We start from the raw sequence: 72,089 nt of genomic DNA, 5'->3' as shown, positions 1-72,089 counted from the left end.
GAGTATAAGAATTCCTTATCTTCTGGCCTACATCAATAAATGGGCGACTCGTAATAATGGAGTATAGTGCCTTGCAAACGCTTTTGCATCGGACAAGATCTTCTACCGGCAGATGTAACGGGGTTGGAATCACCAACTCTTTTGGAAGATCCTCCATCTTCGACATTAACTGGAGTTGAAAAAAATAATAATTATTATAATAATATGAAATCGGAAAGTAATAATAATACAGATAGTTTTAGACTCATGGTAACTAAACGATATCTATAAATCTGATTCTCATGTGAGTTTAACCGTGCGCCACACATAGAAGCAAATATATATATATATATATGTGACAGCCCAGCCCAAACCATCCGCATGTAGATATTGTTCTCTTTGGGCTTGGAAAGTCCTCTAACCCAACTCTCACGGGTTTAAAACACACATGCTTATAATGTAACACCCCATCCCGAACCATGTCGGAAGTTTTGCACGTTGACCGAGGTTGACCGTTGACTTTGACTTTGACCGTTGACCAAAGGGGTCAAAAGTTGACTTTTTGACCCGGTTGGAATTCTAGGTTGACTGATGTACCGTTACGAAGTACACGTTGGCACGAGTTCGTAGACTACTAGCACGTTGAAAACGAAGCTACGGTTTGAAAGTTATGAGTAAAACAAGTTGAGGTCCAAACTATCCAAGGGGTGCCGGAGTTGACTTTTTATTCATGCAAGGTTGAGCTTTGACTCATGCATGGTTGTGAAGTGCTCATCGATACGAGTCCGTAGACTAGCGGCACGTCCGATTTGGACATGTGGTTTGGAAGTTATGGACTTGTAGAGTTTTTCAAATACCGTATTATTTTAATATTATTTTTAAACACGTAACGATGTGCCACGTGTGACTTAATGAAGGTGACCATGTGTCACCATGTTGAAAAGCCACATGTCAACCATGTGTAAAATCATATTATTTTATTATTATTTTAAATAATAATATTATTATTAATATTATTTAATTATTTTTAATTTATTTTTTTTTTATTTTCTTTTCTTTTTCTTTTTCTTTTCTTTTCCCCCACGTGGGAAAAAAGGGCCAGGGGCTCGATCCTTCTCCTTCTTCTTCTTCTTCTTCTTCTTCTTCTTTCTTTCTTTCTTCCTTCCCACCGCCCGTCTCTCTCTCTCTCCCTGCTGCACATTTTCCGGCCACCGAAACCACTCACGCGTCGGTCGACGTGAAAGCCCACAGCTGGGTGACACCGGCGGCCAAATCTCTGGCCGAATGGCCAGCGGATGCGCCGGGATCGGCCTCCAACGCCGGCGGCCGGTGTGCCGCTGGTTTGCCAATTTTCCGGCAGCTACCGGTCGTGCAACCGGTCCTTTCCCACTAATTTGGACCCTCTGATTCCGATTCTCGACTCCAATTAATTCAACTCCCGTCGATTTGCAAGATACGAAGGGATCAAAACAGGCCGAATCTTTCCGACCAAATTTCGGCCACCGCCGGTCGAATTTAACTCAATGGAGGTCGGTAATGTGATCCTCATCTCACAAGCTTTCCATAGACATATAATTTGTCAATTTTGGATAACGTTTGTGTTTGACCCCCCTGGGTACCGGGTATTATTTACCCGATTAAAATATTAATTTATTTGACTGTGTGTGAATTGTGTTCTAGGAGCAAGGGTGAGTCGTGGAATTGATCCCATAGTGGATCGTGGTTTAATTGCGTGCTCCAGGTGAGTGACCCACCTTCAAATTAATTTCGGGAATTAAATTGGTGAATATTATGTGTGATTTGAATATTTGGAATTTAAATTCTATGTGCCAAATATTTAACTGATTTATTGTGGAATTATTGGTGAATTTATTTTGATTAAAGAAAATATGCATTATATAAGTTTATGCAAATGTGAAAATTATTTTATGGTATTGAGGATTTCGAAATTCTTGTGGTTTTAACATTAAATTGGGCATGATTTGATTTTCAAATATTTCAAGGAAAATATTTGTTTATGTTGGTGACTCCAATTTTTATAAAATATGCCCATGGAATATTATGAGATTTAATTATTATATTTCGAGAATTATTTATGCTATTGGAAAAATGTGAATATTTGAATTGGTGGATTTGGGAGTTGGTGGATTTGAAAATCATGGAATTTATGGTGTTGACTATAAAGAAATTGTGGAAAATTTCCGGGTTCAAGCGGATGGAATAAACCCGCTATGTTTATGCAAAATGTGAAATTTGATACATAAATTAAATATGTGGATTTTATGATTTTTAGATGCACCGTGCACGTACTGGTGTTTTGTTTATATGTGATATGGATATTGTGCACACGGATGTGATTAGCGCGCAGGTGGGTGTGAGTAGCGCGCAGGTGATATTATGAGATTGTCCTGTGGTTGCCATCAGATGAGGGTAGGCCACCCCTCCATGGCCGGGACACCAGTTAGCAGCAGCGCAGTGGGATGCCATGCGATCGTATGCCGGTTTCTTTCTATAACCTCCTGTCTGGCAATACCTTGGGACGCTGGGTACTGTTGGCGCCACTGGTATATAGTGGGTGCATCAAGTGATTTTCAGAACTGTGATTTTAAAGTAAATATTTTGAAACTGTATTGGAATTAAAAATATAATTATTACCGATTCTGGTATTTATTTGATGTCTTGGTTTTCGGGGAATTCGAACAAAAGGTTTTGTGAAAAGGTTTTAAAAGGGGAACTTTTCCAACCGAGAGAATTGTAAGGGTTTTGAGAGAAATTATTATTTCCAATTAATTACTATTTATCTACTTATTACCGTGGTATTATATTGTATAGTAGATAGGATCACTCACTGAGATGATTAGCATCTCATATTTTCAAATTCCGTTCCTCTAGGTACCAGGTTGTCGGTGTTCATCTGGAGTGAACTTGATCTTCATCACTGTTTTAGTTCGTGAAGTACCCTGTTCTTCTTTTATTGCAGTTGTAATATTTCTTTCACTCTTGTTGTATTCTATATTTAGTAGTACTTCATGAAGCTCTGTATACTGTACGGGACACTTATATATTTATTATGCACTGGATTACTATATTTATTTTGAAGTGCTGAAATTTGTGGAATCAACTTGTAGTATCGTGGGAGGAATAAGAAGATGTTTATAGAAGTGTGTTTTCAGTGCAGGAATTTTTGGTAAGTCCTACCCTTAGGGGAGGTGCTGCCGGATTTTCCGTTGGAATGTTCGGTGGTATTTTCCTGGGATCAGGGCTTGTCTAGGGTTTCGGGGAAGGAATTCTGGACAGGTCCTGACATATAAGCCATGCTTCATTCCCTTTCCCTTTTCCAAGGCATGTGGGACTTCACAATCCATGATAGGATCCACCCCGGGAACCTTCCTAGGATCCCCCGGGTGGCCCCGCCTAGTGAAATCCCACTAGACAATCCTTAGAGAATATCCAATGGAACCTCATCTTAAAACGTGGACAACAAACACAAGCGATAATAATAATACCTCAATATGTATTAAGATTGGGCAAAACCCGACTAGGACCGACCAACCCGCCCGAACCGAACTATTTGGGTCGGTTTGGGTTGGTTTTTAAGTCTTAATCGGGTCGGTTCGGTTACAGATGCATTGGATCCGTGGTTTTCGGTTCGGGTTACGGGTGGGTAGAAAATTTACCCAACCCAAACCGAACCGACCCATACCAATCGTCTCTCATCTCTTTCCACCTCTCCAGGAATATGATGCTTGAAAATTAAAAGAAAATCTCTTGCTCTCTGCCAGTCTGCCTTCGTCTCTCCTCTCTTTCCACCTCTCCAGGAATTGGATGCTTGAAAATTAAAAAGGAAATCTCTTGCTCTTTGCCAGTCTGCCTTCGTCTCTCGTCTCTTTCCACCTCTCCAGGAACTTTTCTAAGGTTAGCCATTTCTCATCTCAGATTGTATTATTGCTTCTCTCTCTGTCTCTCTGTGGCACCGTCGGGCATCGACAACTAATCAGACAGCTTCTCTGTTAAGGTTTTGTTTTCATGCTTTTTTTTCTCATTTGTTTCTCTCTCTTTCTCGCAGATCTAGCCAGTGGTATTTGATGAGAAGGGTACCATTCGAGCTTCAATGGTAGTTTCTTAACATCACTGTGAGTTTCTCTCTCTCTTTCTCTCTCTAAAAACCCCTAATTTTATTTCTTTTTGTGAAGCATTTGTATTGCAAAATCAAATTTTTTTTTTTAGTTTGTAAAGTAGGCATTCTGTGATTTTGTTTTTCAATCTTTGTGTGTTTTGTAATAAAAGTGCGAGATTCTGGAAATGGAAATGTGCGGTTGTGACTGTTTGGTTGCTTAGAATTTCGGATGATGAAAAGAAATACCTTTTTTATATATATATATATATATTAGGATTTTTCTGCCCCTGATTCTTTCCCAGTCATACAATTACCAAATATTTGTTGTTCTTGTGCCTTAGTCTAGTCTGGGGTGATTTGATTTCTTAGATTAAGCATATTATGTTTCTTTATCCTTAAGATATTGGACTTCCATGTAGAACTTTGTTTCCTCAACTTATGGGCATCATGCAGTTGTTGTTCTGCATTCGATGCCCTTTCTGAAAGTTTTCCTATTGCAATGCATTTCAAGTGCAATTATATGTTGGCCTAATATAAACCATAGCATCTAATGCATAAATTTTGTATTAATGTCTTGCAAATCAATTAAATTGGCATACTTTCTAGCTGATTTTCTGTTAACCTGTATGAGCACTGTTCGATTAATGAGTCTTATGTATCATTTCAATTTCAATTTTGGGCAAAATGATTATATGACACCTGCCTACACAATCAATCCGTGGACGTCTATACAGTTCAACAAATCATTAAACATTTGTTTAGATTATATGTATATATATGCTGTTTTCTATTTAGTAGGGAAAGAAAAGACATAAAAAGTTTTATATTTCTTTCTTTTAAAGTAAATATGTAAGGGAAATTCAGATATAAAATGGTTTGCACATGTTTTTTGCAGAGAGGAACAACTTCATTTGTTGTTTTTCTTGCTTACTTGGGTTCTAAATAAGAAAATGGCTATCATTTAAATTTTGATTTTTGCTCTTTGATTACATTCATTGGTAATTAACTAATTGGATATGAGGAAAGATTAAAAACATATATATATATATATATATATATCTATGCATTGTGAGAACTTTCTCCTTTAATTTCATATGAATTCATTTTAGATTTTAATTATTTGTATAATTATCCAGATTTACAACATAGGTTGGTTTGTTAGCTAACTGAGCTACTCACTGTTGGTCTCAACAAGAAAGCATCCTGAGAGGAACAAGAAGGATAGGATTCCAAGTTCTATTTGATTTTGGTGGTTGAGAAATTTGGAGGGAAGTTATAGACTTTTTTCTCATTATTTTTGCATCAATTTGTGAAATTTGAAGTTCATTAGAAGTGGGAAGGTGAAAATTAGTTTTGGAAAGTGTAGTGAAGCTTAGGTTGTGAAATTGTTTGCTGTGAAGTTTGGAGATTGTGAAGTGAAATTTGTGTTATTTGATTTCTATGAAGTTATTATGAACAATGTGTGAATCTCATATTGATTGCATTCACAACATCAAAGCATCAAACCATTAAATGTGTCATCGGATATGCATCTAAAAACCCTTCACATTTTTCTTCTATTTGATATGGACTTTACTCCTAAATCTTTTAAAACTGATCCTAAATTTATTTTTCATTTTTTTCTCTTTTTTCGATTGAAGGATTTGATTCTAATGTGTCAACAGATTTTTTTTTCTTTTTTTTTTCTTTTTTTGAGTAAACCGATAACCAAAAAAAAAAAAAAAAAAACAGCAAGCACCTTAATGTAGTAAATTAAGTAAAACTAATTCTTTTCACATGGATGTGCATGAAATCTTATTATACTTTTTGTTTTCTTGTTTCTTTTTATATGTTTTTCAATAGATTTTTTTGTTTTTAATAGGTTATAGATGGATGAGGACCACAATGATTTGTATGATATTAATGAATTGGAAGAATATCTAAATGAATCAGAGAAATCTGAGTCTCAACCTTCAAAATCGGATAAATCTTATAAGACACAAAAGAGAAAACCTTCTAGGGCTCCATCTTGGGTTTGGGAACATTTTGAAAAAAATTCAGATAGTGATCCAAGTAATCCTAGATGCAAATGTAAATATTGTGGGGTAGATTATGCATGTGATACGAAGAGGTGTGGAACTAGTACGTTACGGAATCATTTGATGAACCAATGCAAGAAATACCCTAATAGGACAGTGGAGAAAAGCCAACAAGTTCTTTCTTTCGATAGTAGTAGTAGTAATTTGGTGTCTACAAGTACAACATTTAGTAAAGAGGCATGTAGGCTTGCATGTGCTCAAATGATCATCATAGACGAGTTGCCATTTAGCCATGTTGAAGGGGAAGGGTTTAGAAAGTTTTGTAATACTTTGAACCCTAAGTATGAACATCCATCTCGTAGAAAAATTTCTAGAGATGTGTTTCAATTGTACTTAGATGAGAAAAAAATTTTGAAAAGTGTGTTTTCATTGAGGAAGCAAAGGGTTTGTCTTACAACGGATACATGGACTTCCATTCAAAATAACAATTATATGACTCTTACCGCTCATTTCATTGATGATGATTGGAAGTTGCATAAGAGAATTATAAATTTTTGTATTGTCCAAAATCACAAGGGTGAGACAATTGGTAAGGTTATAGAAAATTGTTTAATTGAATGGGGTATTGAAAGGGTTTTCACAATAACGGTTGATAATGCTTCTTCAAATGATGTGGCTATTAATTTTGTGAACAAAAGATTAGATTATGGGAAAGGAAATGTTTTGGATGGTCAGTTTTTGCATGTTCGTTGTGCTGCACATATTGTAAATTTGATTGTGACATTTGGATTAAGGGAAATTCATGATAGCATTGCTGGAATTCATAATGCTATTAGATATGTTCGATCATCGCCTTCAAGGTTAACCAAATTTAAAGAATGTGTAGAAAAGGAGAAGATGGAATTTAGAGAAACCGTGGTTTTGGATTTGTCTACTAGGTGGAATTCTACCTATTTGATGTTGAATTCGGCTTTGAAGTATCAAAAAGCTTTTGATAGGATGGTAGATGATGATGGTTTTTTTCTTGGATATTTTGAGGAGGATGAAGTTGGAAGGAAGAGAGCTGGGCCACCTCAAAGTAAAGACTGGGATAGTGCAAGGGTTTTTGTGAAATTTCTTGCTACTTTTTATGAGATTACCTTAAAATTTAGTGTCTCTTTGATTGTTACTTCTAATATATGTTTTCATGAATTGAGTTTAATGTATAATGCACTTGTTGAATGGAGTAATAGTCAAAACCATTTGATGGCCGATATGGCAAAAAAAATGTTCACAAAGTTCGACAAATATTGGGGTTCACTTGGAAATGTCAACAAGTTGTTACTTATTGCCTTTGTGCTTGATCCACGATATAAGCTAGAATATGTATCATATCTTCTTGAGGATGCTTATGAAAGTGGTATGGTTGAATCTTTGAGTAAGGATGTGAAAGACACTTTATATAATCTTTATGACTTATAAAGAAGTTGATTCTATGGATAAGAGTTCTAAAGTGTCTAATCCTAATGATAATCAATCAATACAAGCACAACAAAGTGGGATGATGGTGGATTCAATGGATGATGGAAGTATAGATGATCATCGGCGTTTGAAAGAATCACAATTTAAAAAAAGAAAAATGGAGAAAAATGTATTGGAAATAAAGAATGAGGTTGATAAATTTTTGTTTGATCCATGTGAGGATGTGGAGAGTGAGAAATTTGATATTTTGGCTTGGTGGAAAAATAATTGCACAAAATATCGAATTTTATCTCAAATTGCAAGAGATGTGTATGCCATTCCAGTTTCTACAGTAGCATCTGAATCTGCATTTAGTACCAGAGGACGTATTCTTGATGCATTTCGAAGTTCATTGGGTCCAAAAATGGTGGAGGCTTTGATTTGTTCACAAAATTGGTTGAAATCAAATCCTATGAGATATGATTATAGAGTTGAAGTACCAATTGAGGATGTTGCATATTTTGATTCTATTGAATCAGGTATGATTTTTTTTTAATTATTTGTAATTTTATTTTTATCATGTTTTTTAGAGCTTTTTAAATTTTTTTAGTAATATTTACAACGTTTTTTTAGTATTTATTGATTAATTTAATATTATATTTTAATTTGTTTAGGAGCATCTTGTGTTACAAAACAAAATCTACCTCCTTCTAATTGATCTATGATTGCTTGGTAAGTTTGTTGTTAATTCCAATTATTTTTAAAATTAGATAATATTTTAGTAATATACTAAATTGCACTTAAGTTTATTGATTGCTAGTTACATTTAATATTTAATGTGTAATTTTAATGCTTGTTGAAGGATGAATGGAATATGGCTTTGCATGGCATATTGTGATAATGGGATTGTGGTTGATGGTGGTTGCTCGTGGAATGAAGTGTGTGGAAGAAGACTATTTAAAATAATTTTTATTTTTATGTATTGTTAGTTTATTAAATTCTAAGTTAATTTTGAAGTTTAAAATATCAAATATGGTTGTATTCTATTTTATAACTAATATTGGTTGTAAACTTGTTGGAGAATTTATTTGTTGTTGTATGATGTATTTGTATAATTAGGTGATAGCTATAAACTTGTATTGTAGTTGTATAGTTTTATGTTGTATTATTTCACATATTTGATGCTTAATAGTTAGTTTATTTAGTATTTTTACTTAGGTGAATGTATGTTAAAATTATTTAAGTTAGATAATAGTTTGAAAAGGATATTTAATTTAAAATATAATGCATGAATAATAATATAATTAAAGATTGATAATTAAAAAAGTCTAAAAAAGATTTTAAACAATTTTGGCTCAATATATCAAAATTCATATCTCAAAATAGTAAAAATAAAAAAATTTGGGCCGAAACCCATCATGAGGTCCAAACCGGCCCAAACCAAAAATAAAAAAATTTGGGCTGAAAGTGAAGCTCATAATGAGGCCCAAACCGGCCTAAACTAAAAATAAAAAGATTTGGGCCGAAGCCCATCATAAAGCCCAAACCGGCCCAAACCGTGAACCCAACCCAAACCGAACAATGATCATTCGGTTCGGTTCGGTTTTGTATCCAACCCAAACCGAATCGGTCGGTTCGGTTTAAAAAAGTCCACAAAACCAAACCAATCCGAACCGAGCCCACCCCTAATATGTATATAAAAAAAAAAAAAGAATAAATCGACAACAGCGTAAAGTCTACAACCGGCCTACTGTACTACAGGCCATAACTACACGCATAATTACCATGTTCTCTACTGAGTCCCATATCTAAAATCAAAGCATTCTAAGAGTATCAATGAAGTCCAGGAGTACAAATAAGTAATAAATAAATTCAAAAGATAACAGTAGATAAAGAAAAGATAAATACGGCTGCTGTCGTGGAAGGAACAAAACGATAAGTTATGCGCGAGGTAGACTGCTACTAGCTGCCTGAGCCTAGGGGAACGAATTTAAAACAATAAAACGTGAGATAAAGAAATCTCAGTGAGTGGCATGGTATAATAGAAAAATAATGATTTATTTCTGAAAAATATTTCTCTCAAGACCTCTCATTCCACACGTTTGAAAAGTTCCCCGTTTAAAAATCATTTCACAAAACCCAAACTTGTACCCGAATTAATATCATAAAAACGGATGCTCAAAAGTATGAATGAACCATCATTGCAATATTATGAAATGTCTCAAATCAAGATATAAACATTTGAGCATAAACTATAATAAATACAGTTGCACCAATAAATATGAAAATGCAGAAATCACCATAATATTTGTAAGTCAACAATATATACAAACATATACAATGTACCATACGATGTACCAATCTGCAAACCGTGGGATACACCCACCTCACGACCCTCAATATATGAACGGTGTCATAGAAATAATAAATAACCGTCAGGACGTACCCAACCTTACGGTCCATGGCAATAATAAACCGTTGGATGATATCAACCTCATGGCACCGTGGTAATAATAATAAACCGTCGAATTAACCCGACCTCACAGTTTGTGGTAATAATAGATAACCGTTGGATGAAACCAACCTCACAGCACCATGGTAAACCCAGCGTGTTGTAATATAATATAATATAATACTGATCCAAGGTATTGGCATCACATGGTACATCAATTTAAAAAACCAATACAGTATACATGAAACAATCTTGTAAGATTATATATATACTTTTCCAAACGATATTGCATCATAAATCATAATTTAACATTTAAACTTCCACCGCTTAAATAAATACTTTAGAAATCTCAAAACATCATTTCATATGAAAACCAGAAATATTACAGTGAAATATATTTACCATAAACCAATTTTAAGCACATAAAATTATAAAATATTTGATCATGCTTAAAATTATATGATTTTCAATCTGGTTTCTCAAACCAAAGAGTTTCCAAAATGATTTAAAATCTCAATTTAATTACCAAAATATTTAAATATCACAAGTCCATTTATGGACCCAGTAAAATTGGAAATCACTTAAAATATTATCAAAAGTCATATAAAATGATAACACATATATGTGAAAGCAAATATTTATATATGCATAAAACAACATTTCAAATGGTATATACGTAAAATATATAAACCACATATATATTATACTATATACCCAAAACATTTAAAAATGATATAACCACTCATAGTACTGTAGATGCTCATGCCTGCTCCTCTACAGGATCGCCTCCAGGGTCAACTTGAGTGCCTGTAATACAATAAAATATTCTTCAGGCTCCAAACAACTAAACCCGAGATACTTGTATAACCCAAATGTCCCAAAATGATTTACAGTACTACAAAATTGCATAAATTGGACATCGGGCAGTCCAATTATACAGCGTGTCCTTAGGACTCGGTACCCAAAATTGGGGATTTTCACCCAAAGCCTAATTTTTCAAAATCAAACTACCTAATGGGTCTTAATAATATCCAATTTCACTAATTCAACTCCAATTTTAACTAATTTGACCAATTTTGTCCAAACACAGTCCCTAACTTATCCGAAAATTAACTAATGGATCCAAAAATGGAAAAATTATCAAACGGCCTCCAAAATTCACAAACTTTATATTGACGGAAAGCCCAAGAGACAAGGAACTCATCAGTATGCTCACCTTGGTCCAAAGTTTCCTCCGGTGGCCGGAAAACACTGTTGACGCATTGGCCGAACTTCCTGTTGTCGGATCTTTCAAATGGTGAAGAATCTGGACAAAATAACCATGGAAATGAGCTCAGAGGGGTCGAAAATAGGGGAAAAAGTGTATGGGTTGGCCTGAAACGGCCAAAAAATGAGAAAATCTGGCGACCCACCTCGCTGGCCGCCGTGGACTTTACCGACCCGATCTGGGCACATCTGACCACTTCTTACCGTGAAATTTCACGCCTGAGCTCGCCTTCAAGTGATCTTTCTAGTTGGATGGCGCATGTAAGTGGTGGCTGGTCGGAAATGGGCAAAACGACGGTGACCCGGTTCGACGGGAAACGGGTCGAAACGATCCAGTTCGGATCCACGGGTCTGAGGAGAGAATTTCTCGGATTTTGGGGAAGAAATGGATATTTTGGGCTTTGTTTCCTGTTTGACACGCTTACCTAGGCTTATATAAAGCCTTGGGTCACTAACAGACAAAGACTGGGGACTGGCTTGGACACTGATTTAAAACTTATGCTTAAAATTTCTCAGAATCGTAACGTTTTATTTGTAACTCAGAATTTGGCGTGCCACCAATCTATGAACTCATATCGATGATATCTACACAATGGTACCTTAGTCAAACCAAAAATATTGGCTATTGAAAATGTCAACTTGAACCCATATATTGTTCACTTGGTCAAACTTGGCCAAACTTAGTCAATTTGGTCAAACTTGTTTAATCATGTATATTTTTTGGTACGGGGTGTTACAATCCACCCCAGTGAAGTCCACCCCCTAAGCCATGCTTCATTTCTCTTCCCCTTTCCAAGGGATGTGGGACTTCACAATCCACCCCAGTGAAGTCCACCCCCTTGGGGTCCAGGGTCCTCGCTGGCACACCGATCCGGGTCCGACTCTGATACCATCAGTGACAGTCCAGACCACCTGCATGTAAATATTGTCTACTTTGGGACTGGGGAATCCTCTTACAACCCAGCCTTCAAAGGTTTAAAATGCGTCTATAAGGGAAAGGTATCCACACGCTTATAAGCCATGCTTCGTTCCCCTTTTCAACCGATGTGGAACTTCACATTATAGATATAAGATATAAAGTCAAAGATCAAACATCCATCACAGCAAGAACAATGAAATCAGCAAACATATCAATCAGATGAGAGAAAACCAATCAAAGAACACAAGTTTTAACGTGGTTCAGTTATGAGATTCTACATGCACAGGCCAGCAAAAGAGTGTTTAGAGAAGATTATAAGTATTAAACACAACCTCTGTTCTTCAGCCCCTATTTCGGTCCTTTTCGACCCCCTTCGGAAACAACGCTCTTTGATTCCCTTTTCTTTTCAAAACCCAAAAGCCTCTTTCCCTCTGTTGACACACATATGGGTTCCCTCTATTCACACGCATTCGAATGCGGGTTCAAATTACATCCTCCACTTGCCTCACTTGAAAAACACGTGCTACTGCTAGAAAGCATATCCAAGTTCAATTAAGAATGTTTACTCATCTTTAATAAGGTCAATTAAGAATGTTTACTCATCTTTAATAACCAATTAATTTAATGCCACATAGACTTACAGGTTAGAAAAGAGGACGATGCTGTAGGAGAGCCTTTAATTACTTAATTAATTGAGTGAGAGAATCATAATGTAACAGTTTTTTTTTTCCATTTTTTTTTTCAAAAAAAGAAAAAAAATTATTTAATTGCATACCAGAAGATCTTCTGTCGGCAAATCTAACAAGATTGTAGTCACTAACTCTTCGAGAAGATGGTCCATGATCTTTGGCATTATCAGGCCCACAGCTAATATCTAAAACCTACTTTTTAAGGGTAGATTAAAACAAATCTGAAGGCTTGTAGTTGTGTTTATACACACTAGAAAGTGATCAGCTCAGCCTCAGGTCAAGTAGGTTCAGGTATAGGTCTCTTCTAATTTGGTCTAACCTTCTTATTTATTTTCTTATTTCTTTCTTTAATTTTTATTTTCTTCTCATGCTATTTTTAACAAAATATCAATTGGCACTAATTTAACTTGTTGCTCAATATAAAAGGATTACCATTTGCAAGTGCTAGTGGATCTCCTCACTCTACAGGTTGGATACGTGGTTACATATTTTCTCTGGGATAGAATCCCTTCAGAATTATGTTTGCCATCAAATTTTACCACAGAGAATACTGTTATACTTAAAAATGTGTAACAGCCAAACTAAAGCAACTTCGTGATGGCGTTCAGGTATGCTGTAGTTTTGTAGAACATGAGTCATGACGAACATTGTAAATTATCATATGCTAGGAAACGTATCAAAACCTTTTATTTCTATCTTAAATAATATATTGCAGGATCTTTGGAAGTTGAGCTAGGCAGATAGATCTTAGTTAGTACTCTAAGCGCTTTTAACCTTGAGACTTTAATTCTTGATGCTATACAAGTTCACTTTAACTTCCAGAGCTATCAAGAAATATCAAACTAACGTATCTGGAGGGGTGTGCAATAAAGAGAATACCCTTGTCAATTGGGTCAATGGAAAAACTTGAGTCTTTTGAATCTTGGCAACTGTAAAGACCTTGTGAATCTTCCAAGCAGCACTCGTAATCTCAAGCAATTAATTTTTCTAGCAGCACATCTATGGTCATGTTTCTAAGTCTTCCAACATGTATAAGTAGCTTAGATTTAAGCGGGACGAGAATAAAAGCAGTGCTCTCATCCATTGAACTATACTCTGTTTTTTCAAGTTGTCGTTTGAAAGGTTGCAAGGCTTGAGAGTCTCCCTACAAGCATTTGCAATTTGAGAGCTCTCGCCGTCTCGAATGACCCTGCTAATCCCTCCACCACCACCGGGTCTCGACCAGACATCCCCCACAGTCGGCGGCCTCCTGGGTGTCATGTATCATCTTCTTGAAGGGTGCCCGTATGGAAGACGATGAAGACGATTCCCGGAGGAATGCGTTGGGTCGCTGAGCCTCCGGCGTCCCCTTCTCGATCGAAACGGTGGAGTAAGCCATTGAACGACGCCGAGATAAATGGAGCGATTTGGTTACGCTTAGAGGGAAAGGGAAAGGGAGACTCTCCCTCACTAGAACAACACCTTAAAACAGCAGATAATGTATATTGGTTCCGCATAAGCATCATCAATTTGCATCTCCCCAATGAGTTCCATAACAATTCTGAGATACTACCCATTTCGAGACAAACCCAAAAAATAAGGGACATCCCCTGTGGGGTAGTTCATCAAACACCTTATTGGCACTGTTCAGGTGATTCTCAAACTTCACATACCAGTTCAGAGATCAGAAGATAATTATTCCCCACGTTCAAAGACTTCGATAAAGGTACCATTTTTTTACAGCTTGGGGCATTGAAGGATAAACCACTTACTGTTGAAGAGTGAGTGGTAACGGCACAGCAGAAGTGGAAGCCATGGAAATGAAATCAAAACAAAAATGGGTAATCATTCAAAAAGGGCTATAGGGATGGAGAAGCTTCTGGTGCTCAAACAATTCCATTTCATTTTACGCCCTCTATCGGACTGGTATATCACACTGTCAATGTTCACCGATTCTTGCTTCCGATAAACAAAAAAATAAATAACTAAATAAATAAAAAAGGGTCAAACACTTTGAATCTTATAAAATAAGCGATGACCTGGATTTTACTTGCCACAAAGCGCGCTTCGTGGTCTGGCAAGCATTACGATATTAAAAAATAATAATAATACTAATAAATTTTATAAATGTTACAAATTTTTTAATTAAAAAAAAAAAGAAAGTGAAAAACAAAAAGATAATCTAGAAAAATTCGAGAACATTTAATACATAAAAATAAAAACAACACAAAGTTCATAATTTGTTTGAAGTGTATGCATAGATAGATAACTTCTTTCTTCACCACCTAGCCAAGAACAGTGGTAAATAATTATGTATATACAAAATTTTTCAACAAATATATATGTGTACATATATATATATATACATATCCGTACACTCACAATATATATCACTACTAGAATCGTATTGATAAATGATGCAATAAATGCATCGTATAAAATAAATAATAATGTATCGTACGGAATCGTCTAACGTCATGTCGCTAAAGTCATAAAACAATAAGCAACGCATTATAAGAGTCACATATCTTTGAGCTTTTAGCAACTCAGATTAAGTTTTAGTGACTCATCATAAGAGTCATATATTTTTGAATTTTTAGCGACTCAGATAGATTTTTAGTGATTTACCATAAGAGTTGCCTATTTTTGAGTTTTTACCTTCTTAAGATTTGGTGAGACACATTTCTCCTAATTAAAAATGGAAAACACATAATGAAGCGGATCAAAAAAATAATTTAATGAATAATCATAAATATTACTTAAAACATAAGTTAATAAATATACGTACCAATTTATTTAGAAGATATTGTTTATCCATATCTCCTCATAGTCATTATGAACATAGCCACTCTCACATTTATCCTTATTATCATTTTCATCAACACTTGGCAATTGTATGGCAAATGGATTGTGAGCTATCGTAGTATGGCCAAGAATATCTTTTTCAACCAATTCTTCTTCAACAAAAGTAGAATGTCGTGGTGGAGTTTAAATAACAGACCATCTTGAATCAAGTTGATCTTCAACATAAAATATTTGTTGAGCTTGTGAAGCCATGATGAATGGGTCAGATTTATATCCAATTTTATTAAAGTTAACACATGTAAACCCTATCTCATCAACATACTGTCAGCACATGACTCACCATGCCAAATCCATCACTAATAGTTGACATCAAACCCATTCCAATATATATGGCCTTTAATATCCTTAATAATATGGATTTTCATATTCCCACATTGCATGCAAGGACACCGTATGGCATTACAATCATTGGCATTCTCCATGCTAAATTTCAAAAATTCATTCACCCCCTTAGCAAAATTGCTTTAGGTTCTATCTTTTGTTATCCACGATTTATCCATTTCCCTACCAATTTAAGAAAAACAATGTCAAACAATATTAAAAACAAATTATCGACAAAAGCAAGATTAAGAAAACCCAGCGAACCTCGACAAAAGCAAGATTAAGAAAACCCAGGGAACCTAACCTTCGATTATAATGAAAAAAAAATAAATAAAAAATAACCCAACCAACCATATGTCACAGCCAATCATAATGAAAAAAGAAACTTACCAAAACCATGGAGACGAAGAAAGTAGAAGCCAAGCTAACCACAAGGGCGACACAGAGAAATCTAGCTTCCATACAGCAACGCAGGCAAATGGAAACTTAAACCCGAAATATCCCACTCTTCAAGTCTCTCTGAGATTGTTTTCAATTCTAACATCTATTAGGTAATGTACCAACATCTATTTTGTGAAAAGAAATGATATTCAAAGGCCTGCTAAAATTTTAATACGCCCAAAAATTTTCAGAAAATGGCAAAATAGGCGACCCATTTAAATAAACTGTGTCGCTAGAGGTTAGACGTGACAATCGACCAGACGATGCAATAACAATTTTTAGAGACGCCTATTGTTTTTTTAATTCTTTAAAAAAAAATTTTTGAAGTACGGTTTATTTTCTGTTTAAACTTGCAAGTCTCTTAAATTGAATTTTTTTTAACAAACTAGAGGAAACGATTTATGTTTTTTCACCCTTTAAATAGGATTTTGTGCTTTATTTGAGTTTAAAATTTGCATTTGCTTTTAAAATATGCAACTCTCATAAATGTTCCTGTTATGTCTCCAAAATTTTAAGAACAAGCGACGCAGTTGCATTTAAAAGAGTTGCCTTATACCATAGTATTTAAAATTTATTTTTAAACTTTAATTAGTTTTTTGAAATTTCATCTACAAATATTTTCACGTAGCATTCTAATGAACATCAATTCCATTGATCTAAAAGCATAAAACAGTTTTATCAATGTTCTTTTCAATTATTCACATATATGTGTATACACGAAACACAAAAACACATCTCTCATGACCTGATTTGAGATAGGGTATACCAATTATAAATTGATCTAATGCGACAAGGACTTATAGTCCAATTGCTCGAAGTAAGTATGCTCAACAAGATGAACTTCAGGTTTTTGGCTATCAGTGATAGTTTATTTGAATTTAAAATTTATAATAGATTAATTTTTTTTTGTTTTATTTTGAAGTAACAAGCGATGCATTAAATGATACATGGGTCACCAGATAATTTAAGGCGACCCATTCTAAAAGGAACAGGCGATGCATTAGTTTCATTCCGAGTCGCCTGTACCTTATTATTATTTTTTTAATCAATGTGATTTTTTTACAACTTCAAATAATCAGTGAAAATATTTAAGCAACATAACTAAGCTGATATTTTTTCTTTTATTTTTTTTATCATATGAACAGGCGACGCAGACACTTCGTTACACGTCACCTGTTGCCTTTTACTTTTTATTTTTAAAATCAATCTAATTTTTTTCAATTTCAAATAACCAGTGAAAATATGTATGCAATATACTTGAGCTGTTTTTTTTTTTTTAAAAGAAAAAATGAACAAGCGACGCAGACCCTTCATTACACATCACCTGTTCTCATACATTTTTTTTTAAAATCAATATGATTTTCTTTCAACTTTAAGTAAATAGTGAAAATATTTAAGCAATATAACAAAGCTGTGTTTTTTTTTTTTTTTTTTTTTTGGTTAAAGATATCGGTAATAGGCGATGCATAGATATCACTACACTTCGCCTGTTATTTTGTTTTTTAATAAATCTAATTTTATTTCAACTTCAAATAACCAGTAAAAATATTTAAGCAACATAACTGAGCTAGTTTTATTTTTTTTTTTAACCAATATTTAGGATATTGGTAACAGGTGATGCACAGGCTTCATTATACGTTGGTTGTTTCTTTCTTTCTTTCTTTCTTTTGTTCTTTTAATCAATCTAATTTTATATCAACTACAAATAACTAGGAAAAATATTAGAGCAACATAACTAAGCTATTTTTTTTTTTAAGATATTGGTAACAAGAGACACATAGGCATCATTATGCATGGCCTATTCTCTTTTTTGTTTTTTTAATCAATTTAATTTTATTTCAACTTTAAATAACCAGTGAAAATATTTAAGTAAGATAACTGAGCTGGTTTTTTTTTTTTTTAAATATAGGTAACAGACGACGCACAATCTTTTTTATGCATCATCTGTTCTTTTTTTTTTTTTTTTTTTTTTGGTTCACTGAAAATAGCATTGTAGAAAACATATGGGTTATCAATCATCTCTGTCAGTGTCAGATGCCCATCTTTATTGCTGTCCACCTGCAAGAAAAATCAATACAATGTTTTGGGGAGGAATTAATTTCCTTGTCGTTACATTATTATTCACAACAAATCAAAGAACGAAAATGGATAAAGCTGATAAATAGAGGAAGAATCAACCTTGTCATGTTAACACTAGAAAAGCTATCTAATTCAGATTCTGATGAATTTGACAAGATCATGTAAAGATTTGAGGCAATTATTTAACGTTTTACAGGGGCAACTTGATATAGCAATGCTACACATAGAGAAAAGAAATTGGATACTTTAAATCTTATAAGACACAAAAGAGAAAACCTTCTAGGGCTCCATCTTGGGTTTGGGAACATTTTGAAAAAATTTCAGATAGTGATCCAAGTAATCCTAGATGCAAATGTAAATATTGTGGGGTAGATTATGCATGTGATACGAAGAGTTGTGGAACTAGTACGTTACGGAATCATTTGATGAACCAATACAAGAAATACCCTAATAGGACAGTGGAGAAAAGCCAACAAGTTCTTTCTTTCGATAGTAGTAGTAGTAATTTGGTGTCTACAAGTACAACATTTAGTAAAGAGGCATGTAGGCTTGCATGTGCTCAAATGATCATCATAGACGAGTTGCCATTTAGCCATGTTGAAGGGGAAGGGTTTAGAAAGTTTTGTAATACTTTGAACCCTAAGTATGAACATCCATCTCGTAGAAAAATTTTCTAGAGATGTGTTTCAATTGTACTTAGATGAGAAAAAAATTTTGAAAAGTGTGTTTTCATTGAGGAAGCAAAGGGTTTGTCTTACGACGGATACATGGACTTCCATTCAAAATAACAATTATATGACTCTTACCGCTCATTTCATTGATGATGATTGGAAGTTGCATAAGAGAATTATAAATTTTTGTATTGTCCAAAATCACAAGGGTGAGACAATTGGTAAGGTTATAGAAAATTGTTTAATTGAATGGGGCATGAGAAGTTGTCAAAATCTTAAAACTCTTCCATAGGTACTAGGGAATATGAAGTACATTGATTTCTGTAAAACAATAGCAAAAAAAATTTCCCTCATCAATTTGGTCTCTCAACCAACTTGAGACATTAATGCTTGACTACTGCAAATATCTTAATTATCTCCCAACCAACACTTGTAACCTAAAGTCCCTGAAAAGGCTTTCTCTAGGTTGTTGTGCATCTCTTCAAAAGTTCCAAGACCTTCCAAGAAATATAACATGGTTAGATTTGAGTGGGACAACAATAGAAATGGTTCCCTCATCAATTGGGTGTTTCTCTCATCTTCTTATGCTAGACATGACATGTTCCAAAAGGATTGAGGGTTTCCCAACCACTCTTTATAAGTTGAAATCTCTTGAGCGTCTATACCTCTCTTGTTGCTCAAAATTCAAAAACTTCCCAGAAATTTTGGAGCCTATGGAGCAGTTATGGTATCTTGACTTAAGTAGAACAGCTATTGAAGACATAACCTCCTCCATTGAAAATCTAATTAGACTTAGGAATTAAGGTTGGATATGTGTCTAAACCTTGAGGTTATTCCAAACAACATCTACAATATACAAGATCTTCAACTTGGACTTTCTTGCTATTCAAAATTTAATAAGTTTCCTCCCCTTTCTAGAGCATGTTCTGTGGATGAACTAGATTTTAGTGGCTGCAATAGATTACAAGTTCCTGATGGCCTTGGCTGCTTATCCTCATTATGAATTTTAAATCTTAGTGTAAGTGAAATTGAGAGCTTGCCTACAAGCATCAAGAATCTTTCTCAGCTGTCTCACCTTGACTTGAGCAAATGTGAGAACCTAAAATCTTTGCAGAGCTTCCACCATTAGTACAACTACGAGAAGCACATGACTGCGCATTATTAGAGACTATATCAATTTCAAGAACTTAACTCGTAACATGGTTTACATCAATACTATCTTCATATCATGGAACTTAAGTACTGTAATTGTCCAAAGTTGAATCAGAACTCAAGAACCAACATAATGGTTGATGCACAGCTTAGAATTTTGCGTATGGCAACTATATCATCATCAATTCTTGGTAGGGTATATATGTTCTTATCTCTTGTTTTCTTGCTTGTTAAACCAAATGATTTGGTGTCTCTACCATCTAACAAATAATGATTTTTGGTGTAGCTTTTCGACAGAATTTATTGAAAGATATTATGGGATATTCTTAGTGGAGAAAAGAAAGGAGAAAGGAAAAATATAGAAACTTTTTTTTTTAATGTAATTGTTACATATGTTGTGGAAGTAATATGTAACACCCCGTCCCAAATCGCACCGGAATCTGTGCACGTTGATCGAGGTTGACCGTTGACCGTTGACCGAATGGGTTAAAAGTTGACTTTTTGCTCCAGTTGGAATTTCGAGTTGACCAGGGTACCGTGGCGAAGTGCATAATGCCCCGAGTTCGTAGACGGGTAGCACGTTGAAAACGGAGCTACGGTTTGAAAGTTATGGACGAAACAAGTTGCGGTCCAAACTGTCCAAGGGGTGCCAGAGTTGACTTTTTATTTATGGGGAAATGAGCTTTGACTCGTACATGGTTGTGAAGTGCTCGTCGATACGAGTTCACAGACTAGCGGCATGCTTAAAACGGACATCCGGTTAAAAAGTTATGGACGTTTGAAGTTTATCGAATACCGTAATATTTTAATGTTTTTGGGTCGGTGAACTGTGAAACACCACATGTCAGCTACTGATTGGTCCATGTGGCATGAACAGTGTCAGACAGGGGTTTTTATTTGATAAAATTCTCGGGGAAGAGAGAGAAAGAGAGAGAGGAGAGAGAAAGAGAGAGAGAGACCGCCGGCCGCCGAAAAGTTTCCACTGTTCCGGCTGAGTTACTGTGTACGTGCCGGCCAGAAAGTTTCCCCTCCCCATTTCCGGCAAGACATCCAAATTTCACGGTGAACGGCCGCCGAAAGCGCCTGGATCGGACGTCCGAAGATCGGCGACGAGTTTTTCCCCTCCACCGCCGGCCACCGCAAATCGACCCACTTCCGGCCATTTTCCGGCCACACGTGCCATACACCCTTGATCCTCTCCTCAAATCCGGCCGACCCACCAAAAATCACAGCCATCGGACCACCGACGCGCCGGGATCGGAGCGTTTTCCGGCGAGGGGCCGGAAAACTTCAAATGGTGATTTCTCCGCCGTCCGGCCTCCGTTTTGCTCACCGCCGGTCCCGTTGGATTGGTCTCCTCACGATCTACAAATCTGCAAAATTTCACGGCCAACGGCCACCGCACTCGCCGCCGCCGGAGACGGTTGCCGGTGATCGCGACGGCTCGCCGGAAAGTACTGTTCCGGCGAGTACCTAGTTTTCCGGCCAGCTCCAGTCCACTGTGTTCGACCTCTTGAACCTGAATCCGGCTTCCGTTTCCGACCCCGTCGGGTCCGATCACCAGAAAGTAAGACCGAATCCGTGATCCTCATCACGCGAGGTTCGATTCGGTATATAACTCGTAACCCTTAGATGTCGTTTGGTGTTTGCTCCCCGGGTACCCATTTGGAAATTACCCGAATAAAATATTAATATTTTTGGTTGGTGCACTGTGGTTGTTTAGGTGCACCCGCGAGTAGTGGAGTTGATTCCGAGGAGGATCTTAGTTGATTTGCGTGCTCCAGGTGAGTGACCCACCTTCAAAAATTATTTTGGGCAATTAATTATATTTAATTGATATTTAATTTGGTATTTAAATTATGCTCATGTGGTGTGATTTATTTATGAATTATATTGTGGTTTAATTTATTATGCATGAGCAAGGTGTATTTTGGTAGTATTTGTACGTGGTTTTAAATTTGATTTTCCGGGCATAATTGGGTTAAATATTTTACGAAAATATTGGTTTGAATTTTATAAATTATGCCCGCTGTATTTTTATGGTTGCATCTCGTACTTTGAGAAAATTGTGGTTTGTTGATTATCGCTGTTTCGTACCGGGTTGTTGAATAAAAATATGTGGGATGGTGTTTTGTGAAAATTTGGTATACTTCCCACGGTGGTTTTTGGAAAAATGGTACGGTTGGTTATTAATGTTTATTTTTAGACGCACTCATACAGTATTGGTGTTCTGGTGTATGGTGTATGGACACGTGGTAGCACGCAGTTATTATGTGGTTTAGCGTGCGGTTATTACTTCACCCGTGAGTTGCCATTAGACCGTGGGCAGGCAAGGTTATTGTTGCGCATAGCCGCCCCCCTCCTTGGCCGGGTTGATGGTTTTAGCAGCGGTACTGTCGGGATGCCGAAGTGACCGTTGCAGGTTTCTCTCTTTAATCCCCCGCCATTCGGTGCTCGGGACGCTGGGTATCGGAGGGCATCACCGGTATATGGTGTGGTGCGTCGGTGTAAATTGCAAATAATGTTTTAAACCCCAAAGGTGTTCAGAAATTATTTACTATCATTTATTATAGTTTATTTATATTTATATTTGGGGTATTGTTTATTTGTTGTTTATTAATTTATTTGGTTCCTTGGTTTCCGGGGAGTACGTACATCGGGTTTTGTGAAAATGTTTTTAAAAGGGGAACATTTCCAACGGAGTGAATAGTGAGGGTTTTGAGAGAAAGTATTACTTCAATTGTTTATTTATTTATTTATTTAATTGTTCGGTACTAGTTAATTAAACTCCTTTATTTTTATATTATTTTATTATTAAAAGTGTTCAGTAGTTAGGGTCACTCACTGAGATGATTAGCATCTCACACTCTTAAATTCCGTTCCCTTAGGTGCAAGTGGTGGTAGACGTTCTTCCGAAGCGAACCAAGTTTTCCGCTGCTGTTGTGTTTCGAGAAGTACTTCTGTACTCTTTCATTTCAGTGTATTATTTCTTTCAGCCTTGTTGTATTTCTGTTGTTTAGCACTTCTTAAAGTTCTGTATACTATTGGGATACTTCTGTTTTATTTATGCACTGGACGGTTGTTGCTTTTGAGAAGTGCTGAAAGTTGTGGAACAATTTGTAGTTTGTGGGAGGAATAAGGGGATGTTTATAGAAGTGTGTTTTCAGTGCAGGTAATTTGTGGTAAGTAAATCCTTTAGGGGAGGCTCTGCCGGATTTTCCGTTGGAGGGTTCAGTAGGGTTTCCCTGGGATCAGGGTTTGTCTAGGGTTCTGGGAGAAGGAATTCCAGACGGGTCCTGACAAATAGCTTCCTATTTATACAAGTACAAGGTGGGTTCCTTAGCCAACTAAACAATTCATGAATGTTCTAGGTTCTAGGAAGCAAAGTTTAACTTGAACACTTATACACATGAGGAAGTCAAATCAAACTTAAACTCTTACACACATAAATATCCTAGGAAGTCAAGTTCAACTTGAACACTTACACATGAGGAAGTCAAGTCAAACTTAAACTCTTACTTGCCACCTAAGTATTTCTAGAATTCTCTTTAGAAATGTGCAGCATTAATTGCAACACTTCTCTTTGATGCACATTTCTGTTACTTCGATCTTGCTTCTTAGTAATTTGAATTTGTTTCGAGGTAGTGCCTTGGTGAAGATGTCCGCTAATTGCTCTTTAGTCTTGCAGTATTTAATTGCAATTTCTTTATTCGCCTCAGCTTAACGAACAAAGTGATATTTTCTTTTTATGTGTTTGGTCCTGTTATGGAACATTGGGTTCTTCACCATTGCTATTGCTGACTTGCTATCACAGTATATTGTTGTTGGTTAATTTTATAGTTCTCCAAAATCTTCACATATATATTTGAGCCATAATGCTTGACTCATGGCATATGCAACTGCAATATATTCTACCTCTGCAAATGATTGTGCAACTGTTGCTTGCTTCTTTGATGCCCAAGAGAAAATGCCTGAGCTAAGAGTGAACTCATAGCCTGAAGTGCTTCTCATGTCATCTACTGATCCTGACCAGTCACTATTTGTGAATCCAAGCAATTGTGAATTAGAAGTGGTCTATACCATATACCATAATCTTTAGTTCCTTGTAGATATCTGAGTATTCTTTTTGCAACTCCATAATACACTTGAGTTGGATTCTGCATGAACTTTGATAGCAAGCTTGTTGCATACATGATGTCTGGTCTAGTAGTTGTTAAATATAAGAGACTTTTGATGAGACTTCGGAATGTCAAGGTATTAGCTGGTGGTGATCCATCTTCTTTCTTCATTGTCTAACAATTGTCAAGTGGTGTTGCTACAGTTTTGCAACCACTCATCTTGAATTTTTTTAATAATATCTTCAGTATATTTCTGTTGAGAAATAAATATTCCTTCATCACATTGGTATGTCTCAATTTCGAGAAAGTAGTGCATCAAGCCCAAGTTAGTCATTTCAAATGTCTTCATCATCTCTTTTTTAAATTCCTCAATTATTTTCTCACTGTTTCCTGTATATATAAGACCATCAACATATAAAGAAACAATAAGAGTGTTGTCTGTACCTTGGGTCTTGATGTATAGTGTAGGCTCACTATAGCTCCTTCTGAATGCTTGGTTGATGAAATAGGTGTCAATTCGGCAATACCAGGCTCGCGGAGCTTATTTTAGTCCTTATAAGGCCTTCTTTAATTTAGCACTTTATTTTCTTGTCCTTGTACCACGAACCCATGTGGCTGCTCAATTTAAATTTCTTCTTCCAAATAACTATTAAGGAATGCAGACTTCACATCTAATTGATATATTTTCCACCTCTTTTGAGCAGCTAATGCTAGGAGCTCCTTTATAATGTCAAGATGAGCAACAGGAGCAAATGTTTCATTGTAGTCAATTCCAAATTGCTGTGAATATCCTTTTGCTACTAGTCGAGCCTTATGTTTTTGTATCGATCCATTAGAGTTAAGCTTTGTCTTATATATCCACTTAACTCCAATGACATCTTTGTTTGAAGGAAGATCCACCAACTCCCATGTTTTATTCTTTTTTATCATTCTTATCTCTTCTTCCATTGCTTTGACCCAGACTTCATGTCTTAAAGCTTCTTCAAAACTCCCAGGCTCTAGTATGGCCAAGTTGCATGATTCATAAATCTCTATTAATAATCGAGTTCTTCGAGGAGTTGATTCTGGTGATGAATCCTCCAGCTCAATTTTTTGCTGCATTTGATGAGTTGGAGATTCTTGATTTATCTCCTGAGGTCCTTGAGTTTCGTCTGGCTCCTCCTCGCTTTGTTGTTCTATTGCTGGTACATAAATTGTCTTCCTTTCAACTTCTTTAGTTTCCCAGTTGTAGGGTGCATCTTCATCAAACTCAACATCTCGACTGATGATTAACTTGTTTGTTTCTAGGCTATAGATTTGATAGCCTTTTGATTGCAGCAAATATTGTGATGAATGTAGATGCTTCCCAACCAAAAGATGGACACCAGTAGGATTTCGAACCCAGGGAAAGTACAGAAATGGTTAGCTTTGACAAGGAAGAAAAAGAAGAGGAAACACATCCTAAGAGAATTAAAGAAGAAATTATAATTAGGATGTTAGTTCTGCAGCTGCTCTTTTTTATTTGCATGCGAAGCTGAAAACATATGTAAGGAAAAGTCATAGACAACACAAGGTAATGGATTCTCTGGATGGATCTCAATGTTTACAATAAGATTGAATGCCCTACTGTAAATAGATTGAGGAGGTGTGCTATTAATAAAAAGATTGCATATATTTTAAAATAAAAACACCATTCCTTCATTGTTTTTTCTACATCTCATTTGCATTTTGCTTGTAGCCATTCAAAGAATTGCACTGGTCGAACGCTTATTCCTTGATAACAATTGATGAGTCGTAGCAGCCTTCCCAAATATGTATATATGAACAATCTAAGACAATGATTATGACCACATCAAGAAGTGCATGGTACATCTTCTTCAAGTCTCTTCACGATACACTTAGTTATTACATAAATATCTCCATTAGTAATAACTGACAATACCCTTCAAAATATTTTCCATCAAATTCTAATCTAAAGAGTCTTGATGAACTTTAAAATGGCCAGTAGCAAAGTCAAGAAACTAAAAGTTATAACTCCAGATAAGCTATATGAAATAGTCCTTTGTTTGTGAGGTCTGGAGTAGTCACTAAAGCGTATATTAGACAGTACATACGGTCTGGCTTATCCAATGGAGTCCCACAGAACTAATAAAAGAATACAATTAGATTGCCGTGGGAAACTATCACTGATAAATAAATGAAAAAGAAAATGATCCCAAAACTTTCAACTAAGTAAGAGGCACATATATTTACATAGAAAAAGAGAATGATTAGAACTTTCATATATTTATAAAACACAAGATAGAAAAGCTTCACTTTAGAGAAAGAATGAGGCATAGGCCTAAAAATAAAGCAATGAAAGCATCTGTATTGCTATATGGCCCACATTGACAATATCAATTGTTTAGCAAGAGATTATTTTTTTGTTTACTGGGATTTGGATTTTAAGAACATTCTAGTCCACATAATCGTATTCCTTTAACATTTTTTTTTTTTATAAAATTCCTCAATTGAATGTATACTTTCAATTTTATATATTTCTTTCTGTGGTAAGCATGCTAAAAGGGTACTCTACCTCTACCCTTGAAGGAACATTGGAGTAGCTAAGCAAGGCAGTGCACTTTTTATTTTAACTTGAACTGCAAGGTTCTAAGAAAGGAGTGTCTCTCATTCTCTCTCATTCTCAATGTACATTATCACAGTTGACATGTCTTAATAGCATATAGTTTTTGAGAGGATGAATATGGCTTCCTCTTCTTCTTCTTCTTATGCTGCTATGATCCATCCTCAAGAGAAGAACGGTGTTTTTGTTAGTTTCAAGGTAGTGGACACCCGTGATAACTTTACCAGCCACCTATATGATGCTTTAAGTCTGAAGAATATCCATACTTTCATAGATGATAGACTCGCAAGAGGTGATGAAATTGTTAAAATAATAATAATAATAATAATAATTTGTAATTTGGCAAAGTCGGTTGAGTGGTGAAGATTCAAGAAATTACACTTATGTTGCAATTAATGTTGCAATTGATGATAGCAATTAATGAAAGGGAGTCAAAATTGTTTACTAGAGCCATAGCAAGTTGCCACATGTAAGCTAGCTTTATATGTATTGACTAGATAATTGATAGATTGACATGTGTCCTCATGAGTTGTATTTTTACTTGTATAGAAAAGAAAACAACAAAAAATGCATATGGCGGTAGTTACTTTGGAACCGCCTCTTTTAGCTTATATATAGGGTTGTACTCTTGTTTTATATTAATTGTGGAGAAATAAAGAAATTATAATGTGCATTCCTTCTGTATTTTTTAGCTCTTCTCTTCCTTCAATTTTAATTAGTCTTGGCCGCCCTCTTTTTCTTTTACCAAACAAGTATTTTTTCAATCTTCTCTAATTTAAGCCTTCATGTTAAACACTTTTTCATATAATATCCAACAAATTTGGTATCAGAGCCTCGTTCTTGCCCCCTTTATAAAATACCCATGGCATCCAATAACCAATCAACCTTTAGTTATGCCCAAAATTAATTCCCATCTTTACCGGCAAGAATTATGATTTTTGGTGCATCCATATGAAAACCCTTTTTATCTCACAAGATTTATGGGATATAATTGAAGAAGGCTATGATGAGCCTGCAAGTCCCGAGCAACTGCAGTCGTGGACAGAAGCAGCAAAGAAGGAGTACAAGCAAAACATCCAAAGAGATGCACGAGCATTACTTTTCATTTAACAAGGGGTAAGTAAAAGCATCTTCCCTAGAATATCAAATGCAACAAAATCTAGAGCTGCATGGGAAATTCTAAAACAACAATTTGGAGGCCATTTTAAGGTAATCTCCATTAAACTTCAAACTCTTTGGAGAGAATTCGATAATTTAGCAATGAAAGAAAATGAAAATATCCAAGACTTTTCTTCTAGAGCTCCTGGAATTATTAACCAAATTAGAAGTTATTGAGATGCTATTGTTGATAAAAAAATTGTAGAAAAAATATTAAGATGTTTGCCAACAAAATTCGAGCATATTGTTGCAGCTATAGAAGAATCCAAAGATTTAAAAACATACTCTTTGGATCAACTATTTGGCTCTCAGGTTTTCTAACCAACCCATGGAGCAAGCATTCAAATCAAATTGCAACATTGCAGAAAGGAATTCGGCAACCTCAACAAGCAACTCAACAAGAAGAGGAGGTTCCTTTAGAAGAGGACATGGTAATCAAGGCCGAGGCAGAGGAGAAACAATTATGAGCAAAGAAATTTCCTGCGTAATTCTAAACCTTATTGCATTATTTGCAAAAAACCTGGGCATCAGTCAAAAGATTGTCATTTTAAAGGCACAAAGTGCAAAATTTCTAATCATTCACAAAGAGATTGTTGGTATAAAGACATGCAAGAAAGGAATGAAGTTAATTATTCTGAAAAGGTTGAAGATAGTCAAGTATTTTATTCATGTATGTTTATTAAACAAGAATAAAAATATACATGGTTTTTGGATAGTGGATGTAGTAGTCATATGACAGGTGATCCACAACTCTTTGTGAAGATGGATAAAAACTTTTTATCTGAAGTAAAGGAAAGTCACATGAAGTTAAAGGAAAAGGAGTAATAGCAGTGAACTTTAAAGGAGGTAACTCTAAATTCATCAATGATGTGCTTTATGTTCCTGGCTTAACATCAAATCTCTTAAGTGTTGTCTAGTTACTTCGAAAAATTATTCTGTAATTTTTGATGGAGAAGAAAGCACAATTATCAATAAAAATAAAAACATCATGGTGGCAAAAATAAAAATGAATCAAAATAATGTTTTTCCTCTTATTATGCCACATGATGAAAAATTAGCTTTTTAAAGTAAAAAATTGGATGAGTCATACTTATGGCATTTAAGATATGGGCATTTAAATTATAATGGCCTAAAATTATTAAAAGACAAAAATATGGTTTTAGGCCTGCCTCCTATTGCCCACATAAGAGTCTGTGAAGGATGCATATATGGAAGAATGCATAGATTGCCATTTTCCAAAAATACCTGGAGAGCAAAGGCACCATCAGAATTGGTACATTATGATATTTTTGGACCAACTCGAACTCCATCTCAAAATGGGAGAAGGCACTTCCTTCTGTTTGTTGATGATTATACCCGAATGATATGGGTATATTTTCTAAAAGAAAAGTCAGAAGCTTTTTCAATATTCCAGAATTCAAGGCGCTTGTAGAAAAGCAAGTCGGAAAGCTGCTGAAGACAATTCAAATAGATCTTGGTGGAGAATTTATGTCTTAACCATTTATAGAGTACTGCAAGAAAAATGGAGTTCAAAGATAGCTCACAGTTTGGCATACCTGCAGCAAAATGGTGTAGCTGAGCGAAAAAATAGAACAATTGTAGAAATGGCCATGCTGAAGGAGAAAGGCCTTCCAAATGATTAATGGGCAGAAGCTGTCAACACTATCGTCTACATTTTGAATAGGTCTCCAAGAAAAGCTGTATTGAACAAAACTCCATATAAAGCATGGCACAAACAAAGCCCCAGGTACAACTTTTTAAAATATTTGGATACATAGCTTATGCATATGTCCCCTCACAATACAGAGAAAAATTTGATGAAAAATGAGAGAAATATATATTCCTTGGATATAGTAGTGAGTCAAAAGGTTACCGGCTATACAATCCAAAAACAACTAAATTGATAATTTCTAGAGATGTTATCTTTGACGAATTAGCAGCATGAAATTGGGAAAGCACTCCTAAAACAGGAGCAAAAATATTTGAAGAAATTCCTATTCAGGATAAGTCAGATTCTCAACCAATTCAAGACCCTGGTCCAAGCACAAGTTGACAAATATCTTCAGGCCCAATCCAAAGAATGGATATATCTTTAGATGATGAATCACCACCAAGAAAGGTACGCTCACTCGTAGATATCTATGAATCTACTAATATTTCGTTTTTTGCATGCGAACCTCAAAATTTTGAAGAAGCAGTAAAAGAAGATATTTGGATTAAAGCAATGGATGAAGAAATTGTAACAATTGAAAAGAATGATACGTGGAAACTTGTGGATCTACGTAAAGGCAAAGATGTTATTGGACTCAAATGGGTTTACAAAACCAAGTACAAAGAAGATGGAATAATTCAGAAGCACAAAGCACGACTAGTCGCTAAAGGCTATTCGCAACAACCAGGAATCGACGTCAATGAGACATTTGCACCAGTTGCTCGAATGGAAACTGTTAGAACAGTTCTTGCAATAGCTGCCCAAATGGAGGTACCCATTTATCAACTAGATGTCAAATCTGCCTTCCTTAATGGAGAACTCAAGGAAGAAGTATATGTGGAATAATCTTTGGGTTACACCATCAAAGGAAAAGAAAACAAAGTCTTACAATTAAAGAAGGCATTATATGGATTAAAGAAAGCACTACGAGCTTGGAATAGCAAAATTGATTCATACTTCAGACAAAATGGATTTCAACGGAGTCTAAGTGAGCCCTCTTTATATGTTAAAAAAGAAGGTATGCAAGATACTCTCATTGTCTATTTATATGTTGATGATTTGATTTATACTGGTACTAATCCAAAAATGGTAGAAGAATTCAAAAGAGCAATGATGAAAGAATATGAGATGACAGATCTTGGCCTAATGAAATATTTTCTTGGCATCCAAGTTCAACAAGCAAAAGGAGAAATATTTATTTCTTAAGAAAAATATTTAAATGATCTTCTCAAACAGTTTCACATGGACAATTGCAAACCGGTGTCTACACCAGTGGCGTTAAATGAGAAGTTACATAAGGATGATGGTCCAGAAAAAACTGATGCAACAAATTACAGAAGCTTAGTTGGATGCCTTATTTATCTAACAAATACCAGGCCAAATATTGTCTTTGCTGTTAGTTATGTTTCTAGATTTATGCACGAGCCAAGTAATGAGAATCCTTCGTTATCTACGGGGTACCAAAAAGCTTGGAATTAAGTATGCCAAAGAAGCAGATAACAAACTCATCGGATATACAGACAATGATTGGGTAGGCTCCGTAGATAACCATAAAAGCACCTGAGGATATTTATTTTGCTTAGGTACAAAACCAATTTCTTGGTCATCAAAGAAGCAAAGGACCGTTGCATTATCTTCGGTAGAAGCAGAATATATATCCGCTACAGATGCAGTAAGTGAAGCAGTATGGCTTGGAAGATTTTTATCAGATATGCAACATAAGCAAACTGCTCCAACAGTCATCAGATGCGATAATATTTCAGCAATAGCAATAACAAAAAATCCAGTGTTTCACAGCAGGTCAAAGCACATAGAAATTTGACATCACTTCATTAGATATTTGGTTGAAGAAGATGAAATTAAACTTGAATTTATCAACACATCTGAGCAACTGGCAGATAATTTTACAAACCAACAACAACAGAAAAGCTAGAAGACTTTAAGAGGTTTGCCAAAATTACAAATTAAGAAGGGGTGTTAAAAAAAATAATAATAATAATAATTTGTAATTTTGCAAAGTTGGTTGAGTGGTGAAGATTCAAGAAATTACACTTATGTTGCAATTAATGTTGCAATTGATGATAGCAATTAATGAAAGGCAGTCAAAATTGTTTACTAGAGCCATAGCAAGTTGCCACATGTAAGCTAGCTTTATATGTATTGATTAGATAATTGATAGATTGACATGTGTCCTCATGAGTTGTATTTTTGTTTGTATAGAAAAGAAAACAGCAAAGCATGCATATGGTGTCAGTTGCTTTGGAACCACCTCTTTTAGCTTATATATAGGGTTGTACTCTTGCTTTGTATTCATTTTGGAGAAATAAAGAAATTATAACGTGCATTCCTTCTGTATTTTAAGCTCTTCTCTTCCTTCAATTTTAATTAGTCTCGGCCACCCTTTTTTTCTTTTACCAAACAAGTTTTTTTCAATCTCCTCTAATTTAAGCCTTCATTTTAAACACTTTTTCATATAATATCCAACAGAAATTTCACGGCTCTTCGGAAAGCAATCAAGGAATTAAAGCTTAAAGTAATCATTTTTTCAAAAAATTATGCTTCTTCCACTTGGTGCTTGGAAGAACTTGCTCACATACTCGAATGCAAGTAAAAACTTGGACAGATTTTGATTCCCGTTATTTACAAAGTAGATCCCTCACATGTATAGAAATAGAAGGGAAATTAAGTAGCTGCATTTACTAAGCTCAAAGAATGTTTCGAGAACAGGATGGATAAGGTGCATTAACGAAGAGCTGCTTTGACAGAAACGCCCAATCTATCTGAGTAGAATTCACTGGGTATGTATAAATCCAACTTATATTTTCTATTTATCTAACCTTTGACTAGTTCTTGCAATAAAAGCATGATAACTAACTAGCTAGAAGCTTATGGTCTGTTAGTTTTCTCCTATTTACTGCCATATGTGATGTGCAGTACGGAACTATATATTACTCTCTTACATGTATAACCTGACATGTTCTCTAAGTACCTAAAGTATAAGGTTCTTTTATTCTAGACCTATAGTCCTAGTTAGTTGAGGCAATTGTTGAAGACATTTTGAAGAAACTGACTTATACATTATTGAGAATAACTGATGTAAAGGGCTTGGTTGGAATTGAAGAACATGTTGATAAAATTGCAGGTGTTATATTTAATAGGTTCTCTTATCAATTTGAAAGCTATTACTTTCTTGCAATTGTTAAGGAAGAATCAGAAAAACATGAGTACATCATTTGAGGGATAAATTTATTTCTGAACTGTTAGGGGAAGAGTAAATAAATGTGGACTCCCCATTTGCTGAATATCGATTGTGCCAAAAAAGATATTTTATTGTTCTTGATGATTTGAATAGTTTAAGTTAGAATTTTTAGTTGGTGATCTCGATCAATTTGGCCGTGTAAGTAGAATCGTTATAACAACTACAGATGTGCAAGTGCTACGAAAAGTAGATGGTGAAATTTATAAGGTTGAGAGGTTAAGTTCTTATGAAGCTTATAATCTTTTCTGTCTGAATGCTTTTAAGGAAAATTCTTCCATATCAGATGATTACCTTACACAGTCAGAAAGGGTGCTAGGTTATGTGCACGGTGTGCAGTTAGCTCTTAAAAAGTTTTGGGTTCCTTCCTTCATTCCAAGAGTGCAGAAGAATGGCAAAGTGCTTTGGATAAACTGAAAAGGATGATAAAAGGATGTATTTCTTGATATTGCATGTTTCTTCAATGGATATGGTGTAGAATCTGTAGGAAGTATACTTATGGCAACTATTGTGAAAAATTTTGATTGGAAAGTTGAAAATACTCTAAATTCGAGGAACCCGAATAACCATATTCAGATTTGTGTGGTAAAGCTGTTAGCTTTTTTGTTTTATAGTTAAGTTTTATATACTAGCACCGTGAAAAATTTCCTATAAGTTTCTTTTGATTTTGGCCTTTTGTTTTTAGTTCTATAAATTAGATGTCAAATTTCTTGAAAAAAGTGATCTTTGGACTGAATTTATGCTCTATATATGAAGATCATTGATGGAAGTTACTTCTTTACAGAGAACCCTTGAAGCTGTGCTATGTCATGTATAGGATTAGCTGCTGGCTCCATTTGGTGTTCTTAATCAATATTTGTTAGCGTTCAGTGCAGGCATTATGTATCATTGCAGAACACAAAATGCCATAACATTCTTTTAAAAGATTTGGGTAAAATGTTGGGAGAAGTTAAGGTTGATCTTTAGAAAGGTTAGTAATTTAATCTTCACACTTTTTTCATTGCTTACAACTACTTCCAAATAACCTAATGGCAAATCCTGACTAAATGACTTCTATTATGTTATCTGCTTTCAATCTAATTTTCTTAAATGGCTTATCTTTTACCTCACGTGCAAGCACTAGCCGTTTGAAGGGTTGATTAGGGGCTAACTTCTCAATAAGAATTTTATTTATCTTTTAAGTCCTTCTATATACTCTCTCTCTCTTATCATTATTATTTTTTAAGGGATGGACAACCTGGGAGAATTGACCTTTTCTTCCTTCCTAGAAGTTGCCCTTACAAAATTTACTTTTTGAGTTTTGACTTTAGAAGGTGCCCTTCCTGGAACTTGACTTTTGGTTCAAGTTTCTTAGTAGTCCCCCTATCTTTTATATTCTAAACACATAAGAAACTAAGAAGCCCATCTTTTATACGTTTTGACTTTGATAGTGGGATTGGGATTTGAAGGCTCTGATCAAAATGGCTTCTCTTTCGTCTTCTGCTATGGCTCTCTCATGTCAAGCATGATGTGTTTCTTAGTTTCAGAGGTTGCGACACCTGCTGGAATTTCATTAGCCATCTTCATGCTGCTTTACTTCGAAACCAAATACAAACCTACATGGATAATAGACTTGACAGAGGAGAGGAAATTTCCCCTGCATTTTGCAAAGCGATCCAAGAATCAATGATTTCAGTAGTCATTTTCTCGCAAACTATGCTTCTTCCACATGGTGCTTGGATGAGCTTGTTCAGATGCTCGAATGCAAAAGAAGCAATGGGCAGATTGTTATACCAGTTTTCTACAAAATGGACCCATCACACGTATGGAAGCAAAAAGGGAATAATGCAACTGCACTTAATGAACTTGAGAAACATTTCAGAGACAAGATTCAGAGGTGGAGGACTGCTTTGACTGAAGCAGCTAACCTTTCTGGTTGGGATTCACAGGTTATTAGGTAACTCTAATACATTATATACATATATTTATTTATTTGATTGGTTAACTGGCTTAGTTGATTGGATTATGAAAGAATAGCTTGAAACTTTAATTTTTGCTTTATTTTTGGTTTATCATTACAATAAGTCACACAGGAGTTGTTCTTCTTACTACTGTTTTACCTACCTGTATATTCTAGTTCTGAATCCAAGTTAATTGACAAAATTGTGGAAGACATTTTGTGGAAATTGAATCATATATCATCGAATGATTTGAATGGTCTAGTTGGAATTCAAAAAAAGATTGAGAAAATCAAATCATTATTATGTATTGGCTCACCAGATGTTCGCATGGTATGTGTTTGGGGCATGGGTGGTATTGGTAAGACCACCCTTGCCACTACTGTGTATAACAGCCTCTATTCTCAATTTGAAGGTGGTTACTGTCTCGCACACATACAGGAAGAATCTGAAAGACATGGATTAAATCATTAAAGTAAGCATATCTAGATATGGGCACTCCATTTGTGGGATCAAATTTTGTTGAGAAACAACTCCCCCGTAAAAGCGTCTTGGTTGTTCTTGATGATGTAAATAATTCAAAACAATTAGAATATTTAGCTGGAGAGCATGTTTGGTTTGGCCATGGAAGTAGAATCATCATAACAACTAGAGATAAACAAGTTCTTGGCAAAATGCTCAAGGTATTAATGAGGTTGAAATTTATGAGGTTGAGAAGTTAGATTGTGACGAACCCCTCGAGCTCTTCCATTTAAATGCTCTGAGAAACAACTCTCTGGAAACTGATTATGCTGATATGTTAGATCAAGCAGTAGCTTATGCAAATGGTATCCCATTAGCTCTTAAAGTTTTGGGTTCGTTCCTTTGTTCCAAGAGCAAAGAAGAATGGGAAAGTGCATTATTTAAACTGATAGTAGTTCCCAAGATGGAAATTCAAAATGTATTAAGACTTAGCTATGAGGGACTAGATGATAGAGAGAAGGAGATATTTCTTGATATTGCATGTTTCTTCAATGGGGATGATAGAGATGATGTGCAAAGCATACTAAATGCTTGTGGTTTCTTTGCAGATATTGGAATAAGAGTTCTGATTGATAAATCTCTTATAACCATCATGGATAATAAACTATGGATGCATGGCTTGTTACAAGAGATGGGTAAGGAGATCATCTATCAACAATCCATAAAAGAGCCTGGAAATCACGTTGTGGAATGATGATGTCTGTCACTTATTGGAAAACAATAAAGTAAGAGCCAAATACATTGACCTATTTTAGAATTTGCATTAATGTTTTATAAAAGCTTTCCAACCATGTATATATGTATATATATAGTTTTTACTAAATATTGTATATTATCAACTTTTTATATTTCTTTCTTCATTGTCAGGGAACTACAACAGCTGAAGGCATATCCCTAGACATGTCTAAGCTTGACACAGATGTATACTCGAGTCCTGCTGCCTTCTTAAAGATGAAAAGTTTAAGATTACTCAAAATTTATAGTTCCTTCTCGATGGACAAACGCAAAATACACTTTCCTCAAGGATTTCAGTTTCTTCCTGGTGCACTAAGATATCTTCATTGGGATGGATATCCCTTGAAAGCATTGCCATTAAGTTTTATTGCAATGAATCTTATTGAACTTCGTATGCACAACAGTCAGGCTTAAAAAATTTGAAGCGGACTCGTGGTAAGCTTTAATTTTAATTTATTGTCTTAGGTATAATGCAATTAAACTACATGCTAAGATATTTTGTCTTTCATATTTTGTAACAGAATCTTGATAGCTTGAAAAAGATTGATCTTAGTTACTTCAAGCACCTGACTCAAATCCCAGATCTCTTTCGGGCTCCAACTCCTGAGAGTATAGATCTAGGACACTGTAAAAGTTTGGTCCAAGTTCCTTCTTGTTTTCAAAATCTTGACAAACTGGTTTTCTAGTGTATGAGAAGTTGTCGAAATCTCAAAACTCTTCCAGAGTTACCAGGAAGTATAAAGTACATTGATTTCTGTAAAACCACAGTAAAAAAATTTCCCTCATCAATGTGGTCTCTCAACCAACTTGAGACATTGATGTTTGAGAACTGCAAATCTCTTACTGATCTCCCAAGCAGCGCTTGTAATCTGAAGTCCCTGAAAAGGTTTTCTTTATATTATTGCACATCTCTTCTAAAGTTCCAAGACCTTCCAAGAAATATAACATGGTTAACTTTGGCTGGGACAGCAATAGAAATGGTTCCCTCATCAATTGGGTGTCTCTCTCATCTTTTTACACTGGACATGACATTTTGCGAAATGCTTGAGTGTCTCCCAACCACTCTTTGTAAGTTGAAATCCATTGAGCGTCTATGCCTCTCTCTTTGCTCAAAATTCAAAAAACTTCACAAAAATTTTGGAGCCTATGGAGCAGTTATTTTATCTTTTTCTAGATGAAACAGCTATTGAAGACATACCATCCTCCATTGCAAATCTATCTAGACTTGGGATATTAATGTTGGATGGGTGCGAATGCCTTGAGGTTCTTCCAAACAACATTTACAATATAAAAGGTCTTAAACTTAGCCTTTCTGGCCTTTCTGGCTGTTCAAGTTTTGATAAGTTTCCTCCCCTTTCTGGAACATGCTATTTGGGAGAACTAGATTTAAGTCACCTCAATAGATTACAAGTTCCTATTGGCGTTAGCAGCTTATCCTCATTACAAATTTTGAATCTAAGTAGAAGCAAAATTGAGAGCTTACCTACAAGCATGAAGTATCTTTCTACACTGGCTCACCTTGACTTGAGGAAATGTAAGAATTTAAAATCTTTGCCAGAGCTTCCTCCATTTTTAGAACTTCTACAAGTAGATGATTACGCATCACTGGAGACTGACAATTTCAAGGAATGAACCCATACAAGGTTTATATCAATATCATCTTCGTGAGGTGGACTTTATATACTGTAGTTGCCCAAGGCTGGATTAGAATGTAAGAGCCAGTATAATGGCCGATGCATGGTTTAGAATTCTTCATATGGAAACTATATCAACATCAATTCATGGCAGGGTATGTATGTTCCTTTCTGTTGTTTTCTCACTTGTTAAAGTAAATGATTAGGTTTCTCTTCTATCTAACAAATAATGATTTTTGGTGCAGTTATTTAACTATAATAATTATGTAGATGGGTCAATTAGTATCTGTTATCCAGGAAACCAAATTCCAGAGTGGTTTAGCTACAGAAGTATGGGACCTTCAATAAATATAAAGCTTCCTACAGGTTGGTATAATGTCAACTTTTTGGGTTTTGCTCTGTGTGCTGTTGTAGGTGTTGGAGTGGAGGAGGACTATTATGGACAGAGGTTTGAATTTCTATGTGAGTCTAACTTCAAAACCAACTATGGTGAAAGCCATAATCGGACATGCACTTTGAATAAATAGAATTGGAGAGATTTTAGGGATGAACTCAAATTTGACAATTCAGATCACATATTTTTGTGGTATGATTGTGGCTTGGATCTTGATGTTGTAAAAGAAAAAATTGAAGGAAATTGGTCCACTTCTTTTTACAATCAGGTAACTGAGGTTGAATTTAAGTTATATCCAACAGAGAATGATGAACCTGTTGACTATTTGGATGTGAAGAAGTTTGGGATCCGGCTGCTAGATGCCCAAGTTGGAGATGATATTGTGTTGGATGAAGATGTTGTGCATCAGCCAAAACTTGAACTCCAGGAGTTCAAAATCAGGGGAAGTAAGAAGAGGAAGCACATACTAAGAGAATTAGAGAAGAAATCATAATCATGATGTTAATCCTATGGCTGCTCTTTTTGATTATTGATGCGAAGCTGAAAAAAGAATGAAGGAAAAGTCATAGACATCGGCTGATATAATGGATTCTTTTGATGGATCTCAATGATATGGCCTATTTTGTAAATAGATTGAATAGGGTTTACTGTTCGTAAAAGTAATGATGATTGCAGGCGGATACTATGATTCGATGACTGACTATGTCAAGAAGTGTAAAGTACATCTTCCTCAAGTCCCTTTCCTGATATGCTTAAACATTTCCACTGGTAGTCATACCCTTCGAAATTTTTGCCACCTAAGTTTAATCCGAAGAATTAATGTTGATGAAGTTGAGAAACGATGGGGTCAGCTCCATGTAATCTCCTCAACATGGTTTCATCGATTGATCTAGTGGTTAATGTACGTACCAAATTATTCTTAATATTCTATCTGCACTTCGTTTCCTTCTCATTTCATTTTCAAAACATAGGGTTAAATGCAAGCCAAAGGTAAGAATTTTCTGTTCTAAACTAGGGCACAGGATAATTATTGGTTTTGAGTGTAAAAAACTGCTAGCTGCCAGTGATATATTTTGAAGGCTAGGATTCTATGTGCATTGGAACATGGTTGTTGCATCAAAACAATTCTTTTATTATCTTTATGTTGTATAAAATTGCATCAAACTTGTTTGTTCTATCCTTAAAAAAAATAATATAATGTATATATATTTATATGGGTTGTTCTATGATGTAGATGTCCGTATTTTTATATCATATAGATGTTTAAAAAGATGATAATTTTTTAAGAACCATCGTTAATATTATTACACAAAGATAATGTTTTATTATTTTTTTTCCCCAAAAATCATCATCTTTTACGAAGATCTAAAATAATGCAGATGTTTGTAACATAAAATTTTTATATAAATATATATATATATGGGGAATTGAAAAAGATAATGAAAGAGATGTAAACAGTGTATACAAACACACCTTAAATGGTTAATTTATTCATACTCCAAACAAGGTAGAAGAAAATCTTTAAGGGCTTGTATAGTTCATTCTTTTTGGTCCTCCTTGCTCTTATCCTCGAACAGCAACTAATTAATTAGAATGAGCAATGTACATTTATATGCATTTATATATATATATATATATATATATGTGAAGAATATGAACCAAAGTCATAAAATTACTAGATAATGAGCAAAGGAAAATAAACTTATCTCAGAACTTTCTACGAAGTTATTAAGAGGGCATCTTTATTATATATATAGATAGAGATTCTATGGTCAAGTCCGATCTGACAAAAAATGGTGTGGCCCAAAAACGTGAAAAAATGACTAGCTACTAGATTTTAACTTATTCAATAAACGGCTCAGATATTTTCTTGTTACACGTGAGAAAATTGCAACTTAAAAAAAATTTCCTTCAACCTTCGCGCTTTAAAATATCATTTCCTTTCCCGCTCACACCAGTATTTCACACAAACTTTACCATTTCAAAATTCCCAAATAAAATCCACCATCTCCACCGTTCCAACCACAGATATCCTTCTATTGCTTCCACCGTCCGGTTCTTCTCCTCGACAATCCAAAATCCATTTAGAGCTTGGGTTAAAAGTTAGTATTTTTGAGCCATTGGCTTTTTTTTCTTTTTTTTCTTTTTTTGAGAGCATTTGGTGTTTTTTTTTTTTTTAAATAAGTGTGAATAAAAAACCAAAAAATAAAATAAAATGACATCAATAACCTGCAAAATGCCACAGACTTATGTACCAAACAAGTGGGCATTTTCCTTCAGATTAAAAGCTGCTCCTTCTCGGTCATCCAGAGTAGTCTCGACGTGGCCGAAAGCGAAGTCCTGGTGGTGACTGCATCGCTGTCCCGAGTAGAAAGGGCGTCTATGGGCTTGATAATCAAGTTTCGTTTGGCGAGGTTCTTTTGAGTCTTAAGGCCCCGATCTTAATCGAATATAAGGTTGAGGAGTTTCTGCTTGGAGAGTTTTGATTAAACTCTAAGGGATGAGCAGGCGATCATAGAGGAAGTTAGAATGGTCGGGTTTTAGAGAACAAGAATTGAAATGGTGGTGTTGTGGGTTGAATTGAATATTGGAAAGAAGGAGGTTTAAGGATGTAGAGTTCTAGAAATTTTCTTTTTTTAATTCCTTTATAACTTTTTTATATTTTTGCAAGTATCATTCAAAATAATAAAATTCAAACTTAACAAAAAAATTTGAGAACCAATTGAAAATTACAAAAATAAAAATTGGGGGACCAAAGTCAACGCTATTACATCCCAGCGGCGTTGGCTTTGGTCTCTCAATTTTTTAAATTTTTTTATTATTTTATTATTATTTTCTTTTTTTAATTCTTTTATAATTTTTTTATATTTTTGCAAGTATCATTCAAAATAATAAAATTCAAACTTAACCAAAAAATTGAGGACCAATTGAAAATTACAAAATTGAAAAGATAATAAAAAAAAAATTGGGGGACCAAAGCCAACGCTATTATATCCCAGCAGTATTGGCATTGGTCCCCCAATTTTTTAAAATTTTTTATTATTTTTTTAATTCCTTTGTAATTTTTTTTTATATTTTTACAAGTATCATTCAAAATAATAAAATTCAAAGTTAATAAAAAAATTGAAGACCAATTGAAAAGATAATAAAAAAAAATTTGGGGACCAATGCCAACGCTATTACATCCCAGCAGCATTGGCTTTGGTCCCCCAATTTCTTAAAATTTTTTATTATTTTCTTTTTTTTATTCCATTGTAATTTTTTTTTTTATATTTTTGCAAGTATCATTCAAAATAATAAAATTCAAAATTAACAAAAAAAAAATGAGAACCAATTGAAACTTACAAAATTGAAAAGATAATAAAAAAAAATTAGGGGACCAAAACCAACGCTATTACATCCCAGCAGCGTCGGCTTTGATCCCCCAATTTTTTAAAATTTTTTATTATTTTATTTTTTTAATTTCTTTTGTAATTTTTTTTTATATAATTTTGCAAGTATCATTCAAAATAATAAAATTCAAACATAACAAAAAAAATTGAGGACCAATTGATAATTACAAAATTGAAAAGATAATTAAAAAAAAATTGGGGGACCAAAGCCAACACTATTACATTCCAACAGCGTTGGTTTTGGTCTCCCAATTTTTTAAAATTTTTTATTATTTTCTTTTTTAATTTCTTTTTTTTAATTCCTTTATTATTTTTTTATATTTTTGCAAATATCATTCAAAATAATAAAATTTAAACTTTACAAAAAAAATTGAGCACCAATTGAAAATTACAAAATTGAAAAGATAACAAAAAAATATTGGGAGAAAAATTAAAAGCATTGGCTTCGATTCTCCAATTTTTTAAAATTTTTTCTTGTTTTTTTAATTCCTTTATAATTTTTTTTTTATATTTTTACAAGTATCATTTAAAATAATAAAATTCAAACTTAACAAAACAAATTGAGGACCAATTGATAATTACAAAATTGAAAAGATAATAAAAAAAAATTGGGGGACCAAAGCCAACACTATTACATCCCAACAACATTGGCTTTGGTTTCCCAAATTTTAAAATTCTTTATTATTTTCTTTTTTTAATTCCTTTGTAATATTTTTTATATTTTTTCAAGTATCATTCAAACTAATAATATTCAAACTTAAAAAAAAATGGAGAATCAATTGATAATTACAAAATTGAAAAGACAATAAAAAAAAAAATTAGGAGACCAAAGCCAACACTATTACATCCCAGTACCATTGGCTTTGGTCCCCCAGTTTTTTAAAATTTTTTATTATTTTATTTCTTTTAATTCCTTTGCAATTTTTTTTATATTTTTACAAGCATAATTCAAAATAATAAAATTCAAACTTAAAAAAAAAATTTGAGGACCAATTCAAAATTACAAATTAAAAATAACAAAAACAAAATTGGGGAACCAAAGCCAATGATTTTACATCCTAAAAGCCCTGGCTTTGGTCCTCCAAATTTTTAAATTTATTATTATTATTATTATTTTAAATTTCTTTGATGAAAATATGATAATGAACAAAAAAAAAAAGGGGGGGGGGGGGGGTTGTGTTTAAAATTGGACAAAAAAAAGTGGAAAAAAGTTTTTGATGAAAAATATGATAATGAACAAAAAAGTTTTTGATGGAATTATTTAGGCACTTTCTCGGAACCTGAGAACCTGATGAAGACTGAAGGTCAAGTGGGATCTTTTCTTATAGTTCTAGTTCGATCTTAGATCTGCAGTGGGTTGAACATGGCTTCCTCAAGCAAATATGATGTTTTTATTAGTTTCAGGGGAGAGGATACACGTGATAGCTTGACCAGCCATCTTTACGATGCATTGAGTCGGAGAAAGATTCATACATTCATTGATGATAGGCTTGAGAGAGGTGATGAAATTTCGCCAAATTTTCGGAAAGCAATCAAGGATTCAGAGATTTCAGTAATAATTTTTTCCGAAAACTATGCGTCTTCCACTTGGTGCTTGGATGAACTTGTTCACATACTTGAGTGCAAGAAAAAACATGGACAAATTGTGATACCTATTTTTTATTGCGTAGATCCATCCGATGTAAGGAAACAGGAGGGTAATTATGCAGCTGCATTTGCCAAGCTTGAAAAACATTTCGGTTTTGAGAATAGGATGGACAAGGTGCATCAATGGAAGGCTGCTTTGGAACAAGCAGCCAATATGTCTGGCTGGAATTCATTGGTCAACACATATGTATAACTCTTCATACTTATTATTATTATTAATATTTTGGCCTTTTACACTGACCTAACCTTGATCACCCCCTGCAAGAAAACGATCCCAATTAGTCTTATCTAGCTAATAATGGCTTTTTTTTTTCTTTTTTTCTTTTTTTCAGTTTGTTTTTCATATATACATATATGTAATCTTAGTCTGTTCTCCAAGTATTTGAAATACTTCTTGTATATATATTTGCTAGGACTGAGTCCAAGTTGGTTGGGGTGATTGTTCATGACATTGTGAAGAAATTGAATTTCAAGTTTTCAATAAGCAATGTAAAGGGTCTAGTTGGACTTGAAAAGCATATTAAGGGAATTGAGTCCTTACTATGTATTGACTCGCCTCGTATTGGAGCTATAGGCATTTGGGGCATGGGTGGTATCGGTAAGACCACTCTCGCTTGTGCTATATTTAGATAGTTCTATTCTCAATTTGAAAGTTGTTACTTTCTTGCCAATGTTAGGGAAGAATCTTAAAAATACGGACTCAATTATTTGTGAGATAAACTTATTTCTGAACTGCTAAATGAAGATGAAACAAATATGGGCTCCTCATGATACGAACCTAGGACGACCTGCTCCTAAACCCGTATTATATTAGCCCAGATCTTTAATTAAGTTCAAGTTCTAATGGAAAGGACCTCAACCCCTAACCAACCTGTGGTTAGAAACCTTGGTATAATGTAGACGCCACAATAGGGGATGGAAAACCTATTGATAAGTCAAGCTAAAACAACCAATTCTCTAATGGTGTTTTAGGGGTTCTCAAAGAACAAAGAGATAATTAATCTCACAAATATTTTCTTAATCAAATCAAAGTTTAAGCCCTTAAATAGGCTTTGAAAGAAACAAAATAAACCCTAAAAACCCTAGGAAAAACCGGCCACACAATGAAGAAGTCTACCTTGGCCGAAACTTTCCTTTTCCTAATCTAATTTGGATTAATTAATTCCTTTATTTTGAATTAGGAATTAATTAATTTACAATGAAAATAATAAAATAACAACTTTCCTAATCTTATTTGTCCAGAAAATAAATAAATAGAAACTAAAAAAATAATGGTAGTTTCCTAAAACAAAAAGTAGAATAAAATTAGGAAACTAAAATACTAGCTTTTTGACTAAATTGACTTTGACCAATCTTTGACCTCTTTGGGCTTCAAATCAGCATCTAGATGCTTTCTAGGATGCCAAATAAGCTGACTATGAAGTCCCACACGTTGCCCATGCTTGGAAAAATAAGAAAAGGCTAATACAGTAAAATACAGTAAAGCTAGCAAGCAATACAGCAAATTCGGCCAAATTGTTGATGCTGTCCGTACAAGCCCTTTTTGATTGCATTTGAGGCTGCTTTAAATTGATTCCATGACCTCTTAGGCATATGTATTGAACCCATAAATCATTGGAACCATTTCATGCTTCCCGGACTCCAAAAATGTACCAAAACCGTCACCCGGGTCCGTATCGGGTTCCACCACTTGGATGCTTAGAATATGCTTTGTATCTTCAAGTATGGAAAAGCTCTATTGAGAGTGATTACCCCCTGTATAAATACTCCTAGGTTGTCCTTAAATCTCTTAATTTGAGCTCTTGTGATTGGCCTAGTCTTCATCCGTGTCGAGTCAGCACCCCAGCGGGTTATCGGTGGAGCGGGCTCGGGCGGAATCACATCACCTCATGTGTTGAATTAAGTTCTGTTAGATCTAGATTGCATCGAACAAAGGTCTTTATTGTTCTTGATGATGTGAATCATTTTAAGAAGTTAGATACTTTAGTTGGGGATGTTGATTAGCTTGGTGATGGAGGTAGAATCATTGTAACAACTAGAGATAAGCAGGTGCTAAGTAGAGTGATTGACAAAATTTACAACATTCAGGGGTTAAATTACGATGAGGCTTATAAACTTTTCTGTTCAAAGGCTTTTAAAGAAAAATCTTCCATATCAGATGATTACTCTACACTGTCAAAAAGGGTGATATGTTATGCACAAGGCGTTCCATTAGCTCTTACAGTTTTGGGTTCCTTCCTTTATTCCATGAGTAAAGAAGAATGGGAAAGTACATTGGAAAAACTGAAAGTAACTCCCAGTATGGACATTCAAAATGTGTTGAGAATAAGCTATAATGGATTGGATGACAACGAAAAGGATATGTTTCTTGATATTGCATGTTTCTTTACTGGACATCAATCCCCAGCTTTTGTAGAAAGTATACTCGATGCTTGTGGTTTCTTTACAAGAATAGGACTATGGATTCTACATGATAAGTCTCTTATATGCATGAGCGGGTACAATCTATGGATGCATGATCTATTAAGAGAAATGGGTAGGCAAGTTGTTCGAGAACAGTCAATTAAAAAGCCTGAAAAGCACAGTAGGTTATGGAATATCAAGGATGTCTATCATGTGTTGAAAAGAAATTCAGTATGTAACTTCGTAACTTAAATAAAAGTTGCATTTTTTTTCCTTAACAAAGAAGACATTGGCTATAAATATTTTTTCCAATATTCTAATTTATGCCTATTCACATGCTCCTTAATTACCAGGGAATTGCAACAGTTGAAGGCATATTCTTACATAATTGTGAGACTATAAAAGTAAACTTGAGCCCTGAAGTCTTCTCAGAGATGCGTAGTCTGAGGTTGCTTAAAATTTATGGATTTGACAAGAAAAATAAATGCAATCTCAAGTTTCCTCAAGATGTTCAATATCTTCCTGATGCCCTTGCATCTATTGGAATGGATGCTCTTTAAAATCTTTGCCGTTAAATTTTACTGCAGAGAATCTTGTTATACTTGAAATGCATTACAGCCAACTAGAACAACTTTGGGATGGTGTCCAAGTATGGTTTAGTTTCATTTTGTTTATTTATTTATTTATTTTTGGTTCGTTTTGTTTTTCTTTTTTTTTGAATGAAAACATAACACTTTATTAATGATTCGAAAACTTAAACAAAGTAGCATCATTTTAGTAAATGCTGTACATTATCAAGTAAATTATGCCAAGTAATAAACCAACCATAACCATTTCTCTTAATTCTTTAATCATTCCAGCATCTTAGGAAGTTAAGGAAGATGGATCTTTGTAACACTCCGTCCCAAAGTACGTCGAAATTTTTACACGTTGACCGAAGTTGACCACTGACCGAGAGGGTCAAAATTTTGACTTTCTTTTATGGATGGAATTTTGCATTGACCGAGGCACCATTTTAAAGTACGTATCATCCCAAGTTCGTAGACTAATAGCACATAAAAAATGGAGTTACCGTTTGAAAGTTACGAGCAAGACAAGTTGAGGTCCAAACTTTTTGTTCATGCAAAGTTGAGTTTTAACTCATGCATGGTTGTGAAGTACTCATCGATACGAGTTCATAGACTAGCGGCACGCCCGATTTGGACATGTGGCTTGAAAGTTATGAACATACAAAGTTTTCCAAATACCGTGATATTTTAATATATTTTAACTTGAGTGAACAGTGTGTGCCATGTGTTGTGTTTTCAACCAATCCCATGAGTGAATAGTTTCACCCACGGGTGGCTTTTATTTTGGCCAAAACACATGTGGGCCGGGGGGGGGGGGGGGGGGGGAGGAAGGGAGAGAGAGGGGAGGAGAGACCACCACTGGCCACCGCCGATTTGCCATTTTCCGGCCACCCTTTCCATACATGTGCCACCCACCTTGAAGTCCACTTAAAAACTAGCAGGCCAGCCAAATCTCGCAGCCACCCAATCACCGACACGCCCGGATCGAGACTTTTTCCGGCGACGGCGCCGATTGCTTCAAACCTAGATTTCTCCCCGATCCGACCTCTGCTTGCCTCACCTTCGGTCCCATCCATTTACCCATTCCCTGATCTACTTTTCCTCTAAAAATCATGACCAGTGGCCACCAGACGCGACGCTGGCGGTGAGTGGTTCCGATGACCACGGTTGCTCGTCGGGAAATCAACTTTCCGGCAAGTTTCCAGTTGCACCGCTATCCTTTCCCACTAATTCCGACCCCCTGAACCCAAATTCGGTGTCCACTTTCTCCAATTCTTAACAGATTGTGATAATCAAGGGTCTAAAATCTGAGAGATTTCCGGTGAGATTCCGACTACCATGGGTCCGATCTCCGGAAAGTAAGACCAGATTCGTAATCCTCGCTTCGCAAGCTTCGGTATATCATTCGTAAATTTTGGTTGTCATTTGTGTTCATTATCCTGGGTACCCATTTGTGAATTATCCGATTAAAATATTATTATATTTTATTTTATGTAACATTGATATTTTAGGTGCACATGTGGGTAGTGGATTTGATCTTGTGGAGGATCTTGATTGATACACTTGCTCGAGATGACTGACCAACCTTCAAAATTATTTTGGGTGATTAATTATATATTTTGTGTTAATTGATTATTTGGAAAATATGTTTTATGTGTTGATGATTTAACAAAATTACTCTTTAATTTTATATTGTTAGTTTATGATAATTTTAATGTGTGTTTTGGTGCCAAAAATATATTTGTGAATTTAAAGGAATTGTGGTTTTAATTGTTTTAATTTATTGTTATGTTTATTATTAGATTTATTGTGCATAATTGTATGATTTTAATACTATATGAATTTATGTGATTTAATATTACTTTGGTATGGATTTGAAGGAAATTATTTATTTTAAATTTATTATATATTGAGGAATTGTGGAATTTAATTATTTATGAATTATATGTGGGTTTAAAGGATATGTTGATTTAAATTAATTTTTGAGAATTTGAGAAAGATATGGGTTTGAATTATTATGTTTAAAAATATATATACATTGGAATATTAAAGATTTGACTTTATGCTATTGGGAAAATTCGTATATTTGAATTGATGGAATTGAGAGTTGATGGATTTGAAATTTATGAATTTATGCAATGGATTTATGATGATGATTTTAAAAAGAAATGTAAAAAATTTATAGGTTTAAATGGATAAAATAAATTTGGTGGTATTTTATACAAATATTGATTTTATGATTTACGAGTTTTTAGATACACCACACACGTATTGGTGTTCTGTATATGTGGATACAACTAGTGCGCACATGGATATGATTAGCACGCAGGTGGGTGTGAGTAGTGCGCAGGTGATTTATGGGTTGTCTTGTGGTTGCCATTGGACCGAGGATGGACAAGTTGATATCGGCCGTGGCCACCCCCTGTCATGGCCAGGACGCCTGTTTGCAGCGTTGCGGTGGGATGCCATGCGACCGTATGCCAGTTTCTCTCTTTAACCTCCTATCTGGTGGTGCTCGGGACGCTGGGTATCGTTGGCGCCACTGGTATATAGTGTGTGCATCAAATGGTTTTCACGACATGATTTTCAAATATGAAATATTTTAAAAATCTATTTTAATAAAAATGTATTTAACAGTGTTTTATTAATTATTTAAATTTAAAAGTTACGCAATTTTTATAAAAATGATTTTACGAATTTATTATTCAAATTGTTTTGGTATTTTAAAATCAATTCTAATATATTATACCATTTATTTTAAATGGGTGTTTTGTTTTGATTAAATTATTCCTTTACTTAATTGTTCAATTACTTGAGTTATTCTAATTATTTGATTATTTCCTGAATTGTTTTAATATGAGTTTCATTGATATCTTTGTATTATTTGTTGATGATATGTTATTAATCTTATAGTAATTGTTATAAAAGTTTATTTTCATTTCTATTATTATTCTCATTCTAATTTTAGATTCTTAATTTGTTGTGTTTTATTTGTAAATTAATTGATTAATTATTTTCTGAATCTTGGGGCATAAAACATCAGATTTTGTGAAGACGCTTTAAAAAGGGAACATTTCCAACTGAGTGACCGTGAGGGTTTTGAGAGAAAAATTATTTTCAACCATTATTACTAAACCATTCATGTATTTATTTATTTATTACTAAAATTACTTAATTATTAGTAGTTAGTAGACTGGTTCGCTCACTGAGATAATTAGCATATCATATTCTCAAATTTTGTTCCCTTAGGCTTAGGTGGTAGACATTGTTCGATCAGGACGAGCTCGACAGTTTGATCGTTCTTGGAACTCCGAGAAGTCTTTTTTTTCTCATTTCTTATTATGTAATTTTTTTTTTTATACTCTGTTGTATTAATTATTACACTTAGACCTTTATTAACACTCTGTATACTATGTTGGATGTATTATTTAATTGATTATGCACTGATTCCCTGTTATTCATTTGAAGTGCTGCAAATATGTGGAATTAAGATGGGAGGAATAAGGTGGTATATATTGAAGTATATTTTCAGTGCAGGGAAATTGTGGTAAGTCCAACCCTTAGGGGAAGTTCTGCCAGATTTTCCATTGGAGGGTCCGATAGGGTTTTCCTGGGATCAGGATTTATCTGGGGTTCCGGTGAGTGATTTTGAACGGGTCCTGACATCTTAGTCACTCTATGCACTTGATTCAAATCCCAGATCTCTCTCACGCTTCAAACTTGGAGACTTTAACTCTTAAATACTGTAGAAGCCTACTTAAACTTCCTTCGTCTTTCCAATACAATGACAAGCTTAGTTCTCTAAATCTGAGATGCTTTTCAAAACTTGAAAAACTTCCAGAGGTATCTAGGAATATCAAAGACTTAGTTTTGAAGGGATGTGCAGTAATAAGAGAACTGCCCTCATCAATTAAATCTCTGGACAAACTTAAGTCCTTGGATCTTCAGAACTGTAGAGACCTTATGAGTCTTCCAAGGAGCATATGTAATATGAAGTCCGTCAAATTTCTCAGTCTATCTGGCTGCACATCCATTGGCATATTTCCAAATCTTCCAAGATTTCTAAGTGAGTTAGATTTAAGTGGGACAAACATAAAAGCAGTGCCTTTATCCATTGATCAGCTCGCTGGTCTGGTTAAATGCAATCTTAAAAGATTGCAAATGGCTTGAGAGTCTCTCTACTAGGATTTGTAATCTAAAATCTCTCAGCTTTCTTTTTCTATCTGGTTGCTCAAAATTGGAATACTTACCACAAATCTGGGAGCCAATGGAATGTTTACACTGTCTCCATCTAGATGGAACAGGAATAAAACAGCTACCTATTTCGATTGAAAATCTAAGCTAGCTGGGAGAATTGAACTTGGTTATGTGCAAGAACCTTGAGGTTCTCCCTTACAGCATTACTAAAATATTAAGTGCTATTTCACATATTTCCTCTTACGACGACCAAATGCCTGGAATACATAGTGAATGTGAAGACAGCGGTATTCCATCCAAATTAATCAACAAGAAAGACCTTTCATTTTTTAACTGTCTAAAATTGGATCAAGAAGCACGTAGGAGGATACTGGCTGATTCACAGATGAGGATTTTGCGTATGGCAAGTTTATCACTAAAAATTGAAACATTATTCCCACCAGAATGGGGATTTCGTTTTAATATAGAACCTTCAATAAGAATTTTTTGTCCAGGAAACGAAATTCCTGAGTGGTTCACCTACCAATGTAATGGACCTTCAATGATGAATATCCAGCTTCCTCTAAATCGGAATGATGCCAACTTTTTAGGTATTGCTCTATGTGCTGTTGTAGGATTTCATAACTTTACCAGTGATGGTGGGGATCTAACTATCTTATTCTACTTCTCGTTTAGGGAAAAAAATGATGGATATGGATCAAACATATTCTGTTGGTTTGTGAAGGGCTGGAAGATTGCAAGAACCTTGAGGTTCTCCCTTACAGCATTACTAAAATATTAAGTGCTATTTCACATATTTCCTCTTACGACGACCAAATGCCTAGAATACCTAGTGAATGTGAAGACAGCGGTATTCCATCCAAATTAAACAACAAGAAAGACCTTTCATTTTTTAACTATCTAAAATTGGATCAAGAAGCACGTAGGAGGATACTGGCTGATTCACAGATGAGGATTTTGTGTATGGCAAGTTTATCACTAAAAATTGAAACACTATTCCCACCAGAATGGGGATTTCATTTTAATATAGAACCTTCAATAAGAATTTTTTGTCCAGGAAACGAAATTCCTGAGTGGTTCACCTACCAATGTAATGGACCTTCAATGATGAATATCCAGCTTCCTCTAAATCGGAATGATGCCAACTTTTTAGGTATTGCTCTATGTGCTGTTGTAGGATTTCAGAACTTTACCAGTGATGGTGGGGATCTAACTATCTTATTCTACTTCTCGTTTAGGGAAAAAAATGATGGATATGGATCAAACATATTCTGTTGGTTTGTGAAGGGTTGGAAGATGGATGAGGACATAAGAGGAGTTGTGAATTCATATAATTTGTTCATGTGATATGACCATGGCATGTTTGACAAGATTCGTAAGCAACCTGAAAGCCACTATTCCTCATTTTACTTTTTCATACATATTGATCGTTCAACCATCAAAAAGTGTCGGTTTAGCCTGCCATATGCCCAAGATGCAGAGAGATTTGGTATCATTGATCAAGATGGCAGGGAACTAATAGTGGAAGGTACTAAGAGACGTCGGAATGCGTTCAAATAGAATGGTTTTCTACAACAGAAAAGAAGAAGAAGATGACCTGAATGCTAAAAGGTAAGTCATATTCTCTTCCATTCTGGTATCCATTTGAGCTTAGTTTTTCTTTTTTTTTGTTTTTCTTTTTTTTTTTAATTTCCTTTGTTGCTCATTAATAGCTTTCCAAATCGTATTTAGTATGCATTAAATGCAAATTTTTCTACTTTTTATGCTTAGCCAGAAAGAGGACCAGACACAGAGGAGAAGAATTATTGTTAACTTCTTAGGGCTTATTGTCTCACACTTGCTGCTCACATAGCTGTTAGCACTTAGCAGACTCACTCAAATCCTATGTTGTTTCCTAATAGGATTAACATCTTTTGTTCACTTTGTGATTATATCTATTATATATCTTTAACTTATTGAATTCAAGTTTGGAGTTCAGAACCTTACTCCTTTGCTGGAAGTCCAGCTTTATGATGAATCAATCACACGTACAAGTGTATACATGTATATATGTCATACAAGTTTAATGAAAGTAACATTTTCATTGTAATGAAAAAGTCGATTGTTTGCATCCAAGAGGCACTGTAGAGTTCTTGCTTGCCATGATTCCAGCTCCTTTTGAAGAAGGTAAGGTTGCTTTTATTTAAAAAGTTTTATTTTAAATTGCCTGGAATTGGAACAGGAAGCATGTAGGCGGATAATGGCTGATGTACAGAAAGAAAGTCTTGCGTATAGCAACTTTTTTATTAAAAGTTGAAAGTGTATGTTTCTCTCTCTCTCTCTCTCTATGTATATATATACATACACACATACACCATACAAACACATCCATATATATGCTTTCTAATTTATTTTCATCCATGATGCAAGGATTTCACAGCCTTCAATTAGAGTTTCTTGTCCAGGAAATGAAATTCTTGATTGGTTTACGTTCCAAACTTAGTGGTCTTCAATGAATATCAAGCTTCCTCTTAATTGGCCACCAACTTCTTGGGTCTTGCTCTATGCGCTGTTGTTGCATTCTAGGATTGCCTTGTTTATTGGAGTCTGTGGATTTCATACCATCTCTTATTGGAGATAAATGATGGTCAATACCTCCATTTTTGTTTGAGTGTAAATGGATGGGATAAAGATAATGACACAAGAGGAATTGCTAATTCTGATCACATATTCCTGTATCTCTCAGGATTTTAATGAGAAAAAAGCTGATTATTGGTTCTCTGTTTGGAATGCCTCATTTAAATTCAACGCATCTAATAGGTCAGGAAAAAGTTCAATTGTAAAAAAGAGTGGGATCGGCTTATTATATGCCCAATATATGCAGAGTGATTTGCTATCATTTATCATGTTAGGAAACCAACGGTAGAAGCAGTTAAAGCTAAAAGACACAACCAGAATGAGTTTGATGTTGTGGTTTTCTGACCACTTTAGAGAAGAAATGTGAGAAGAAAAATAAAAATTAATTCTATTACTCATTTGGAAATAAAATTACAAAAATAAAAACATCTCTCTTGGAGAATTCTCACGTGGAACCTCTCTCCACACTATCAAATTTTCTCTGGAATTGCTCACTCTTCTCTCAAGCTCTCTCTGGAACTTAAACACTACTCTCAACACTCCTCACTTGGGTGATATTGAGGTTGCATCGCTTGAATGAAAACCACGGGATGGAGCCTATTTATAGGCTCACAAATTTGGCTGCATGTTCACCATTTTCAATCGGTTCTGACATTCAGCACCGAACTCTGCCATTGCCCACAATTGTTGAGCAAGTTGGAGTTCGGTGTTAAATGCAGCAATGGCTATTGTCAAAAATGGTGAACTGCTGGTTTCACACTGTCGGTGCAGTGTGGTGCGGCTGGACTTCACATTTGAGGCCAGTGGAAATGTGTTTATTGTCAACTTTTATGAAAAAGAAGATGATGTACCAGATCCTAAGAGAATTTGAAAATAGAAAAAATCATCTTGTGTTCTGTATACCAACGTAGGTGATTCGTATTCATCATTCTAGTGTCGATTTAAGCTTTAATTAGATTCTTATGTTTCTTTTGGACTCTAAAACCAACTTAAATTGTGTTTGGCTTGCATTAAATGAAAAATGTTCTATTTTGTTGTGCTAAGGGAGAATAAAAACACCAGAGTAAAGCAAAGGAAAGGAAAGTTTGTCAATTGCTTATGCCATCTAGTATGCATATTATTACGGTCCTTCTATTTTAACTATTTATTTTTTACTCTTATCATTGTTAAAGCAATCCATGATCGAAATGAGACTCTACAATCCATCATGTTCATTTGAACTGTGTCCTGTAAGACACCTTTACTTTCTTTAGTGAGTCATGGTCAATTGGTGGTTCAAGCCTAGTCATGTCTAGAATACCACTTGTAAATAATCCGATGAGCCTCATCCTAAAGTGTCAGTCAAGTTAGTCCTAACCTCGCTCACATATATATAATTTAGTTTGTGATAAATTTGAGATGCTCTAATTGGATATATTTGCTCAGACTAAGATTATTTGTCAAAGATTTTTTTTTATGAAATATCTTGGTTCATGAACACTCCCTTATACATGTATATTGATGTAATTCTGATCAAGTTAGGATTTCTTAATAGTGGAAGTTGAAGATACTTTTTGCTTGCGAGGTTTCCAAAATAAAGACTTAAGTTGCATTTATCGCTAAAGTTGTATTTTCATCTATTTTGCTTTGAGTATTGACCTCGGTTTTCCTCATGGCTTGCGTACGAACTATGACTTTAGAATATCATGTAAATACAAAATAGTGTTCAATCTGACAATATGATGTTATGCAGAGAATTAGAATTGAAAACGTGTAAAGGGCTCACTGCCATGATCAAGTTTTAGAAGAAAGAGAGAGAGAGAGAGAGAGAGAGAAATAGTGTGTCTATATATATTTATACAGAGTTCTACAATGAGAAATAGTGTGTATACATAGTTATACAGAGTTCTACAATGCCCGTATATATGCGCGCGCGCACAAACACACACGGAGACATACATATATGTTTTGGGTAAATACCAATGTATTAAAGCCTCTTACCCAAAAAAAAAAAATTGCATTAAGGCCAAAAGAATCCCACAGGAAATTACAAAGAGGCCATAGCCTCTGCCCCCTTAGCATTCATAATGTCAAAAATCGCGGCACTTCAACAAAATAACATAGTTTATCTGTATATGCTATATATGCCTAGGATGCGGAGAGTTTTGATGTCATTATAGCTAAGAGACTCCGGATGAGTTGAAGCCAGTGGCAGAGGAAGTGGCAGTGTAAGTAGGACTATGCGTTTTATAAGCTCCGATGAGGACAAAGAAATAGCAAACCAAATCCTAAGAGAATTTGATGACTATTACTTGGACGAGGAAAAGGAAGAAAAAGAGAAAACACATCCTAAAATAATTAGGGAAGAAATAATAATTATGATGTTGATCTTATGCTGCTATTTTTGATTTTCATGCAAAGCTGAAAAAGAATGAAGGAAAAGTCAATTTCCTTCAATAAACAGCAGGTAATTTATTCTTTGGATGGTTCTAATATTTGCAATAGAATTGTAAATAGATTGAGGTGTGCTATTAATAAAAGACTAATTCAATTTCTAAAGAGAACACCATTCCTTCACTGGTTTTTCTACATCTCATATGCATTTTGTTCTTGATCATTTAGATTTCAGAGAAGTGTACTAGTCGAAGGCTTATTCCGTGTGTATTTGACGAGTCTTAGTAGTCTTCTCAATTTGTATAATCTGAGATTTCTCAAAGGTTATATCAAGTAGTGCATAGTACATCTTCTCAAGTCCCTCCCTGATACACTTAGTAATGACTTAGATATCTCCATTAGTAATGACTAACGATACCCTTCGAAATATTTTCCTTCAAATTCCAGTCCAACTAATCTTGATGAACTTAAAACAGTTAACAACGAACTAGAAAGATTAAAACTATAGGAATAGGATAAGTCAGGGTAGACTCTATAAAATACTCCTTCATATGAAAGATCTACATTGGTCCTTGAAGCATATTTTTAGACAGTATGTATGGTCTAGATATCCTATGGAGTCCAACAGCACTAATAAAAGAAGGTGATAATAATGCTGTGGAAAACTATCATTGATGAATAAATGAAAAAGGATAAGATCCCAAAACTTTAATCTCAGTAAGAGGCACATATACTTATATAGAAAATGGAGTATGATCAGAAACTTTCATATATTTGTTAAAAAAAAAAAAAAAGAATAAAATTTCACGGGCTTAAAAATAAAGCATCAAAAAGCATCTTTATTGCCTTATGGCCTACATTGACAATATCATGTTTAACAGGGGGAGTCGAACATATTCCACTAATTGTTTTGAAAGAGATTATTTTTGGTTTACTGGCATTTAGATTTCAAGAACTTTCAAGTCCACAGAACTGTGTTCCCTTTACATTTTTATTTTTGGTAATTATGCAATAGAATTTATACTCGCAATTTTAATTATTTCGTATGTGGTAAGCATTCTAAAAGGTACTCTGCTTCTTCCTTGTAGGAACAATGAAGTTACCCAAGCAAGGCCAAGCACTTTTAACTTGAATTGCAAGTTTATAATCATAGTTTGCATGTCTTAACATATAGATTTGAAGGAGATTAATATGCCTTCCTCTTCTTTTTCTTCTTTTAATCTCTTTAATATAGCATTACTATTCTCTCATTATATTTATTAGCCTTCTGGTTTTATGTAGCACTCGAAACAAAGAATTGTTAATGGAAGCCAAAGGCAAATATTTGCTGTTCTAATTAAGCAGGGGCACCGGATGATTATGGTTTTTGTTTTGAGGTAAAATAGCTGCTCGTCATCATATCAATGAATATATATTTGAAGGCTAGGCCTGTTTGCGCTTTTGTCATGTGCATTGCAACAAAGTTGTACACTCCATTTCTTGTATTTAAAAAGAAATAAAGAGTATAATCTATTTTTTTATTTTATTTTATTTCAAAATGGGTTTAATCTATCTCTTCTGAAATTGCAGGAAAAAAAAAATAATACTTGGAAAACACGTACAATATATTACAATGTCCAACGTACATTTGTACCAGTGTAACCTAGTCGTTGGTATTAGCTGATGACACTTTTGACCATATATCTGACAAGTATGTAGGGTCTGGATTATCCTATGTAGCCCTAACTCCTAAGCACTAATAGTATTAATTAAGAATGTTAACCAATTAATGGGCCTTTCTAGTTTCTTTAATCAAAGAAGGGATGGATTTTGATTTTTAAACCCGGGGTATATGGGACACTCATGGAGTTTCATAAACAAATTGAAAAAGAAAATTGATCCTATCACTTTCAACCATGCAATGGCACGTATTGTGTATGAAAAAGAAAGAAAAAGATGCATCCACCGGCCTGCCAAAAGAGATGATGCGATTAGCGTCTTTGTTTAATTTATTGGCACATGGCCGACAGGCATTCACAGTCACTGAAACCTAGACTAGTAATTTGTTGTTTAGCAATATCAGATTAATTAGTTCGTTGGGATTTGGATTTCAACAGCTCTCAAGTCCTATAAATTTCATTCTCTTTTTACTTTTTTTCTTTTTAGCAAGTTTCCCAACTTAAAAAGTCATCAACATCATATTATATTCTAATTAAAGTTGCACTGTAATTTCAACTAAATTTCTTTCTCTGAATAAACGAGGCTAGGAAGTATCTAAGAAAGTCCAAGCAGTTAGTAATTTAACCTCTGGTTGGTGCTTTTTCATTTTTTTTTCTTTTTAAATTAAACTAGTTTGGCATTTTTTGTCATAGTTCTGGCTGGATTAGCAGTGTTTGAATATGGCTTCCTCTTCTTCTTCTTCTTATTCTTATATCCGTCCCCAAGAGAAGTATGCTGTTTTTGTTAGTTTCAGGGGACTGGACACCCGTGATAACTTTACCAGCCATCTTTATGAAGCTTTATGTAGGAAGAAGGTGCATACATTCATAGATGATAGACTTGAAAGAGGTGATGAAATTTCACCAGCACTTGTGAAAGTAATCAAGGAAGCAATGCTTTCAGTAATCATTTTCTCTTAAAACTATTCTTCTTCCACTTGGTACTTGGATGAGCTTGTTCAAATTCTTGAATGCAGGGAAAAAGGACAGATTATGATACCTGTTTTTTATCGCCTAGATCCATCCCATGTACGGAAATAGAAGGGCAGTTATGCAGTTGCATTTACTAAACTTGAAGAACGTTTCCAGAACAGGATGAACAAAGTGCATCAATGGAGGGCTGCTTTGACAGAAGCAGCCAATCTATCTGGGTGGGATTCACTGGTCACCAAGTATGTATAACTCTTTAAAACTTAGTTTTTTTCTATTTATCCCATAGAACCTTTGATCGTTCTACAAGCTATATTGCTTGATATTGCATGTTTCTTCAAAGGATATGATGCAAATTTTTTAGAAAGAATACTTGATGGTTGTGACCTCTTTGCAATCATAGGAATACAAAGTTTGATTGATAAGACTCTCATAACCATCATCAACAATAAGCTGCGAATGCATGATCTGCTGCAAGAAATGGGTAGAGAAATTGTCCGAGAAGACTACTAAACAACCTGGAGACCGTAGTAGATTATGGAAAACTGAGAATATCCATTATGTGTTCAAAGGAAACAGGGTAAGTGAACTAGATGCTTGACTTTCCTTTTAAAGAAGTTGGACTTTTCTTTCTATTCTTTATGAGCAACAAAAAATTGGTACCAGATATACTGTTTTCCAGTGTTTAACTGAAGTTTTTGTATGCTACTATATGTCTCATTTATTTACTAGGGATCTGCAAAAGTTGAAGGCATATTCCTAAATACATCTGAGATGAAAGAGATAATTCTGAGCCCTGAAATCTTCTCACAGATGCATAATCTAAGGTTGCTTAAAATTTATAATTTTGATGAGGAAGAGAAATGCAAACTGAAATTTCCTCAAGGTCTTCATTGCCTTCCTGATGCACTTACATATCTATATTGGGATGGATACCCTCTTAAATCTTTGCCATCATATTTTAGTCCAGAGAACATTGTTATCCTTCAAATGCCTTACAGCCAACTTGAGGAACTTTGGAATGGCATTCAGGTATGCTCTAATTTAATTATGATATTAAATACCACATTGTGTCAATTTCAAAAGAGCTATGCCAAGCAATCACAGCCATTATTATTTGCCTTGATAACTTTTCTTAAATATTAATTGCAGGATCTTGGGAAGTTAATAGAGATGGATCTTAGTCACTCTAAGCACTTGACTAAAATCCCAGACGCTGCTCACGCTCCGAACCTTGAGACTATAAATCTTGAATACTGTATAAGTTTGCTTCAACTTCCTCCAACTCTGCAATATCATTGCAAGCTCAGTTCTTTGAACATGAGATGCTACTCAAAACTTGAGAAACTTCCAGAGCTATCCAGGAATTTGAAAAGAGTTAGTTTTGGAAGGATGTACAGAAATAAAAGAAGTTCCCTCATCGATTGGATCTCTAGACAAACTCGAGTCTTTGAATCTTCACAACGGTAAAGTCCTTATGAATCTTCCGAGCAGCACTAGTAATATGGATTCACTCAAATCTCTGAGTCTCTCTGCCTGCGCATCCATTGACATGTTTCCAAGTCTTCCAAGGTTTCTAAGTCGGTTAGATATAAGTGGAACCCCGATAAAGGCAGTTCCATCATCAGTAGACGAACTGTCTGGTCTAGTTAAGTTTTATCTCAAAGGTTGCAAAAGGCTTGAGAGTCTCCCTACTCGCATTTATAATCTAAAAGCTCTCACATTTCTTTCTCTCTCTGTATGCTCAAAATTGAGATACATTCCGGAAATCTCAGAGCCTTTGGAAAGTTTACGCTTCCTCCATTTGGATGAAACAAGAAGTAAAGAGCCACCCTCTTCCATTGGAAATCTAAAGGGGCTTACAGAAGAGAACCTTGACAACTGCTGCAAGCTTAAAGCTCTACCAGACAGCATCAATAAATTAAACAATACAGAACACTTTTCCTTGTTTGGCTGCTCAAAACTTGAAAAATTCCCAACTTTATCAACTTCTTTAGCAAATTCGAATGCATGCCAACATAGCCTGGATTTAAAATTTTTCAATTGTATGATGTTGGATCATGAAGCAAGCAGGGGAATAATGGCTGATGTACATATCAGAATTTTGCGTATGGCAGCTTCTACATTAAAAGCTAAGAATGTAAGTTTGTTTCTTTCTTTCTTTCTATCTCTCTCTCTCTCTCTCTCTATATATATATATATATATATATTGTTTACATAGAATGTAAGTTTTTCGTCCATGATCAATGATTGTTTAAATGCTTTCTAATCCATTTCCATCCATGAGACAGGAATTTCCATTCTTTGCATCACCCTCGTTAAGAATTTGGTGTCCAGGAAATGAAATTCCAGATTGGTTTACGTACCAAACAGAGGGAGATGAAACTCCAGATTGGTTTACGCGGCCATCAAAGGGATCTTCACTGAATATCCAGCTTCCTCTAAATTGGCACTCCAACTTGTTGGGTATCGCTCTCTGTACTGTTGTTGCATTCAGGAATTGCGATCGTAATTTACCTTTGTGGATATCATGTAAATGCTCATTGAAGAGGAACAATGGTATAGGCCATAAGTTCAACTGGTTTATGAACTGGAATAGGATGATGGCTAGCAAGACTTGGGGAGTTGCAGAATCTGATCACATGTTCCGGTGGTATGACCATAGCATCTTTGAGGATTTTATTAAGAAACAAGCAAACTTTTTTTCCTCTACTTGTAATGCCACATTTATTTTCAACCCAGTGCATCAATTTTCAACCATCACAAAGTGTGGGATCAACTTATTATATGCCCAAGATGCAGAGAGACTTGGTATCCTTAGTCAAGATGATAGGGAACCAGATGTCAAACATAATATAACTAAGAGAAGCCGGAATGCGTTTGAAGCCGGTGAAGGTGTGATTTTTATAAGCTCTGACGAGGAAGAAGAAGATGATCAACCAAATCCTAAGAGAATTTGATGCATCTCTTCCAGATTAATGTAAGGTGACTCCTTTCATCATTCTAGTATCCATTTATGCTTAGTTAATTTCTTATTTTGTTTTGGACGTTAATGGAATTGTGTTTAGCTTGCATTAAATACAAATTATTCTACTTCTTATGCCAAACCATTGAAAAATAAAAATAAAAAAAAATCACGCGTTGACAGAGAAAAAGAAAACTTGTCAATTTCACATTTAATATTATTTAGGCTTCAAGCAAATTATTCAACTTTTTATGCTAAGCAAGAAGAAAAGGACAATACCAAAAAAAAAAAAAAAATGGCAATTTCATATGTCATCTGTTATTATGCATTATTAGTCGTTAGTAATCTATTATGAATTTCTTTTTTGTTCAATTTGAAAATGTGATTTTGGAAAATATGACATACATGTTCTCATACTTTCCCCTTGTATTGGCGTTAAAGGATTACTCTCACTCAAAACCCTATCCAGTCTCTAAATAGGATTAACATCTAGCTTGAGTTTGAGTTTGAATTTGTAGTTCAGTTCATCCCTCCTTAATTTGCAACTTTCCAGTGACTATAAGATGGTTAAAATTTAAGACAATGATTGAAGTGGTACCCTTGAGAATTGGGTGTTTCAAAAATCTTCAGTCCTTTCTTCTGCGTTACCGCAGAAGACTTAGGATCTTCCCACCGACAGTTGTAAGTTAACTAGTCTTAGATGGCTTAATCTTGGTGGCTGCTCAAATTTGGAAAACTTCCGATAAATAAGAATTTTGTCATTCAGGCGACTTTGCACGCTTCGCACACTTTTGCCAACCAAAAGAATTGAATAATACATGTAAAAGATATAAAGAACAATAAAAGCTTTATTGATATATAGTCTGAAACAATGATTTGAGTCCGAGATAGTAGATACCTCCATGAAAACTTAATTAATATCAACTCTATCATATCCGTGACAATCAGACCAACAAAAAAACATATGTAAATAGATAAATTAAAAACAATTAGACCAACAAACAAAAACAGAAATAGCTAAATTAAAATAAGTTGATAGGAGGAGTTGCATTAATTTGAACTAGATTTTCTTGGTAGTTAAACACTTGCGGTGATGTTCCATGAATATCTAAATCTTTAATTTTTCGGATGGAAGGGTCTACCAAAATCAGATCATGACGACATCCACCTCCGTGTACCTCGAGAAGAACCTTATTGTTGTTCCAAAATCCACTTATACTCGGTCCTAATAATTTGAAGGGTCCAACAGTAAATAGATTAGTCCATGATTCCTTGACACCATATTCACCCAACACCCATATGTTATGGGTCTCTGTTTGATTCTTTCTATCTTTAACATAATGATCAAGAGCAAGGGATGCATTATGAAACATAAGGCTATTCCGACAGTTACCATCACTGCTGCTTTCAATTATACAAGGAGGCAAAGGTGTTGTTATGAATACCTCATTGCTGATGTCGAATGACATGACATGTTCTCCATACTCTTCATTCCATACCAACCACGAAATCATTTCGCCACCGTTGCATCCTTCAATTGAATATGCCGACATAATATCACAAGTTGGGATGATGCCTGGTAGCAATTTCCAACAACCTGCTTTTAAGCTGTAAACTTCAACCTCTTGTTGGCACGGACGGACAGGGCGTCGATTGTCTTCAAACAATCTTTGGATTGAGACAAGTTTGTAATCATTGTTTTTGGGATCAAAACCGAATCCCATCTCTCGATGTTGAAACATTTTCTTATCCGGATTGCTTTTGTATAATCCATTTGGAATAATTTTTGCATCTCTTGTTGCAGGGTTCCACAAGACATACATATCTATACGCCTAAGACATACCACACCATTACAGCAGCCCACCACCTTGACGACACAATCTTTCGAACTCATTGAATCCATTAATGGAGTATCGGATAATATTGTTTGGGTATAAACGACTTCTAAGGTTTCATCACAAACTAAAGAGATGACATGCTTGCTACTGATAAGATCCTCGTATTTGACAAGGATATAAGAATTCCTTATCTTCCGGCGTACCTCAATGAAAGGCCGACTGGTGATAATGGAGTATAATGACTTGCAGACGCCTTTGCATCGTCGAAGATCTTCCGCTGGTAGACGTAACAGGATTGAAATCACCAACTCTATCGGAAGATCCTCCATCTTGCACTTGCTAATCGACATCATAACCAATTCTTGCACGAGCTTTTCAATTTCTTTAAACACAAATATCTCTTCAAAACCTGATACGCTCTGTACACAAATAAGTGAAAATAAATCAACACTGAGGTAGTAAACAATTTAAACATATAAATAATAATAATAATATAAAAAAAGATTAATTAATTTTGCGTGTTACACTACTAAAGCTTTGTAAAACCCCTCCCTCATCTATGCATGACTCTCTCTTTCTCTGTCGTGTAATTCATTGGGAGCTTAATAGCCCTGTAGGCTGCTCGTCAAAGAAGCCATGTCCTGCCCCTAAAGCTGTATGACTATATGTTAGAATTTGCCTGCTACTGCTGGTATATGTGTGTAGCTTAATATTTGCTCTTTCATATTGATCAAAAAAAAATATTTGCTGTTTGATATATATGATGTATTAGCTCCTAACCCTACCTAGCTAGCTACCATATAGGTTTGCTTTTCTTTGTTTCATACTGTCTCATTCTCTCATTATTCTGTCATTCTTTTAATTTTTGAATCAATCTGTTTAAGTAAAAATTTCTGAAGGAAAAATTTAAGCTGAAACCCTAAATGAAAGGAGAAAAAGGAGAACGAAAAAAAAAAAAAACATCTACCGGAAAGATTGCTCAATTCTCATTCATGAAAGACTGATTATGTTTACAAGGCTCAATTCTCACTCATGAAGATTGATACTGCTAACGTTTACAAGGCTTAATTCTCATTCATGAAGACTGATTACCTTTACAAGGCTTTTTCTATTTGTATCAACAAACAAAAGCAAGCTAAAACCAGCTTAGAAACAAAGCAACCTTTTTCTCACAAGCCAAGCTACTCTGTCATCGAAGCTGTGCTTTTTTGCTTTAGCTCACTTAAAGTCAGCTAATCAAAGCTGTGCTCTCGAATAGTTTAATTTTTTTATTTTCTCGAATAGTTTAATTTCTGGATTGCCAGAAGAGTGAAAAAAAACATGGCAGAGAACGTAAAGCCACTACTGAGAGAGTGCATGCGAATGTAAAGCTAGGCTATTATAGAGTGCCCAGGCTATTATAAATCAATCGAAGTTAACATCAAAAACCCTAGCCTGTTTCCAAATATATGTATGCATATATAATATACATGAAAATGCTATTGCGAGTTACCTGCCATTTGGTGGGGAGATAATTATCCATAGAATGCTATTTCTTTAAACACAATTTCTTTAAAAACTGTACAGTTCGTGGCAAATAGAAACAAGCTTACATGTTCAGAACCTGAAACGCCATGCATTTTGTGGTCTCCTTCCGCTGTACAGATAAATTAGAATAACTTTAAATTAGCATTGAGGTATTAATAATTTGAGACATTTAAATAATAAAAAAAGGCTTAATTATTCAGCTTGATATGCGATCCAATATGTTATTATATCCGTAATTAATGCCTAATCGACATGATACATCTCTCAGAAATAATTTATTAACTTTTTTTTTATTTAAAAAAAAAAAAGAAAGCATAACGTAAGGAAGAATAATAGAATAAAAAATGTTAGTAAATACTTCTAAGTTCTTGTTCAACTATGGCTAACCCTTGAGTTCTTTTCAAAATATTCCACTATTAGATTTTTTTTTTTTTCAAAAATACTAATGAAATAAAAACCAAATTGAGACTTAGCGTTTCACAAATTTCTCTTCAACTATCCCCAAACAAAAGAAAAATATCAATTAAATCTAAAAAATCTGCTCTTAGAACAGAAGAACAAAATAAAATAAAAAAATTAATTAAGCTTTTTTTGGAGTTAGAAAATAGGAGAGGAAAAAAATCAGGAGGAAAATAGAAAGGAAAAAAAAAAAAAAGACTACTGAAAAATTGCACTAAATTTTTTCACAGGCAAAAAAAAAAAAAATAGTTGTTCAATATTAATAATAATAAAAAAAAAAATGTACTCTGTAAAAATTCAAGGCAAAGCTTGAGCTCTTCAATGGAGTAAGCACGCGCCTAGCACAACAACCACCACTCTCTCAGTCTTTCCACAAATTTCAAGCAGAGAAAGGTTTCTGATAAAATAGATTTGATTCTTGGTGACTTAGGCACCAAAAACAATGAGATCGTAGAGGACTAAAGAGAAATAGAGAGGAATTGAGAGCCTTCAACCGAATCAAGAAGATGATCATAGACAACGATGATCTCTGACAAAGATAAGAAAGAGAGAGAGAGAGAGAGAGAGAGAGTGATCGACGATGAGAGAAAGACTGAGAATATAAAAGATGAGAGAGAGAGAGATCGTGAGAATTTATATATGGGTGTGTGTGAGAGAGAGAGAGAGAGAGAGAGATTTAGTGGGAGGGAAGAGAGCCAGAGGAAAATTTCGGTTTGATGAGGAATGATGGTGTGCTAGGTTTATATAATAAGAGTTATTCAAAGGAATCGAAGCTAATGTTATATGATTATTGTAATTACTTTTTAAAGACAGTAAACACGGATCTCAATTTCATTTTTAGAGATAGTAATATGTTTTGAAAATGTCATTAAATCGGAAAAAATAAATAAATAAAAATAAAATAATAAGATGAAATGGATTAGTTTTAATAGTTGAGTATTTTTATTTATGTATATGAGAATACCAGTATCCCCTTTGTCTATAATTCCAGTCATCCACCTTTCCTCCCCCCAATATGTACTTCAAAAATTTCGATGTAAACTGAACAAGCAATGTAAACCGAGAGAGATTGAGAGGGAGTGCACGGTCTAGAATATGGGAGTGTAATCGAAATCAGAAATACTTAAAGCCTTTTATATTTTGTAAACTGACTGAGTGCCCAGGCACTAAATTGTCCCATTAACATAAAAAATAATAATAATAATAAAAAATAAAACCCTAGCGTGTATATATATATATATATAATAGATATTAAATATCTATATACTATAAAAGCGGCTTGTGGCTTCTTATTTTTTCCTGGTTTTCTTATAAATTGTCCCAGTTAACATTAAAAAAAAAAGAAAAAAGCGAGCATACTTTCCAAAAAAATATTTACACTTTAAAAATTGATTTTTGAGATTAAAATATTGTACTTTGATTCCAATTGGTCTTATTTAATTTGATATAATTGAAATTCAATCAACATTTGTAGTTCCGGCGATATATTTTGCAATAGAAAAAATCTAATTGAAGCCAAAGACATAAAAGAGAACCAGTTCAGAGAATAAAAGACACAAAAGGAAAGCAATTTTAGTTAGAAAGGAAATGTCTTAATATTTTAATTATGTTTAATTTGTTAACTTAATGGGTAATAGATTGGGTCGTAATTTAACAAATAGGTTTATATTGGCATATTTCAATATCAAAACTTAATCTCCTTTTTTTTATGGACCCTACCTAATATTTATTTTCTAAATTACAATTAGAAATGGGGATTTCACCAAAAACAAGGTTTGGACCCAAACTTGGCCAATGGTTTTACCACTGGACCAAGTTATCATTGAGATTTTGTAAGTATTTTTTTTTTTCCCAAACATATAAAATTGAATTTTTGAATTTGGAATTCAATTTCAAATCCACCTTTTCCCCCTTTCCTTTTAATATATATTTTTTTATAAACTGATAATAATGGGTTTCAACCATTTAGATTATTTGTTTTAATAAAACTAATTATTAAGAAAAAAATGTTGGTTTACATTCCTATCAAAAGAGAATCTTTATCCATATCTAACTATATATTAGAAAGGGACCAAAACTTTTAAGCCTACACAGATTTTGAGAGAACTAGGTTTTCCAGTATTTAGGACAAAGTAACTATGACGGTGTTACGAAGTAATATTGATTGAAGTTGGTACACTTACGTAAGGTAGCCCAGCCAAAGGCTAGGTGTACTCCCTTACGAGTAGCTAATGAGTTGTTAATTTGTTATGGAGGGAACTAAGAGCGGAGCATAGCGGATCCGTGTGGGCATGTGCCTGCATGCACATGTATGTTGTAGCTCATCTAAAAGTAAATCCATCAAGGATCACACAAGAAGAAGTTGAAGCCAAGTTTTTTTTTTTCGGATTAAATTTACCCACCCTATTTTTCCACATTAAAAATCATCCAAACAAACTTAAAAAAAAAAAAAAAAAAAAAAATCCATAAAATTTCACGTTCCCACAAATTTTGACACTTGCCAAAGGGGGCAAGTATTTGAAGTTGGTCAAAACATGGTTTTGAAAAAAGAGACAAACCTTCATAATATTACCCTTGTGAAAGAAGTTGGTAGATAGCTTTAAGAAAAAGAAAAAGAAAAGAAAATAGTGTAATAACATATCCAGGGATTAATGAAAACAAAAGAAAAAAGAAAAAAAAAAAGCCATATCCAAAAATAGTAACTTCGTTAGGTATTGTTTCAGTATTCTTCATGGATCAAGGGATAGTAGACGGGAAAGAAGGCACTCTCAGGCGTTGTGTCACTCTTTAACAGTCTTGCGTAACCCTCATCACCCCAACCTTCACCCCAACTATTTTTGACGTGCCAGTACTGATCGTACTCCTCATTTCCTTGACCAACTATCACCATTGCATGACCACGTTGATTAGTACTACCATCATCATATGTTACTACGGGAAATAGAGGCTGAATGTCCTGAAAATCAAATTTTATAAGATAAAATTATAACTTAAATATATAAAAAAACACCAATAAAATAATTAAATTAAAATAAAAGTAAAATCTTACCGAATTTCGACAGTACTTAAAATCATCTGTCAAATAGAAACAACCTACAACAGGGTGATCTTCTACTACATTTTCAATTTTTTTCAAGCTCATCTACCCTTTTAAAACCTGATACGCCCCAATATATTTCCTGATCTTCAGTCCGCTGCACCAAATAAATTAGAATAAATTAGCATTGAAGCAGTAAACATTTGAGACATTTAAATAATAATAATAAAAAAAATTTATTATATAAGACCTCCTTTTTCTCAGAGGTTGCTCCTCTCCAAGGATAATCATCTTCATATGCAATCCCATTTGTTTTTATATAATCAAATGCCCATTAACATGACCACTGCCTGGATAGTTGTCTATCAGCTCTTGGGCCGATAAAGGGCAATGCATAGGATTATCAGGATTCTGCTTATTGTGCAACATCTCCACAAGATCGCAAACAGCAACAGCCCAACATGCGTCTATATTGTCAATATATATACATATGTTATATGGAAAAATAAATTAATTATTAAAAAATAAAAAAATAAAAGCAAAGCAGTAATGTAATAATAACTTATTAGTGTTGCCTTGATCCTCAATTTTAATAATTTCGTTTATCTTTGCTTTTTTGACAAACCTACATGTCACCTGCTTTTTTCATAATGATTTTTTTTTTTTTGGGTTTTAATTTTGAAATAATTGGTCTTGTAAAAGTAAATTATTTTGTCGTCTTACTTTTCTTGAAATTAAATGTTTTTGTACAATAAGAGTATATATTTATTGGATGATCATAAAAATAAAATTCATTTGAGCTGCTGCACGTTATAGAGCATATTTATTAGACTGAACATAACAATGAAATCCATTTGAGCTGCACATTTATCCGGTATAAGTTGACTACACTGAAATATGAGTCAATAAGCAGTAAAAATTGGAATCAACTGTTTAAAGAAGCTTTATAGAAGTAAAAAGTAAAAGCAATAAAGATAATGAAAATTGGGAATAAAATCTTTTATTGAAGTTTGGAACATTTTTTTTTTTTTCGTTTTAACTTCAAGTAGCACGGAGTTATAAAAGCAATCTGGGAATGGGAATAGTGCATGTCTTTAGATTAATATTACATAATAAACAATATTAGTGGCCAGCAAAAGTAGATTATCCACTTTTGTACATTTCAGCATTTCATTAATTATCCTATTGGATATCATGTGATATAACTTGAATCTATTTATAATTGCTCCTGTCAAAATCACTTTGGCCACCTTTATTTTAGAGAAAATAAAAGATTAAAATATTTCTGTACCTTTTCTTGTCACTCATCATGCAATTATTACAGCTTTTACATTTTTACCGAATAGCAAATTAAACACCAGAAAAATCAAAATTATTTTACTCTAGTCATCCAATCTGCATTCCTCCAATTAATATTAGGTCTGTTATGATACCAAGACATTGTGACTTATGAGATGTAATTAAACTGAACGAGTACACAGTTTAGAACATGGGAGTGTAATGGAATCGAAATCAGAGAGACTGAGGAAAGCTAATTAAAGCCAATATTCTTTGCATGCATTGAAACTGACAGAGTACACAAACAGATCAATACGTAAAGCGTTTATTTATTTTAAACTGAGAGAGTGCTGACATACGAATTTAGATTACAAAAAAGGAAAAAAAAATCTAAATATAACTATAAAAGGAAAAACATAGAAATTATTTAGGAAGGTCAATTAATTGACCAATATATACATATAAGAGTTCTATGATGGACGAAGACGACACCTTTTACACTTGATCGAACGGCTATGGGTATCCATCAAGTGGTGGACAACTTCTTCCATGGTAACAATCCCGTTTATATATACATATAACAAGAAAGTCCATTATTTTATTTTCTTTCCTATTTTATATATGCCTTTTTTATTTATGGAATTTAGGTTATAGTGGCGCAGGGAGACTGAGAGTGCTAACATAGAAAACCCTAGTGTATTTTTTAAATATATATACATATATATATATATATATATATTTTAAGATATTTATATATTTTAAGATATGTTAATTAAATATTCTATAAATAAATAAGGAGGGCTAGAGATAGTACAGATTGCTATCATTCATACGACTTTCGATTACAAAATTGGAAAAAAAATATAAATATAAATATAAAAGGCAAAAAAAATCTAAGAAACATAGAGATTATTTAGAGAGGCCAATTAATTTATCAATATATATATATATATATAACAAAAGTCCATTACTTTTCTTTCCTTTTTAATTTCCTGAACGTTGTTGGTCTTGCTTCAAAAGATTTTGTATATGCTTTTTTTATTTATGGAATTTAGGTTATAGTGGTGTTGTTAAACTGACGCAGTTCTAACACAGAAAAACCCTAGTCTATTTTCCAATATATATATATATATATAAACATATACGGAAATTCTATGGTGAGGATGGTCCGTATGAGAACCACAGTATTAATGACAATTTTTCATAGTATTAAGATGGTTTTTTAGAAAATCGTCACCGATATTATGAAAAACAGTCATCAATACTGTGTTCCGCATGAGGACCGTCCGCACCATAGACAAACTGTAAACATACATATATATATATACACACATTTTAAGAGATGTTAAATATTGTATAAATAAATAATTAAAGAAAGCTAGAATAGTATGCATTGCTATTATTCATACGACTTTAGATTACAGAAACGAAAAAAATATATATATATATATATGTAACACCCCGTCCCGAACCATGTCGGAAATTTTTGCACGTTGACCGAGGTTGACTGTTGACCGTTGACCGAAGGGGTCAAAAGTTGACTTTTTGACCTGGTTGGAATTCTAGGTTGACTAAGGTACCGTTACAGAGTACACATTGGCACGAGTTTGTAGACTGGTAGCACGTTCAAAACGGAGCTACGGTTTGAAAGTTATGAGCAAAACAAGTTGAGGTCCAAACTGTCCAAGGGGTGCCGGAGTTGACTTTTTATTCATGCAAGTTTGAGCTTTGACTCATGCATGGTTGTGAAGTGCTCATCGATACGAGTCCGTAGACTAGCGGCACGTCCGATTCGGACATGTGGTTTGAAAGTTATGGACCTGTAAAATTCTTCAAATACCGTATTATTTTAATATTATTTTTTTAAACGCGTAACGATGTGCCACGTGTGACTTACTGAAGGTGACCATGTGTCACCATGTTGAGAAGCCACATGTCAACCATGTGAAATATCAAATTATTTTATTATTATTTTAAATAATAATATTATTATTAATATCATTTAATTATTTAATTATTTGTATTATTTTATTTTATTTTTTCTTTTTTTTTCTTTTTCTTTTTCTTTTTCTTTTTCTTTCCCCACGTGGGAAAAAAAGGGCCAGGGGGCCCGATCCTGTTCCTCTCCTTCTTCTTCTTCTTCTTCTTCTTTCTTTCTTTCTTTCTTTCTTTCTTTCTCTCCCGTCGTCTCTCTCTCCCGTGTTTTTAAATTCTGGCCACCCATAGTCCTCACGCGCCATCCAGTGACGAGCGGAGGGAGGAGGCGACCTCAGCCACCAAATTTCCCGGTCAGCCGCCTCCGGACGCGCCCAGATCGGGCCGGCGAAGTCGCTGCGGCGGGTGGAAATTTTTCCGGCGATTTCGCCGTATTCCGGCCAGCCCAGTCCGAATTGCCACCCCTCTCCCCCTATTTTGGGTCCTCTGAGTTCAAAAATGGCCTCCAATCTCAAAAATTCGAAGCGGTTTGCGAGATACGAGGAATTGAAAACCGGCCGAAACTTTCCGGCCACCTACGGCCGAATTGGGGTCGATGGAGACCGGATTGGTAATCTTCGTCGCTCAAGCTTCGATTCGGTATATTATTCGCCTATTTTGGTTAATGTTTGTGTTTGACCCCCCGGGTACCGGGTATTATTTACCCGATTAAAATATTAATTTATTTGACTGTCTGTGAAATTTGTTCTAGGAGCACCGGTGAGTCATGG

At 34.5% G+C, this 72,089-nt stretch overlaps 3 protein-coding genes and 2 pseudogenes across 3 annotated transcripts; 4 read left to right on the top strand and 1 right to left on the bottom strand.

The window, feature by feature from the left end:
• Positions 1-35,661: 35,661 nt before the first annotated feature.
• LOC132799725 (disease resistance protein RUN1-like) lies at positions 35,662-38,059 on the top strand. Its single transcript, XM_060812183.1, has 6 exons — positions 35,662-35,800; positions 35,854-36,374; positions 36,560-36,835; positions 36,949-37,036; positions 37,151-37,495; positions 37,602-38,059. Exons 1-6 carry the CDS (start codon positions 35,662-35,664, stop codon positions 38,057-38,059), a joined length of 1,827 nt encoding a protein of 608 aa, XP_060668166.1.
• A 5,151-nt stretch (positions 38,060-43,210) lies between these two features.
• LOC132799724 (disease resistance protein RPV1-like) lies at positions 43,211-52,010 on the top strand (annotated as a pseudogene).
• A 5,737-nt stretch (positions 52,011-57,747) lies between these two features.
• On the top strand, positions 57,748-58,531 carry LOC132799723 (disease resistance protein RPV1-like; annotated as a pseudogene).
• A 72-nt stretch (positions 58,532-58,603) lies between these two features.
• LOC107412402 (disease resistance-like protein DSC1) lies at positions 58,604-61,379 on the top strand. Its single transcript, XM_060812182.1, has 5 exons — positions 58,604-58,859; positions 59,012-59,311; positions 59,432-59,543; positions 59,656-60,419; positions 60,571-61,379. Exons 1-5 carry the CDS (start codon positions 58,743-58,745, stop codon positions 61,237-61,239), a joined length of 1,962 nt encoding a protein of 653 aa, XP_060668165.1. The 5' UTR covers positions 58,604-58,742; the 3' UTR covers positions 61,240-61,379.
• Positions 61,380-62,074: 695 nt separating this feature from the next.
• On the bottom strand, positions 62,075-65,637 carry LOC132799252 (F-box/kelch-repeat protein At3g06240-like). The gene is made up of 3 exons (XM_060811699.1): positions 65,356-65,637; positions 64,576-64,719; positions 62,075-63,502 (listed from the first exon to the last, which is right to left on the bottom strand). Exons 2-3 carry the CDS (start codon positions 64,603-64,605, stop codon positions 62,267-62,269), a joined length of 1,266 nt encoding a protein of 421 aa, XP_060667682.1. The 5' UTR covers positions 64,606-64,719; positions 65,356-65,637; the 3' UTR covers positions 62,075-62,266.
• Positions 65,638-72,089: the final 6,452 nt, after the last annotated feature.

The sequence above is a fragment of the Ziziphus jujuba genome, chromosome 10 (genome assembly GCF_031755915.1).
Source record: "Ziziphus jujuba cultivar Dongzao chromosome 10, ASM3175591v1".
Classification (NCBI taxonomy): Eukaryota; Viridiplantae; Streptophyta; class Magnoliopsida; order Rosales; family Rhamnaceae; genus Ziziphus; species Ziziphus jujuba.
This window is presented reverse-complemented; position numbering and strand designations above follow the sequence as displayed.

What these genes read in the sequence shown, in the direction of transcription:
- LOC132799725 (XM_060812183.1), top strand. Translation starts at nt 35,662, where the DNA reads ATGGGCACTCCATTTGTGGGATCAAATTTTGTTGAGAAACAACTCCCC. An exon ending in TTCGTATGCACAACAGTCAG is followed by an intron (nt 36,836 to 36,948) that starts GCTTAAAAAATT and finishes ATTTTGTAACAG; the next exon opens with AATCTTGATAGCTTGAAAAA. An exon ending in GTGTCTCCCAACCACTCTTT is followed by an intron (nt 37,496 to 37,601) that starts GTAAGTTGAAAT and finishes ATCTTTTTCTAG; the next exon opens with ATGAAACAGCTATTGAAGAC.
- LOC107412402 (XM_060812182.1), top strand. Translation starts at nt 58,743, where the DNA reads ATGATCTGCTGCAAGAAATGGGTAGAGAAATTGTCCGAGAAGACTACT. An exon ending in AAATCTTGAATACTGTATAA is followed by an intron (nt 59,544 to 59,655) that starts GTTTGCTTCAAC and finishes GAATTTGAAAAG; the next exon opens with AGTTAGTTTTGGAAGGATGT. An exon ending in CTACATTAAAAGCTAAGAAT is followed by an intron (nt 60,420 to 60,570) that starts GTAAGTTTGTTT and finishes TCCATGAGACAG; the next exon opens with GAATTTCCATTCTTTGCATC.
- LOC132799252 (XM_060811699.1), bottom strand. Translation starts at nt 64,605, where the DNA reads ATGGATAATTATCTCCCCACCAAATGGCAG. An exon ending in ATCTCCCCACCAAATGGCAG is followed by an intron (nt 63,503 to 64,575) that starts GTAACTCGCAAT and finishes ATTTGTGTACAG; the next exon opens with AGCGTATCAGGTTTTGAAGA.